This window comes from Pteronotus mesoamericanus, unplaced genomic scaffold (assembly GCF_021234165.1).
Source record: "Pteronotus mesoamericanus isolate MK-2021 breed Mesoamerican mustached bat unplaced genomic scaffold, CSHL_Meso_final contig_73, whole genome shotgun sequence".
NCBI lineage: Eukaryota > Metazoa > Chordata > Mammalia > Chiroptera > Mormoopidae > Pteronotus > Pteronotus mesoamericanus.
The window spans coordinates 18,152,934-18,225,022 of NW_026555245.1; positions in this window are offsets into that span (position 1 = coordinate 18,152,934).

Below are 72,089 nucleotides of genomic sequence, written 5' to 3' on the forward strand. Positions count from 1 at the left end.
GATACAGAGGGCCCAGAGGCATTTGAAAGGATGCTCTGCATCACTAGCCATTAGAGAAATGCAGATCAAAACCACCATGAGGTACCACCTCACACCGGTCAGAATGGCCATCATAAACAGATCAACAAACAACAGGTGCTGGCGAGGCTGTGGAGAAAAGGGAACTCTAGTCCACTGTTGGTGGGAATGCAGACTGGTGCAGCCACTATGGAAAGCAGTGTGGAATTTCCTCAGAAAGCTGAAAATGGAACTGCCTTTTGATCCAGCGATTCCCCTGCTGGGACTATACCCTGAGAACACCAAAACGCCAATACAAAAGAACCTATGCACCCCAATGTTCATAGCAGCACAATTTACAATAGCCAAGTGTTGGAAGCAACCTAAATGCCCATCAGTAGATGATTGGATCCAAAAATTATGGTACATATACACAATGGAATACTACGTAGCAGAAAGAAAAAAAGAAGTACTAAACTTCGCAACAGCATGGATGGAACTGGAGAGCATCATGCTAAGCGAAATAAGCCAGGGGGCGAAAGACAAATACCATATGATCTCACCTATAAGCGGAACCTAACCAACAATGCAAAGAAGCAAGGCAAATATGGCCAGCAACACTGAAAGGAAAAGAAATCAACAGAGACAAGAGGGAAGGGGGGGCAGGGAAAGGGAAGGGAAGGGGAAAGTCAAGGAACATATAGCAAGAACTCATGGACAAAACCAAAGGGGAAGAGCTGAGGGAGGGAAGGTGGGAGGGGACAAGGGAAAGGGGGTGGGAAGGCAGAGACAAATGTATTTAAAAAGTAAATAAATTAATAAAAAAAAAAAAAAAAACTCCTACTATGACTGTATTACTGTTGATCTTTCCTCTATGCCAAGGTTTGCTTTATGTATTTAGGTGCTCTCATGTGGGTGCATAAATGTTTACAACAGTTATTGCCTCTTGTTGGATTTCTCTACTTTTTTCATCACTATGTGGCCTCCCTTTTTGTCTCTTATTATAACCTTTGTTTTAATATTTTTGTCTGATATAAGTATTGTTGCCCCAGGGTGTTTTTAATCTCCATTTTCATGAAACATCTTTTCCCATCCCTTTACTTTCAGTTTGTATGTGTCTTTTGTTTGGACATGGGGCTCTTGTAGACAAAATATATATGGGTCTTCTTCTCTTATCAATTCAGTGACCCTGTGTCTCTTGATTTGCATGTTAAATTCTTCACATATAAGTGATTATTAATAGGTACATATTTATTGCCATTTTATTCTTAATAACTGTTTTCTCTCTCTTTTTCTTTTTTTAAAAGTCTCTTCAACATTTCGACTAATGCTGGTTGAGAGCTAATGAATTCTTTCAGCATTTTCTTGTGTGGAAGTCTCTTCATTTATCCTTCCATTCGAAATGATCGACTTGCTTGGTAGAGTAGTCTTAGTTATAGGTCCTTGCTGTTCATCACTTCAAATATTTCATTCCAATTTCTTCTTGCCTGAAGTGTTCTGTTAAGAAGTCAGTTGAGAGTCTTATGGCAGCTCCCTTGCAGGTAACTTAATTGTCTCTCTTGCTGCTTTTAACATTCTCTCTTTGTTTTTAACCTTTGCCACCATTTTAATTACGATGTTTCTTGTGTAGGCCTTTTTGGTTTCATGATGATTGGGACTTTCTTTGTTTCCTGGACAGGTGTGTCTTTTTCTTTCACCAGGTTAGGAAATTTTTCCACCATTATTTCTTCAAATAGGTTCTCAATCCTTTGCTCTCCCTCTTCTTTTTTTGGTACCCCTATGATATAGATGTTGTTATGCTTGATGATGCTCCAAGGGTCCCTTACACTTCCTAATATTTAGAAATTGTTTCCTGCTTGTGTAGTTTTTGGCTGTTTTCTGTATTTCTGTTATCTTGTCCTCTAAATTGCTGATTTGATCTTCAGCTTCACCTATCTGCTGTTGATTCCTTCTAGCATATTTTTAAAATGTTTAGTTATTGATTTTAGAGACAGAGGAAGGGAAAGAGAGAGAGAAAGATAGGGACAGAAACACTGATTTGTTGTTACCCTTCTTCATGCATTCATTGGTTGATTCTTGTATGTGCCCTGACAGGGGATCAAACCCTCAACTTTGGCATATTGGGACAATGTCCCAGCCAACTGAGTTAACCAGCCAGGGCTCTAGTGCATTCTTTACTTCATATACTGTATTCTTCATTTCTGACTCATTCTTTTTGATGGTATCTATGTCCTATTTTATGCTTGATATCTGTTTAAGGTTTCACTGAATTTATCCATTACTCCCCCAAGTCCCTTGAGCATCCTTATAACCACTGGTTTGAACTGTGTATGTTGTAGATTGCTTGTCTTCATTTCATTTAGTTCTTTTATAGGGAATTTCTCTTGTTCTTTAATCTGAGGCATGTTTCTTTGTTTTTCCATTTTGGTTGCCTCTGTATTTGGTTCTATGTATTAGGTAGATCTCTTATGTCTCCCAGTCTTGGTATGATTGCCTGGTGTTATAATAGGTGTGCGGGGGCCTAAGTGGTGCAGTCTCTCTTCACCTGAGCTAGGTGCTCCAGGAGTGTGCCTTGTGTGGGTTATGTGAGCCTTTTTGCTGTAGTTGAGCCTTGATTGCTGTTGGCTTATCCACGGGTGGAACTGACCCTCAGGCTGGCTGACTATGAGGATCCACCCTACCATGGTACAGAAGTTGCTGCGTGGGGGCTTACCTCACAAAGAAAAATTCGGCCCAGCAGGGTCTGGTGCCTGCTAGGATGCCCCTTTCGGGGTTGCTGCTTGTGGAGCTAATAGAGTCCTGGTCTGAAACCCATGACTGGGTGTGTTTGTTCTGTGTCCTTTTGGAAGGGACTATGGTGCAGGTCAATGTCAGACACTGCCTGCGAACAGCCCTGGGCTACCTGTTTGGAGCTAAAAAGTGATTCCCAGTTTATGGCTGCCTCTGCAGGGCCTGGCTCTGCATGGGAGGGGCCATGCTGCACACCAAGGCCATCTTTTACCATTACCAAGTCCAGGGACAGGTCAGCAGAATGCTCAAGGCACCTCAAGATGTGCCTCTGCCTGCTATCTGCCCGTTAGGCTCAGTCACCAAAAGAGCCTTGTCAGTTCGCGAGCTGCGTGAGTAAGTTCTCAGTAAGTCACAGTGTAGGGCCAAGTGGTGTTCAGATTCAAACTCACACCTTTGTAGGGTCTGAGGCCACTCAGCAAATGTCTTAGAGTACCCAAGGCCAGCGGCCACATTCCTGGGGCTTTTGGACCTTTTTGGTGGGGAGAGGTCTCAGTGAGTCATATGGGTGAGGCCAGTAGAGCTCATCAGACTAAAACACATTAAGAAACACATCAACGTGGAGGGAGGGCTCTGCACAGAAGCAGTGTTTCTGGTTGTATATGTGAGGGAAAAATGATTCTCATCCCAGAGCCACAAAACTCAGTGTCTTTCTCTCCATGTCTGCCATACCCCAAATCTGCCCACACCTCCTCCAAGGCCTTCCAAGAAGTCTGCATCATGGCCCAGGCTGACCACAGCCAACTGACTCCTCCACAGGGCATGAACTTGGCAGGTGAGGCCACAGGGAGCCGGGAGGATGGGGCTAGTGCATTCCCCCAGGGGGACGCGTTATGCAGGGGAATGTTCCAGGTATGAAAGATGGCCTCTGTGGGCAGTGTGGGAAGATGGTCTCTCGGGGGGTCCTTGGAAGCTGTCCTTCTAGTCCTCTCCATGTATGACTCTAATCTGTCTTGAGCCACCATCTCTCTGCTGTGGCCTGGGATGAGTTCCCACAAATGAGATTTTTGTGGCTTGCCCTTTAGGATGGCACCTGGTTTATATCAGAATACTCCCTCCCTGGCTGATGGAATCCCAATTGATTTTCACAGCCAGATTTTATGTGGGCATGTCTCCCTTGTTCTGGTGCTCTGGATAGTTAAGTTCTGCATGGGGCTGAGACCCCTGCTCCTTATGGGAAACTTTTGCAGCTAAGATATTCCTGTGGATTTTCTACCGCAACACGTGGGTGAAGGGCCAGTCCTTATTGTGACTGTGTCCTTCTTACCATACTGGATGTGGCTTCTTCTGTATTCCTTCATTATAAGACTCCTGTCCATTAGTCTTCATTTGGTTACTCAGGTTGATTGCTCTATAATTTAGTTGCCATTTGCATTTGGTCCTGGGAGCAGGTGAGTGTACCTTCGTCCTATTGTGTTGCCATTTCAATCCTCCCCAACCCACCACTGTCTGTGTAGCTTCTCTTTTGAGGTGTCTGTCCATAGGTTACGGCCCTTTTTTAATTGTATTTTTTGTTTTCTTATTTTGAGGATTAAGAGTTATTTCTCTCTCTATATGTATAAAATATATGTACACACACACATATATAAATATAGATAGATAGATAGATACTTGTTCTTTATCAGGTCTGTGTGTCAAAAACACTTTCTCTGTGTCTGTGGCTTACGTTAAAATCAATTAGAAGACTGCCATCCACAGAAGTGCCCTCCTCTCTCCTGCTTTTTCTTCCATCAGAAGCTTCCTTCTCTACCTCCGGAGAGAGCCTGGTGAGCTCCACCTTGAGGACCTATGTTCTCTGGTTGGGTTGGGGGGCCCCATCTCTGAGCAGATGAGAGATAGGTCATTGACCATGGCCTCACATGGTTGCCTGAAACCAATGGACTCCATCTGACCTGACTTTGAAGGAGAAGAGGGCTCTCTCCCTCATCTCTGCTGAGCAGAACCCCACTCACAGGAGGTGGAGGTGCTGGGTATGAGGGCCGGGGTCTGGCTCAGGGCCAGGGCAGCGGTCACTGCTGGAGGGCCTCTGTGGATTGGATGCTGTGGCGTGCTCCAAAGCCTCCAGCCTGATGTTTTAACCTTCTGGCACTCTCCACGAGGCCCAGTGTAAAGTTCCTTCCATTCGCACAAGCTCCAGTGGGTCCTGCTGTTGCAGCTGAGCACTTCACCTGCATAAAGCATGTCCATGGTGGTCCCTGTGACTGACGGAGCCTCCCTAGATCTGCTTTGCTGAGAGACAGGAAGGGGCTCTGCTCTGGGAGGGAGGGGGAGCAGGCCAGGATGTGCAGGATGGCACATCTGTCCTGGATGGCAGGGCTTGGCTGCCCAGCTGAGTTGAGCTATAGAGAAGGATATGGGGCCAGTGTGGGCTAGGGTTTGTGGGGGGACATGAGACAAAGCAGAGCCAGGGCAGATGGGACCCTCAGCTGGGCACGTCACCCCCAGGTACGTATATCTCCTCCTTTGCCCTCCCCTTCCCAGGCCTCAGTACCCCTGGTTCCCCTAACAAGGCTGAAGTTGGATAGGGTGGTGTCAGATGTGGGGAAATTTTTCCAATATCTTTACATTTTGTTTATATTAGACTGAGAAGTTCCACTTCTAGAAACCAATCTTAAGTAAATAAAGATTTCTGGACCCAGATGTTCCCTTCAGCAAAATGATGGGAGTGAAAAATCAGAAATGGCTCATGTTCACAGAAGGGGCTCCAGAAGTTCTTTGTGGGGACACAGAAAATGCCAAGGAGGAAGAGGACTGACTGGCAGGATCCACCCCTAGGGAAATGATTTTTTGCAAGGGCACGCAGAGGGTAAAACTCCTTGCCCCACACTCAGAAGTGCACATGTATACTAACATATGTGAACATGCACAAGCACTCACACATGCACACATGAGTGTGGGAAAGCAAGCACACACACATGCACCTGCCAACACAACATGCACACACATGGAAAGGACTGGAGCTGCGTGTACCCTGTCAGAGCTCTCCCCACTGGAAGGACTTAGTTCTTTACTTGATTCTGAATTGCTCTAGAATTTGTTTTGTGCTGTAATAAACTTTTATCTTTCTTTTCCTAAACCCTTTAAAATACTTGGTTGGCCAGAAAGTTGATTTAGTTTTTTCCATGAAAGAAAGGATATATTTTTCATTTTCACCAGTAACTTAAATGACTTGAATATTTTGAGTATGTTGGCCACCTCCCTTGTGGTATATCATTGATTGTTCTCAATTAATGTCTTGATTTTATCATCATCAACTTCAGCCTTGAAGTCTACTTGATTGTGGAGCATCAGCTAGTGAGAGATCTCCAGAACAAGACCTCTCAAACCACTTTTGACACATTTGATCAATCAGTAACTTCTCCATGCACTGCACAAATCTTCTTTTGTGTTTCAGTTACATTTTTACCTTTCTTGAAATAAGAAAGCATAATATGCTGAAAATGTTGCTTATTTTCTTCCTTCTTCAATATTAAAATGGCTGCACAAAAATTCACCAGTTTTGATAATCTTTTTAGTGCACACTGCTATGACAGCTGTCACAACACAATCTAACATAATTGTTTAGAATGAAGTTAAAAACAACCAAGCACTACTAGAGCCATTTTATGGAAAAAAGCAACTGAACATTTCGACCAACTTAACAGCATAAATAATGACCCCTCCATCCTTCTCAAAATTGTATGGAACTTTAGTTGGTTTAGGAGGTGGAAAGAGAGAATGACTATACGTATATGTGTATGTTCTGGGCATTTGATAGGGAAATTCTGAATGGAAAACTTACAGTGTACTGAATGTTATTACTCCTAGAGATGATGCAATTCTTTGGATCTTTTTTTGGTGTAAACTTTGCCAACTATACAGTCGTTGGGACATAGTTTAATAAGCATGTTGGGAAATCCCTGACATAGCACAGCACGACCCCGTTATGCACCTGCTGGAGGGCTCAGGAGCATGAGCATGCGCAAGCCCTCTTTGGATGCCCACACAGATATAAGGGTATGGCAAACATTTCATGGGCTGCTTGTGATGGGTCCAGGGGTTGGAGCAAAAGAGAAATTGAGTCTCATGATGAGGCTCAGACTGCCAGAAAAAAAAAATCCCGTTAACGTGTGTGAAGAGGTTATTGAATTCCAACAGTTTTCCATGCTTTTATGGGTGCTGTGAAGAGCTATAGAAGCAGCAGGCTAATGTTGTGGGTGGTGGGGAGGAGGAATGCATTCTGTGCCCATGTATCACCTTTAAACTTCTCTCTTGAAGGACCTGGATAGAAAACAGTAAACCTCTGGTAGGCCTGAAATTAGCATGACAAAAAGAAATTGGATATGATATTATTGTTGAAGATGCTGTACACAAGGATCCACTCCAGAAAGTGTATATAACCTGCTAACCCACCTCCTCTCATCACAGCCTTTTAGAACAGTACAATGCAACCTCATAAATTCAGTAAGACAGTATGTTATGCCATTGTACCTCTCCAGAACACAGAAAACAATATACTGGGTTTACTCTTGTCCCTGCATATAGATTTGAAAACCTATTTAATAATGGACTAATCTGGAGGGATACTTTGCCATCTCCTTGGGTAATTAGGCTGCTGCCATTTATTCTTTTTATACAATCTCCATTTTCCATTAATAAGTACACCTGGAAGTGAAGGTAGTTGGACACATGGGGACAATCTGGGAAAGTTAATTATTTGGAAGTCCTTAATGCCATTATATACCCTTGTATATATAATGAAACCTGTATTAGGAGAGAAAATTGGCTTATTTTCAGAAAGGGTATGAAGGAGGTCCTGACTACGAGGGCTGCATCCAGTGGCTCCTTGATTGCCCAGAGCCCTTCAGTTCTGGGTAAACCTCCACACCCCTCTCAGCACACAGAAATGCTGTAAAAAACAGACTCACCCTTCTTTGGAGGTAGTGTGGTGACCGTTCATGGCCACTCTAACATGTCTTCTGAAGGGGCATACTTTCTCTCTTCTAAACAGGTTATGATGGACTCTTAACTACATATAGAACTTTTCTTTTTACTGAGAGGAGCTCTCATAAATACACATGTTCTTACCTAGTGCATTATTTAACCAGTGATGAGTTTCAGTTCCTTGTAGTAACAAGGCAACTTCCCAGCTGGGCTTTCTCGTAAAAGAACTTTGCCTACAAATTCTATCTTATATGTAATAGTTAAAAACTTGCAGTTTTCAAATGTACTTTGCAGTTAATCATTTGACTCACAGATACATAAGGATTGTTATTTCCAATTTACACACGTAGAGGATGAGGCTCAGAGTTGGAGATGCCTAGATGTGGTGCAAAGTTAAAGAGGAAATGAGGAGGAATGAAATCTTCTGGAGTCCTCTTAACCACTAGAGGGTCATCTCATACATTGGTGAAATGCTTTGTTCCAAATGCTTTGTTCCATTTGCAAACATTGAAGGGCTGGGAGCATAAAAACAAAACCCTAATAAAAGGCTGGAGCTTTTCAGAATGTTTCCTGTATCCCGTATGCACCTGGATGACATGCCTCAGAGGCAACAGAAGGAGCCTGTGCTTTGTGCTCCCAATTTTGTGTGGCTAGAAAGCATGGGGAAACACTAGTGAGGGACTGGGATCAAAGGGACCACCTTAAAATAATAAGAAGTGGAGATGGGGGAGAGCCATGAGTACTAAGAACTTGTTGGAAAGACAAATTCTCCTAAGGATGTGATTAAGCAGATTCCTAGTCAGACAGTGTCCTGTCAGTTGTGAGATGGCCTGGATGGTGCCTTCAGTGTCCTTGGCAGTGTGACTGAGGTTTGTTACTTTTTCTATGACTAGGTCACCATCTCAAGGGCAAGGTTCAGTGCTTTATGAGAAAGGAAGATATAGTTTCCTAAACGAGCCCCCCTGGATGAGTCACACAGGAGAAGTGGGCAATGGGCATTCAGGCCATTTTACTCTACATTTATTAAATAATATTCGTTAGGTAAGGTGGTGAGCCCTCCGAGGGGAAGGACGAATTAAGCTCTGAAATCCAAATGAATTACTTGATGCTCAGCAGCTATGGTGTTGCAATAACCATAGATCCAGGTTTTCTGAGATAGTCCTAACTTCAAGTCTCTGTCCTGTTGTCTTTATCTGGTATCAAATATTTCAGAAATGCCATCATGTAGGTGGATCTTAAAATCAGTAATATTGATAGCAAACCCACCAAATATTCACCAGGTGTGTTGCTGGGGACTAATGACACAGATCAGAGTTTCTGGTGCCCCTGATCTTAAGAGTCCAGAGAGGTAGGCAGTCCTAGAGACAAAGAATTACAAGAGTCTTGTGAGTCTAGGATTGTGGAGTGCATCCAGTCTCTGAGAGAACGAAGGTGGGCGGCCTAATGCAGGCTGGAGGGTGGGAAGCCTTCCTATGTCAAGGAGCATCTAAGCAGAGACCTCTGGGAGCAGTGAGTGATGGCCAGGTGGAGGGAGGTAAGACAGAAGTTTAGATAGAGTGAGTGTAGCATGGGAACAGTCTGAAATCACAGAGCAGAGTGTGCTTGGGTCTATCAAGACGTGTTGTTTGATTTTAGAAACAATGCTTGTATGTCAATGGGAGTTTACAAGGATGGAGGTAGTGAAAAATAAATTTGGGCAGGTGGGCCACGAAGATAAGAATATTTATGCTAAGATCAATGCTTAGGTTTATGTTTTACCAATTTTTTGTGACCAACTGTGGAAGATGAATTAGGGCAAGTCAAGACTGGATGCCTAGATGCAACTCGAAGGCCAGTACAGGAATACAGATGAGAGGGGAAGAGAGCCTGGCCTAGTGTGTCAATTTTGGGGATGGAGAGGGAAGAAGACATGTAAGACCTCTACAGCAATGGTCCCCAACCTTTTTTTGGCACCAGGGACAAGTTTCACAATTTTTCCATGGACCGGGGTCAGGGGGATTATTTAGAGATGATTCAAACACATTACATTCAAGCTCACTTCCTGCTGTGCAGCCCCCTTCTGAGCAGGCCCGGACCTGTACCGGTCTGTGGCCTGGCGGTTGGGGACCCCTGCTCTCCAGGAGATGGTGAGCCCTACCTTGTCAGTTCTCTATTCTTTTGCTTTACTTTCTTTCTCCACTTATGAATCATGCTGAAAAAAGGAACATAAGAACAAAAGCAGGTTGGGGAGGGGAGGATATGAGTTTAGTTTGAGACATGCCAAATATGATCCCCAGATGGAGATGTCCCATCCATAGGGATTTGGGGCTCAGGAGAGATCAGTCTGCACTATGAATATTTCTTTGGGGGTCATTGGCCTCAGGATGGCAGTTGATATAGTGAGAGTGGATGGGTGAATTTTCCAAGGAATGATGGCGGAAGAAGAAGAGAACAGAGTCAAGGACAGACCCCAAGGAGAGCACCACAGTCGAAGATTGGCCAGATGAAGGGGAGGATGCAGAGCAGACCCAGACAGGGAGGCCAGTGACTCGGAAGGTAACTAATAGACCAAGGAAAAAAAGGCATTTCAAAAAGGAAGGTGTTTTAGGAATGTTAAAGTGCCTCAGAGAGGTCAGAGGGCAAAGGGTTTAGGAGCAGCCATTGGATTAATTAATCAGGAGCTTGTAGGAGATCAAGTGCCAATCATCTCATGTCCAGAAAAATTGTACAAAACTGTATCAGATGATGTGTGTTAGTTTTATGATAGCTTCCCTGCACCCCCACACTCAGTACACACATTCCCCAGAGTTGGATTACTTATCTGTCTCTCCAACATGCTAAATGCATCCTTACCTCTGGGTCTTTGCAGCTACCCTCTCTCCTGCTAGAGATGTTCTTTCCCTCCTCTCTTTGATGACCTTACTACCTCTTCTCCTTTCTCAAGGCTTGGCTTGACTGCTATTTTGAAAGTCCTCCCTACTTTTTTAAACTCTGCCTCCCCTCCCCTCTATACCTCTGTCTGTTCTCCCAGCATCTACTGCCAGCATATTTGTTTTCTGTTAGCCTTTGTGTGTTCATCCTCCTAAACGAAGGCTCTGTAAGGTCATAGTTTATTTGAGGACAGGTGCAAACAAATTATATTTTAAAATACCATGAAATTAGGGAGTACAGCTCTCATGAGCACTTCTTAAAAATCAACTCCACAGCATCTTCCCTCCAAAAGATGAACCAAAATAAAGAACTCAAGAACAGAAAATACCTGGTAAATATAAATATAAAGTTAATATAAATCTAAATAGAGAGCCACAACTTAGTAACGAGTGAATACAGCTGGAGAACAGAATGGAATTTTCCTTTGGTAGACATGAGGATTTGAAGTAAAAGGTGTGGCACTGCCTCTGACTCAGTGCATTCTTCCTCACTTCTTGGTGCCGGTCACCACTGTGTTGGTTGAATGGAAAGTTCCCAAAGAGTGGTGTTTATGGTTTTCATAATCTCTAGGGATGTTAAGCCATTTCAACACAGCAGATTTTGGAAGTAAAATATATATATAAATGAATAATTTGCCTAAGTGGATGTGTTGAACTTTGTCAGTAGAAGATGTCCCGCAAGCTCAAACCAAAGCCTTAGTCTTCCTGAATTACAACTTTAGAAATAATTATAAGGAATGGCAAGGGTCAGGGGAATAAGGTAGATTTTGACAAAATGTCTCCTTTCCAGGACAAATCTATGGTAGACATTGAGTTGTTTTTTTTATAAGTAGGATTCTGTGGAGAATAAGGGATAAAAAGAAGTTGACTACTTGTCCAATACACCTAACCAGTTTTCCATCCACACTTTTTTGAGGTTGATTGTGTCCTCATACTTTCACAGCTTCTTGCTATTATTAGCTAATGAGTCCAAAAGGTATCATTTCCTTCCTCTTTCCAGATGGCCTGCATATGCTGTTCATTCTTCCACTCCATGTTGTCTTTGCTCTATCAATCAAAGATTGACTATTTCCTCATAAGGCAGACTCCTTGGGTGGTCGGTTGGCCTCCAGGTTTCTATGTAATAATGGAAGATGAGGAATTAGGCAACATGTGGAATTATATAAGGAACATTAATGGGAAGATTTCTGGGATGGAAAGGAATGGTCCCTTTTTCCCCTTTGGGTTCATTGAAGGTTCCACTGAAAGCAATTTAATAAGTACAAGAGTCAGGCAATAAATCCACATTTTTAAAATAAATAGTTCCATTGCAATGCAGGCACAGACACCACAGACTTTTTTAGACAAAGAACTCTGTTTTCAAGTATTCATCTCTAACAACAAGAACAAAAGCACTGTGTATTTTAATAGCCTTCTGCCAAGGCAATAATCAATTGTCTGTAGTCAGTATGATATAGTAGTAGAGCTCTTAAATTTAAGAGCAGCTAACATCTTTTGCACTCATGAGAAATCAACAGAGACTTTCTGAAAACAAAAATGGGAGTGGGAGAGTCTGAATTCCTGAGTGCTTCACTAGACTCTTCTTTAGAGATATGTAAATTACCTGCCTGTGTCTCCTGGTGGGTTAACATATTCTGTAAAGGCAGTACACTGATTTTTCATGAAATAAACCCAGGGAGTGAGGCAACTAATGAGAGCAGAGCTCCCTTGAGAAAGAAAGGGAAAGCAGAAGAAGTGTTGGCTCCATAAGTAGATGAGACTGGTAAGCATTATAGAAAGTCCCTTCATATAATCATCCAAGAGATTGGCCAACTTAGCCTGGGGGCAAGAAATAATGTCTTCTGAGTTAGGAAACATAATTTGTTGGATGCAGTACATATATTAAAATCTGTAAGTGATATCAATTTCCCACTTTCAGGCTTTGAGGCTTCTGTGAAGGTATTGTTTAGATGAGATTTAACATTTAAATCCTTAGAGTTTGGGCAAAGCAGATTGCCCTCTATAACAAGGGTGGGCCTCATCCAGATGGTTGAAGGCCTTATAAAAAGAATGATTTCCCCTGAAGAAAAGTCATTCTGCCAGCTGACTGGCTTTAGACTTGAACTACAGCATCAACAATTCCCTGGGTCTTTGACCAGCCAGCCTACACTACAGATTTTGGACTTGCCAGTTCCTTGAAATCAATCTCTCTCTCTCTCTCCAAAAACATGCACACAAACCCTGTTTATTCTGTCCTGTTTTTCTGGAGAGCCCTGGCTACTATAAGTCCTTACAAGAGTCTCTCTCAAAAGGAGAGAGGAACAAGTCCCCGGTTCCAGAAGGTACTCAGGGTGTGTGCCTTTGGTGAACTGGGTAAAGCAGGAGGTTCTAATTGGCCCTTGTGTATTTGAGATTAAAGCCAGAAGTGACCCTGATCCAGGTTGAGTCAAGTTAGGCAGAGACTATTAATTGGATCTTAGGTCTCAGCACAAGCTGATCTTATGATCCAATACCAACTGATACCCAGGAAGTGGCTGTGCATATAAATGGAGCTGGGAGCATAAAGTGTGATGCCATCTGGCTATACCACCTACTACTCCTTATTGTTGCTGTCATCTATTTACTGATTGTCATGCTACCCCATCTCCAACCCTAGATCTCTGGAAATGTTGGCTCCTGGCCCTAATTCTGTCATCATTTTTCATGATTTCATGACCCATCTAACACCCTGGCCTCTCATTCCCTTACTTCCTCATTTCCAACAACATATTATTTTCCAATGCACTGCAGCCAAGTTTCATCTTACCTTGTCATCGCCAGTAACTGCTGCAATTCCGAAGTCTCAGTTTTGAAATTCACTTACTCTGTATACTGCTTCCTAAACTTCCAGCTTACTCACTGTAGCACCCTTCTGCCCCAGTCATCAGGGAGATCCATAAACTCCTTGATCCACTGATTTCTCACCATTCGTCAGTATCTTCCTATTTTGTCTGAACCATTCCTTATTCAGCTTATCAGAGGGCCCCTCATTATGCAAACACCATAGCGAATGCCTTAAATTAGGTGGAGGCAAAAATGAATGGACATCATTGACCATTTGAACCTGTGAATTCTTTTTAGAAAAATTGTTTTAATCATCACTTGAGAATATGTTTATTGATTTTAGAGAGATAAACGTTGAGGGCGGGGGGAGAGAGAGAAAGAGAGAGAAACGTCAATGTGAAAGGGAAATTGATTGGCTGTGTCCTGTATGCACCCTGATCGTGAGATAAACCTATAGCCTAGGTATATGTCCTAACTGGGAATTGAATCCTCAACCTTTTGGTGCATGTATCATGCTCCAATCAGCTGGGCCACCTAACCAGACCAAACCTGTGAATCCTTAAACAACTAGGCCCTCATCATTTTCAAGAGAAGTATATTCTTAGGAAATGTGATGAGGTATCAAGGGCATTTGGTAGCCATAGGCAGCCCTAAATGAGTGGTTCACTTGGTTGGATCATCCTTTCATACACCAAAAAGGTTGCAGGTTTGATTCCCAGTCAGGACACATACCTAGGTTGTGGGTTCAATCCCTGGTCAGGGCATGTATGGTAGTCAACCAATCAATGTTTCTCTCTCACAATGATGTCTCTCTCTCTATACCGCTCTCACTCTCCCACTCTCCCTAAAATCAATAAACATATTCTTAGGTGAGGAGATAAAAAAAATCTGTGAGGGAATTTGAAGCAGATTTCTCAGCAAGTAAAATACAGTTATTTTTTTTCCAAGTTTATCAAGTTGGGGCTCCTTGTAAATGGTCAAAAATTAACTTTGACTTTTGAAATCCCACTGATTGAAGCAGCTTAATGTAACCACCAGCTTTGGAGACCTTTCCCTGCTCTGATTGTGTAAAATCAGAGAATATTTTTGTTTCATAACACTTAGGAAACTTCGGGAGCTTTCTGGTTTCTTGTATTATATTGAGTAAAGAGACTCATCATCACAGTTTTATTTTCAAGTTGCTGACTGTTCAATCTAAAAAGAGCCTACTCATACTAATTCCAGGGGGTTGGTGGTTTGAATGATCCCTAAATAATCTACACATGTAGACAAACCCATACTCACATATGGCTATTTAAAATTAAGTAAAATGAAGTAAAATTTAAAATTTAGTTTCTCAGTCAGACTAGCCATATCTTACATGTTCAAGAGCCACATATGTCTAGGGGCTACCACAGCGAACAATGTAAGAAACACTTCCACCATCTATTAGGTGGTGCTGTCTTAGATCAGGGATAGCAAATTACAAGCACTAGGCCAAATCTGGCTTTTGGCTTGTTTTTTTGTATTATACTATAAACTAAGAATGGTATTTACATTTTTAAAGGATTGTAAAGGAAACAAGGAAGTTATATGATTGAAACTGTAGGTAACCTACAAATCTTAAAATATTTATTACCTAGCCTTTTACTAAAAAATACAAAAGTTATCAAACCTTGTCTTAGAAAATAAATCACTTTAAATGTCTGTGTTTTTATAATGCATTGTGAAATATAACTGCTTGTAGTCAAAAATTATATTTTTCATGCTCTTGTATGAAATCCAGTGCAAGTTTTATGTTTTTTGAGTATTAATTCAATTAAATAAACATTACTGAAAGCCTTTTAATTGCCAGTTGCTGGAAACTTTTAGAGAAATAAGACATTTTGGAAATTCAAAGAATTTATGTTTTAGTGGAGTAGGTAGACATGAAAAGTCCGAGCTGTAGTATTGTTTAGACTGCTAGTACTACTAATAATGATATTAAACACAGTAGTGTTGGAGTATAGAGTACAGAGTGATGAGTTCTGACTGGGACAACATGCAGCTGAGGAGTAAAGAATCTAGCGTACAGAATGGACTTTGAAAGATGAGTAGGAATTAAATAGACAGAGAAGCAGGGAAAGGCATTCCAAGCTATGGGATTGGCAAGACCATGTGTGTGGAGTGGGAAAAAAACATAAGGTATGTTTAAAGAAATATCAAGCAGCCAAACATGATTTGATCACAAGATGAGTAGGCAATGTTCCAGGAAACAAGGAGGAGGGGTTAGCATTTGATGAGATGCTGGTTTTCTATCAAACTAGGTAGTGAATGGGCCGACTTGCACAAGATCTCAGAATAAAGCCCTACTGTGCTGACTGCCTCAAATAAGAAGTGGTATGTTCATTTTACACCTCTAGGTCTGGCTTCCATACTTATCAGGTGTGACCAAGAACTTTAAAGCTGACAGATGGGTGGAGTCAGGATATTAGAGCATTAGGAAATTGATAACAGCACCCCTAGTAATTTAGCTTGGCTCAGAACTTTTCAGCTTTCATGATACTTTGGATCAGTGAGTCTTGCTATTGGGACAAGTGGATTGTGATGGTGGTCACAATAACTACCATAAAAATGTATTTTTGCTTGACACTGCAGGCAAATAAACTGGAAGAATTTCTTTTGGAATAGTTATTATAGAATTCATTGTTGTTTCTAGAAAACAGCAGAGTGATAGAGCATAGTAAAAATAATATACAATACTATACAATAGCATGGGATTGCATCTAGTGAATTTGTGCTCCAGCTCCATTTTCTGGAATTTTATAATCATGAACATTTGATAAAGAGCTTAGTTGAATAATTTGAAATACAAGTACTTAATTTCTAGGAACAAATCAAGTGGCCTCTGAGCTTCTTAAATAGCATACATGGTTGATCCAAAACCTCTGAAAAGGGGTTTGGACTTTCCCCTTGCCACATGAGGCATTCAGTGTTTTATCATTAGCTGCACTTGTTCAGCTTTTTCATTTTTTTTTGTCTTGATATTCATTTAATCAAGAGACTCTTCTTTAGCCAATGACTATTTAAGGGCCAAATACAGAATAGATGGTGCCAAGTTTAGAACCTATTCAAAATTCATGGGTATGAAGTTTCAACCTGAACTCAAACCTTTTGATGTCTGAATTAATTTATATTTGGCAAAGAATAATATCTAGGTTTCAAAAAAAGGGAAAATGAAACAAAAGAAACTTCGGTGGAAGCATATTTTAAGGTTTCATGAATACCATATACCTCTTCTAAAAGAAAATACACTGATATTTTAAGAGAAAGACAAACAGAGACACATGGATTAAATTGCCTTCAAAGGAAAGAATGCTTTAAAAATTAAGAGGCAATAGGACTTTAGAAAAACCTACTGATGTTTTCAAAACCCAAAAGTTTGGGAGAAAATAGAATAAATCCAAATACACCCTTAAAATAAATGTCTTTTTATCAACCCAAAATTATCCCTCACTAATTTATCTCCTAATGCCTCTGATTTGTGGACTCGGAAATTGTGACGGTAGGCCTGCAAATCATGCCACGTGGAGATCAAGGATTTATCCATGAGCTGGTGATGTCACTCACTCTTGTCTCGGAGTGTGGGAGGTGCAGGCTGGTGCAATGCTTTGTCTGTGAGTCCTAGACATAATGATCTGGAATCATGGTAAACTTCTACAGTCCTTTGGACAACCGTTGCCCAGAGAGGAGCAAGAGAAACACAGGATCTTTCATAAAACCTGAATTTTGAGCTGCACGCTCACTAGGTCTTTATACATCTGTGTAATGGCACTGCATCATAAATGCATGTAATATATGCAAACTTAACTATTAGTGCTGACTGAAGTTTAAATTGAATATATATATATATATAGAGAGAGAGAGAGAGAGAGAGAGAGAAAGAGAGAGAGAGAGAGAGAGAGAGAGAGAGAAAATTACAATGATTGTGGGTGATTCTAGTTACCATTCTACCCAGTGAGCATAAGATGGGAGGTAAATCCCTTCAGCTTTGGGTGATCTCTAGTCCCATGTAACTTTCTTAATGAGAACATCTTGCTGCACTGAAAGTAACTCTAGTGATTAAATATACAGGTAGGTGTTATGTATAAAATGGTCCCCGAATGCAAACAACCACTTCAACTACCACTCAACCTAAGAAATGGTGATTTATTTTCCAAAGATAACTGTGATGGATTCACTGGAAAATTGCACATTTGCTTGCAATGTGACCCCTTTCTAAGATTTTTTTCAAGAGGAAATTTGATATTACACAAATTCTTTTCTTATGCCCTGACTTTAGAACTTAGCCACTAAATAAAATGGAATTCCACTGTTATCCACCTGCAGAAGCCAGGAACGGAGTGAAGACAGGAGATTCAGAGAGCTAGGATATTGGTACCATCAAGTAATGTTAGTGCTGAATGGAAAACATTAGAGAGAAAAGGAAGGCAGAGCTGGTTATAAAACAAACATGGGCAAGAAGCATGTTTTGCAGAACCCTGATTTTCTACACCTAAAGGAAAGACTAGGATGTAGAAATAGGATATAGAGAAGAGAATTGCAACCCTGGCCAGGTGGCCCAGGCGGTTGGAGCATTGTCCCCTATGCCAAAATGATGCGGATTCAATCCCTGCCTGGGGCACATACAAGAGGCAACTGGTTGGTGTTTCTCTCTCACATCAATGTCTGTCTGTCTGTCTTTCACTCATCAATGAACATGTATTCTGGTGAGGATTAAATAAAAAGAAAAAGAAAAGAGAATTTTAATGGCAGGAAATAAGTGAAGGAGAAAGATTACACAGGAATGACAAATGAAGAGAGATTGCAAACATGGGAGGAACAAGTGAACCGTACCAAACAGGTAGACTCCATGTAAAGGAATCTTTGTGCTGGGTATTCACATGATTTTTTAGTATTTGGTTACTAATTCTAATGGAAAATGGCATACCCTAAGTCTCCTCAAAATCAGTTATGAAGGTAGCAGTAATTAATGTAGAAAGCACACAGAATTTGGTGTCATATTATGAACCTCACTTCATCTGCAAAATGGCTATAATAATAAGGCTTAGCCCACTGCATTGTTAAAAGGCTTAAATGAGATATGAAAAAGTGCCCACCATAATAATGTTTGGCAAATGGAAAGTAGAAAAGCTGAATCTTTACTTGGGGGCGTGCAGAAATTCTCTAAAAGTAGATGAGTCTGTCAGATCTTCTACAACCTTGAAATAAAACTTCAGCATCTTGCATATGTAAGATAAGGGCTGTGTGTAAAGCTTTGGAGTCAAACAGACATGAGCTATGTTCACTTCCACATCTCTAGCTGCCTGATATCCTTGAGGTAATAGCTCAATCTAACTTTCAGAGTTTTTGTAAGAATTAGATGAGGTAATAAGTACATTGAAAGAACTTAATAAGTGGTTTTTACTAGGATTCTTATTCCTTTCTTGTACAGTCTTTTTTATTTTTTTTATATCTCAAACAGCTCTAACACAACTGAAAAAATTAGAATTACTTCTACTTGTGAAGTTCTGAATTGTATTTTTAAACTTCATAATGCTGCAAATATTTCTAATTAGCAACTTTTAAAATAGTTTTTTGAATTTATAGCAGTGTCTAAACACTTGATTTCAAATATATTCAATCTTTTTACCTCTGAGATTCAGTTTATGGTCTGTTCATAAAGTATCCAGCCATGTAGTATGAAACAGAGACATTTATTGAAGAAGATACAAGATACAAGAAACTTTGTTTATAGGACAATGATGCCTCAGTTCCCTTCAAAGTAAGCACATGGGAGTTCTTCCAGCATCTCTTCTACTGTTCAAAACACTGCAAAATCCTTTGTTGGAATTGCCATCATCTCCCCCATCATATTTTCCTGAATCTCATTGATGGTCTGAAACCTCTTCCCTTTCAAAGACGATTTTAATTTTGGGAACAGCCAGAAGTTGCAGGGCACCAAATCTGGGCTGCTCTGGGGCTGGGTCACCTGGATGATTTGATGTTTCGCAAAGAAACTCTGCACGAGACGTGATGCATGAGCAGGTGTGTTATTGTGATGAAGCTTTCTTGCCCATAGCTGTGGCTGTTTTCATCATACTGCATCTTTCAACCAACGAAAAATATTGAGATAGTACTCCTTATTAATTGTTTGGCCTGGAGGGGCATACTTGTGATGGACAACACCTTCCCAATCCAAAAACACAGTTAACATAGTCTTGATCTTGCTGTGACTTTGCCGCACCTTCTTCTGGCATGGAGAACCAGACAACTTCCAGTGGGACCACTGGGCCTTCGTTTCTGGATCATACCCATAGACACCTGATTCATGTACAGTTATGACTTTCTTGAGGAAATTTGGTTCTTTGGTAGCAGTTTGAATCAAGTTATTAGCAACTGCAGCATGATGTTCGTTCTTCTCTGGTGGTAGCAGAAGCCGTGGAATAATTTTTGCCATGACACATTTCATGGCTAGATCCTGTGGCAAAATCTTGGACACAGTAGTTTTTAGCATCCCCAGATTAGCTTCCAGTTCTCACATTGTCAGACGCTGATCTTTGTTGATTGCAGCCTGTACACATTCAACATTCTCAGGTGTTCTGCTTGTTGCATGTCTTCCAGAATGTGGGTTACTTTCAACAGATACCAGATCATCTTTGAAGCATTTGTGCCATACTTTTATTTGCACTGCACTCATTGCAACATCCCTGAAAACCTTCTGAATCATCCAAATAGTTTCCACAAAGGAACATTCAAACTTAATGCAAAATTTGTTACTCTAGTCAATCATTTTGAATGTGACAGCCACACAGTACACATGCTCACTGAACAGCGGCTACTGCTCCCACTGACTAGTTCAGTGAAGTCATCATTGTTCACGCATGCTCATTGCAGTACACTCCCCTTGGCTGCCAGGTTACACTGATGTCATGTAAACCATCTTCATTACATTAACAATCACTGGACTTTATATATATGTGTATGTGTGTGTGTGTGTATGTATATACATACATATATATACTCTTTATATAGATATACACATACACACATTCACACACAAACTCATTATATGTATATATGCACTCTAGGATTCCTGGAAAAAGAGTAAATATATGTATATACACTCACTAGAATCCTAGTATACATGGATAAAGAGAATTATATTTGTTAGTGTTTTTGTGGTATGATTTACTTATAATAAAATTCATCAAAGTGTGCAATTTATACTTTTACATTTTGACATATGTATAAAAGCATGTCACCACTGCCACCATAACGCTATAGAAGATTTTCATTATTCCCTGGTACTCTCTTTGCAGTCAATATCCTTCTGTCACCGCCTGGTCTTTGCCAATCAGTAATTAGTACCTTTCCTTTCACTACTCTTGCCTTTCCTAAAATTTTATACTAATAGAATCATACAGTCTGTAGTCTTCGGCATTTAGATTTTTTTCCTACTTAGCATTAAGTTTTTGGTAGTCATTCAGATAGTTGAAAGTATTATTAGTTTGTACCTTTCAACTGATAATTTATCCCTACACCACAATATTCATCCATTCACCAGTTAGTGGACATTTGAGTTTACTCCAGTTTTTGGATATTGGGAATACAGCTGCTATGCACATTCCTATATAAGTCTGTGTGAACATATATTTTCATTTCTCTTGAGGAAATTCCTAGGTGTGGAATTGCTAGGTCTTATGTTAAGTATATGCTTAAATTCATAAGAAATTGTCAAACTGATTTTCCAGGTCTCTTGTTCTGTCCTCTGTCCTCACCAGCAATGCAAAACAGTTTCAGTTGCTCCACCTCCTTCACAGCGCTTGTCAGCCTTTTTCATTTTAACAATTTCTAATGAATATGTGTGATTATTTTGTTGTGGTTTTTATTTAAATTTCCCTAATCACTAATAATGTTGAGCATATTTTCATATGCTTATTTGCCACCCACATATCTTCTTTGGTAGAGTATCTTTTCAAATCTTTTGTCCAACTTTTTTTTGGATTGTTTGTCTTATTATTATAGAGTTGTAAGAGTACTTAATAGATTCTGAGTACGCTAAGTGTATTCACAAGGTATTTTATCACCAGATATATATTTTGCGAATTATCTATCTTTCTCTCTGGTTTGCATTTTATTTTCTTAATGGTATTTATTGAAGAGCAAAGTTTTTAATTTTGATGAAGTATAATTCATTAATTTTTCTTTTATATTTCATGCTTTTTTGTGTCTTAATTTAAGAAGTCTTTGTGTAACCCCAAGTTTTACAGTTTTTTTCCCTATGATTTCTCTTTAGAAGTTTTATAGTTTAGCATTTTTATTTAGGTCTATAATCTATTTTGAACTATTATATGAGGTAACGGTCAATGTTAATTTATTTTAAGATGACAATAAAATCATTCCAATGGATTTTTGTGAAAAAAATTCTTTAAAATAGACATATTTTGCTACATTAATCAAGCATGAGTTGTGAATTTTTTTGTGAATTTATTTCTGGACTTTCTATTTCATTGATCTGTATGTTACTATTTGTCTTATTGTAGCTATAGAATAGTTATTGAAATCATATAGTCTGAGTTTTTTACATTTATTCTTCACTTTCAAAATTAGTTTTTTGATTCTGGATCCCTTGGGTTTCCATATGAATTTTAGCATTACCATGCCCATTTTTACAAAGAAGTCATTTGGGATGTATTGCCTTTATAGATCAATTTGGAGAAAACAATCTCAAAATATAAAATCTAATCATGAAAATGACATAGTTCTGCATTTGTTTTTATTTAATTTGGCTCAGTGGTACCTGCAGTTTTCTGTGAATACAGCTTATGCATATTTTTGTTAAATTTATTTCTATTTATTTCATGTTTGATGCTGATATAAATTTTTTTAAAATTCTGATTATTTGTGGCTTATATATAGAAATGTAATTGATTTTCATATATTGACCTGGAAGCCTATAATCCTGCTGAATTCACTTATTATTTCTGAGAGCCTTTTTAGAAATTCCTTAGGAATTTTTATACAGATGAGTGTGTCCTTTGTGAATAAAGACAGTTCTAATTCTTCCTTCCTAAACATGTATTCTGTATATCTCACTATCTTCATTATTACTCTGGCCATGATTTACAGTAAAATGTTGAATAGAAATAATTAGAACATAAATCTTAAGCCTACCTTGAATTACTGTGATTGGGTTCTATGGTTGCCCTGTAATTTCTTTATTTGGTTTTGATATCAAGGCAGTGCCGGTCTTGTCAGTGAGTTGGAAAGGATTCCCTCATGGTGTATTTTCTAGGAAAACTTGTATAAAATTTGCATTATTTCTTATTCAAATACTTTAAAGAATTTTCTAGTAAAGTCACTCTACTATTTTTTGAGGGGGAGTTTAGAAATTATTAGTTCAATTTCTTTAATAGATATACAAGGCTTTTCAGGTTACTTGTTGATTTTATGTTAAACTTTGGTAGTTTTTATCTTTCTAGGAATTTGTCAATGTCATCAAATTGTTGGTCTTCATTTTTATAAAATTCTTCATAGAATTTTTATTTCATTTATATTCACTTATGAAAATTTTAACATATGTAAGATCTTTTGAGATGTCCTTTCTTTTGTTCCAGATATTTGTAATTTTCAGCAGTTCTTTTCTCTTTCTTTTCAGCTTCCTAGAGCTTTATCCAGCTCACTGATGTTTAGAACCAGCTATTGACTTATTGTGTTACCTGCTTTATTTTGTGTTTCATTAATTTCTGCTCTTCTCTTTTAAAAAATGACCTTCTTTTTACTTTGGGCTTAACTTGTTGTACTTTATCCAATTTCTTAATATGGAAGTGCAAATAATTGATTTGAGATACTTCTTTTCTTCTAATACAGGCATTTGATATTATAAAATCTCTTATAAACACTGCTTTAGCTGCATCCCACAAATTTATTTGTTTTATATGTCTATTTTCATGGCATTCAAAGATTTTCTAATTCCCTTTTAATTTCTTTATTGAGCCAATTTTATATTTTAAAATATGTCATTTAATTTTCCAGTGTTTGAGGATATTACATATACCTTTTTATTATTGACTTCTAATTATGTTTTGATCAGCTAATATACTTTGTACAATATTATTAATTCCTTCTAAATTTGTTGATACCTGTTTTATGACCAAGGATATGGTCTATTTTTGTGTATGTTCTGTGTGCACTTGAAAATAATGCCTGTTATACTGTGTTCAATAAATGTCAAGTTGATTGTGTTGTTCAAGTCGCCTATATCCATACTGATTTTCTGTCTACTTTTTCTATGATAGAAGTTTTGAATTCTCCAATAAACTTTTAGAATTCTCTCTTTTTCCTTTTAGTTCTATCACTTATTAGCTTACTATTCAGGGGTTGGCAAAAGTAAGCTTACATTTGTGTGTGTGAAACAGAGTTTATTCTTGTATTATTTGTGTATTAATTATGTATTATTTATCTGTATTATTTATGTTATTTTTTTATTGTATGATTTATCTTTTAGATAATAATGGCTAATAATTTAACATACTTTTGTCCACCCCTGTATTTTAAATTTTTGTTACTGAATGCACTTTTTTTCTTCTTGATAAAGCGACATTTCTATCATTACAAATTGGTCTTTCTTACCCCTGGTAATAGTATTTGCTTTAAAATCCACTTAGTCTTATGTTAATATAGCCACTCTATCTTTCCTTTATTTTGTAGTTATATGGTATATCTCTTTCCATTCTTTTACTTTTAGCATTTTCTGTCTTTATTAAAATACGTTTAATATAAACAACTTAAAATCAGATCTTTCTTTTGTATTTATCTAGGAGTCTGTGCTCTTTGTTAAAATATTTAGAACACTTACATTTAATGTGATTATATCAACATGGTTGTGTTTAAATCTACCATCTTGCCACATGTTTTCAATTTGTTCCATCTGGGTTTTTTTTTTTTTGTAGCATTTCCCTCTTTATTTTGGATAAACTGCATATTCTTATAATTCTATTGTATCTCCTTTGTTGGCTTATTAGCTGCATATTTTGTCATTTTGTTTTATTAGTTGCTCTAGTGTTTATAATATTCATCTCATGCTTGACATTTTACGTCACTTTACATCAGAGTAAGAATCATATAAAACATACTTCCATTTACTTCCTCTTGGCAATATTGCACATAGTATTTTTGTAATATGTTATATATTTCATTATAGTTCTTGTTATTATTATTGCTTTGAATAATCATTTATCTTTTCAAAAAATGAGAAAAATGTCTTGTATATTCATCCATGTATTTACTCATTTCTGAACACTTCTTTCTTTTGTGTAGATCCAAATTTTCATCTGGTTTCATCTGCTTATGCCTAAAGGACTTCCTTCAGTATTTCTAACAGTGTTGGTTTTCTTATAGTGATTCATCTTAGCTTGTTTATGCCCAAAAAGCCTTTATTTTGTCTCTGATTTTGTATAGAATTCCTGACTGACAGTTATTTAAAGAGTTCATTGCATTCTCTTCTAACTTTCATTGCTTATAATGTGAGGCTACCTTTCAATGTAGCCTTTGTTTCTCTGGCTGCATTAAATATTTTTTATTTATTTATTTTTTTGACAATTTGATTGTTACAATGCTCTGCTGAGGCTTTCTTTGTTTCTTCTGCTTGGGGTTTGTTGACTGTTTTGTATCTGCATGTTTATGATTTTCTTCAAATTTGGAAAATTCTGTCATTATATTTTCAAATATTTTTTCTTCCCCATGCTAACTTCCTTCAGGGGCTTTGATTGCATGTATATTTGAATGTGTGATGTTGTCCCAAAAAATAATTGATGTTCTGTTCATCATTTCAATTTATTTAATTTCTATTTCTTCTTCACTTTTTTTTAATCCTCACCCAAGCACATTTTTTTTTATTGCTTCCTGAGAGAGAGGAAGGGGGAGAGAGCGATAGAGAGACAGAGAGAGAAACATCAATGTGAGAGAGAAACATTGATTGGTTGCCTTCTCGTATGTGCCTCAACCAGGGACTGAACCCACAAGCTGGGTAAAAGTGTCTTGACTGGGAATCAAACCCATGACCCTTCAGTTTATGGGACGACACTCCAACCAACTGAGCCACACCAGCAAGGGCTATTTAATCTCTACTTCACTTGGGTATAGTTTCTTTTACTATGTCTTCTGGTTTACCAAATTATTCTTCTATGATGTCTAAGCTGATGTTAATTTTTCTATTCATATATTGTATTTTTCACCTATAAAATTTTGTTTGGGGCCTTTTTATATCTCTTATATCTCTGTTTTAACACCCTTGCCTGTCAATTCTATCACTTATATCATTTCTGGGTCTATTTCTTTTGGTTGCTTCTTTCTCCTGGATGTGAGTCATGATTGGTAATTATTATTAGACTTAAAAATTCTGAATTTCACATTGTTGGGTGTTGGGTTTTTAAAAAAATATTGTTGGGACTTGTTTTGTAATCTAGTTATTTATATTTTGATCTTCTTGAAACTTGCTTTTTAACTTTGTCAAGGCAAGTCCAGAAAACCCTTTCATCCAGAATAAATTTGGCTTAACCATTAAAGAAATACCCTGCTGAGAATCACACCTGTGCTCTGTGTTAGGAGGTATTTCCAGTCAGGGTTTTAGGTATCAGAATTAGCTCACTAGCTATTCCTGAGCTCCAGAGTTTTTTATATTCTTCCAGTGGTACTTCTGCGGTACCCTTCCCACCCCCTACACACAATCTAATTGTGAACAAAAAACAGACACACTCAAATTGAAGGGAAATTTATAAAATAATTGGTTTGTATTTTTAAAAATGCTAAGCCATGAAATACAGATATAAACATAAGGAATTTTTCAGATTAAAAGAAACCAAAAAAATAGGACAACTTAATGCAATGAAAGATCCTAAATTGGACTTTATAATAGGGAAAACAATGTAAAAGATATTATTGAAACAACTGTAAAATTTGACAATGATTTTTGGATTAAATAATAGTAATGTAATAAAGTTAGATTACCTGATTTTTATAATTATACTGAGGTTGAATAAGTTATATTCTTATTTTTAGGAAATATTTGCTGAAATATTTAGGGATTGGGGTATGATATATGCAACTTTCGAATTGTTTAAGTACATGCACACACATAGCACAGGGATAAAGCAAATTAAGGAAAATGTAAGTTGTGAATTTGGGAAAAGATACACAGAAATTCTTTATATCATCCCTGTAACTTCTTTGAAAAGTTGAAGTTACGAGAACAAAGTCACCAGAAGTGATTTGGCTCAAACACAGAATTATTTCTTCCTATTGCTAAGTATATATTGCTTAGCCCCTTGGGAGAGTTGATGAGTTCAATCTAAACCTGGAGAAAAATGGAATGATTTATAATTCCCTCCTGATGGCTCCCCCTTTCCAGATTAAATCTGAGCCACAAACCAGCGGCTCTCTGATGCCAGGACTGATATCTTTGTCAGTCAAGGATACAGTTTACTACATGCCTACACATCGTTGCCCATTACCAATGGCATGAAACTGACACTGAAAGAGAAGAGGGCATTAGAAATCGTAACCCTGGCTTCCTAGAATCATTCATCATAAGCTCTAGTAGCAAAATGTTCCCAAACTCTTCATGTAGCCTCATGAAACCAGAGCTGACTTCTTGCTAAATTCCAATATTAGTCACAGTTCTGTGGTCACGGGGCTTCTTTGTGTTTTGTTTTATTGTTTTTTGAATAAAAAAATTATCATGACTGTAACCATTTATTTTGGGTGGAGGCTGTAGAGCTTGGGGTCAGGGGAGAAGAGGAGGGAGGGTTGTTTTTCATCCTCCATTACAGGTGACCACAGACGGCACTACAAGGGCAGGAAAGCTCTCAGAAAGTGGTGGTAGTCGTCAGACTCGGTCAAGCGGGAACAATGTGGGCAGTGTTACAAGTCAATGAAAACTTTTCAGTGAGGGTGTATGTGTTCAGGGATGGGGGACCATATGAAAGGTAAAACAACTCACCATGAGTTGCTCACAGCTTCACTCACCTAGTCCTGCTTACAGATAACCCCCCTCATCTTTGCTCCTTAACAGGGAAGAATGCATGATCTTCACGTCTTGTCTGGATGATTAATGGGGATGCTGTTGCAGGGTTAAATGCTGCTTCCTTTCATGCACCCTTGGCATCAAGTCGCACCTGCTCAGTTACCAAGGGGTGTTATCTTACAGTCAGTAGATGAAGTTGGGGTGAACCGGAGTGAGTGTCCTGGACTAATGATAATATTTAACAAGGCAGGAGAGGGACGCCAGAGGGTCATATGTTTGGTTCCTTTGATCCATTTGAATATGACCTGGGTCAGAATCACAGATTGTTACTACCTGAAGATCATCCCATGAAAACTGTCCTCCCTAACATATCAACTTTTTCCTCGGGAATACATTTACGGTTCCAGATAGGATAATAGAGTTATATTTTTTACAAGATTGACCCTAAACGAAATCACTTTCTCTTGTTATGCCCCACGCTCCAGTTATCCTTATGGGTACTCTTGTCTCATTCATCCCTCCCCTCAGAGTTAGTCTTGTTATAAGCCATAACTTCAGATTTAAGATTGAGCCCTGGAAAGCAAAGGTTTAATAGGGAATGGTAAAGTACTGGCCTAGATGATTTAACATGATTTAAATAGTCTATTGTTAATCTACAAACATTCTATAAGTATTATTACCCCTACTTAGAGATGAGGAATATGAGGTGGGTACCAAAAAGACAAGCAGTTTGGGGCAAGCAGGTAACATTGGATTCAAGCCCAGCTCTGCATGACTCCATTTCTTTGGCACTCAGTTTGGAGATGAAAGCTCCTATCCTACCTCTATCCTTCCCACAAAAAACTGCCCCTAAATCCCATCTTTCTTTCAACACATATATCTTGAATACTCTATATGTCAGACATTGGGACAGGTGTTGGGGATTCTAATGAAACTTAATATGATTGCTGCTTTTCAAAAACAACATAACGGGGAACATCAAGATTAACAACTAACACATAAAATATAATTACAGAGTTTGATAAGTTTTATGAAGGAAAAATGCATGGTGATATAAGAGAAAATATATATGTAGGAAGGTGGTCTTTTTTGCAATTAGGTTAGAGACAGGCTCTCTGAGCTGGTGACATTGAGATATGAGAATCTAATGTTGGGAAGGAGGAAGACACAGAAAGCCCTGAGCTAAGGGCATATGCCCTGAAACAAGGAAGAGACTGTCTTTCATGGCTAATTAGCCATTAGCCAAAAACGGTGATGGAAGTCCATTTTTTAGCCCTTCTCACCTCTTGGCAGGTCGGGGGTGGGACTGAAAAAATTCCAGTCTTCTAATCACATGGTGGGTTCCCTGGTAAGGAGCCCTTATCCCTAGGTGCTATCTGAAAGTCACCTCATTCACATTAACAAAAGACAAATTCCAAGGGCTTGGGGAACTCTACGCCAGAAACAGGAACAAATAACAAACAATTTCTTATTATAAATCAGAACATCATAGAGGGGATTCAGGAGTGAGGCTGAGCCTTGGTGGTCATGAAGATCCTTACAAGATTTGATTGCACTCCAAATATGTGAGACAGGTGCCAGTGATCAAGGTACCAGAAGCTCCAGCGTGTATTAAGGCTTAGCTGTTCATTGCCAGGGAATCTTCAACGTTGAGCTGGTTTTGACTTTCATCTACACCTTCTCTTGCTGATTTTAAAGATAAATAACTGTTGGTTAAGTGGAGAGATTCTGTGTAACCATTCTTGCTACTTCCCAAGCAGTATCTATTGGGTTGTCCAAAATTTCATTTAGTTTTTTTTCTGAATGATGGTTCTAGTAGTGCTTAGTTGTCTTTAACTCCCTTTGAAACAATTTCGTTAGATTGTATTGTGACAGCTGTCATGTTGTGCACTTAAAAAAAGCTTAACAAAATCGGTGAATTTTTGTGCAGTCACTTAATATTGAAGATATACATTTTTAGTGTATTATGCTTTATTATTTCAAAAAAGGTAAAAATGCAACTGAAACACAAAAAATGATTTGTGCAGTGTATGGAGAAGATGCTGTGACTGCCCGAATGTGTCAAAAGTGATTTGCAAAGTTTCTTGGTGCTGTTGACATTTTGGCCAACGCATTCTTTGCTGTGGGGCTGTGTTATGCATTGAAAGGTGATTAGCAGCACCCCTGGCCTCCACCCACTAGAAGCCAATCGTTGAAGATAGCCATCGTACTCAAAATATCCAGATCAATAAAGTTATTGGTGAAAATGAAAAATGTGTCTTCTATTTTACAGAAAAAACCACATGAACTTTTTGGCCAACCCAGTATCTTCACTGACGATTGTACGCTCAAATGTCTCCACAACTGCTGATGTGGTTTCAGTTCCCAGAGCCTGTCATGGTGACGCAGGGGTGAAGAGGGTGAGTGAGAGAACATTTCAGCTGGCTGCTGCCTCTAATCCCACCTCATACTTTGTGCTTTTGCAAATTAAATCAGTTAAGATAAAAATCTTTGTCATATGGACCGTTCAGTTTCAGACCCCCATGTAGTTTGCATATCTTTTGCACAGTTTTTCTTCTTTCTAGGATATCATTTCCTATACCTTGACTATTTGGCATCCTTCAAAGCTATGTCTCTTATCAACTTCCTTTATTTGAGGAAGAATTATTCTTGCTACGTCTGTTCTTTTCATGTACTTCTATTACTTCACCTAATTTTAATTATTTACATACATGGTTCATGCCTTTTAATAATGTCTGAGTTCATTGTGGCTGTTGACCTTGTCTCATTCATCTTTCCATCCTTAGCATTTAGCTCAGTGCCTAGTGCCAAGTAGACTTTAAATAAATACTAAATGAAATGAATGTCTCGTGAAAGTTCATGCTCTGCCATTAACTCAGAACTGTGATGTGTGGTCTTACGGGAGTCATTTACCTTCTTGGGGGCCTCAGTGACTTATATAATTTACAATACTGTAGTATAGTGGATTAGATACTTAGTAATATTAATAACTATTGAGTACTTACCTTGATTGAGTGCTTACTCTGTACAACCTCTATGTTAGGTGCTTTGTATACATTATCTTAATTGATCCTTTTGTCAACTCCATGAGGTAGTTATAGATATCATTCTCATTTGACAGATAGGAAACTGAGATCCAGGGACAAAAAGTGACTTATGCAATGTCACACGAACTCACAGAGATTAACCAGATTCAAACTGAATCTGTTATGTCAAGACCCACGCTCTCAAGTGTCCTGCTGAATTGTCCTCATCTCTGGGTTTGTGAATAAAGGTGAACTTGATGAGGTCTCCTCTCCACCCCTTTCTTTCTGATTTAGACAGTGCTTAGGCCACTGCAGTGGTGATTTTTTTTATTTGTTGGCTTGTTTGTTTTTGTTTCTTTGTTTACTGTGATGGGTGAGAAAGTGGAATCTTTTCCAGGCTGAGATGAGGCTAATAGTGATGAGTCTTCAACAGGTGTTCTGAAAATCATTCAAAAGTGAGCTTTTAGGGATGGGTAAATTCCACTGCCAGGGCTGCACCGTCTGCTGAGAGAATCATGGAAGACTGGCACCAAGCCAGAAAGAGAAGCTGGTCTGAGGCCTCAGAGAATCAGGGTGCTGGGACAGATGGTGATAGCAGAGCTGGGTTTGAAGATTTGAAGGTAGAGGGCTTATAGCAAAATGTAACCAGTTTTAAACCCAAAGACTTTGAGACAAAAATAGTTAACATTGGAACATATTATATTTAACTGGTGGAGATCTAACAACATGCCTCTGCATTTTAATACTGGGAAACAAACATGGCTCAAGTTATAAATCTCACAGAAATGACTGCAGCAGCCTGGGACACAAGACCGCCAGGTGGGAGGAATCTATCACTGGAATAAGGCAAAGCCAGTCGGCACCTGGCCTGCATCATGGCTATGGGTCTGTCTTGCTAGGTTCTGCTCACACCAGCCACCTTAGAGGGGACAAATGTCACAGAGCAGGGAGAAATACAGCATCACATAGGTGCATCTTACTAACATATCAATGGCATCGGGTTCTGTAGTTCATCGTCTAGGGCTGAGGGACTGGCCACTGAGCTGAGTGTGGTGGAGAGGTGGATAAGGGAGAGTGGAAAAATTCACGTGTGAATGTATTCAGAAGGCTTCTGTATCTCCAGCTCCTGTCCTAGCACAGAATGACCAGCAGAGCCACAAAAGTCAGACACCAAACCAAAGGTCTAGTTCAAGAAGTGGACTGAATCCTGAACACTCTTCCCGCCCAGTCTCCTCATTTTTCCCTCTGATCTTCCCCAGGCAGCCAAAGCCCATTCCAAACACTCTTCCTCATTTGATTCTTGAAGGCCAAGAGTCGGTTTACCTATCACTTCCTGCTTTACTGAGCTTTTTCACACATTATTTCCTGGCAACCCTGAGGCATAAGCTATTATTACTATTCCCACTTTACACATGATGAAATGAAACTCTAAGAAGCTCAATGATTTACTCAAGGTCACAGGCTAAAAAACCCCCATATTTGTTAGGAAAAAAGTCCAAATCATTTAACTACATGTATTTGGTTTTTCGTGTGTGTGTGTGTGTGTGTGTGTGTGTGTGTGTGTGTGTGTCCATATTGACTTTCACAGTTACTTCCCAAGAAAAGCCTGTATCAACCCCCTTTGCACAACCGACTCTGCCCTGCTTCTTTCAGAGAAGATTACTATGTCTTCAAACCTCAACAAATTTTACATTTAATTTGGTTGGGGAGAACTCTGGATTCATAAGTTGCAGTTAATTTCTCCCCCAAACCACACTTTCCTTAGGGTGACCATAAAATTTATTGTCAAAATTAAGATACATCTGAGATTAAAAGGAGCAATAAAAATAAAAATAAATTTTGAAATATTTAATTGAATAATTAGATCAAACAGTTCTGTTATTCATCTGTCACCACACATTTTAACTAGATGTATTGTAGAAAACATTTTGCAATATATACAAATATCAAATCATCATATATAATATATAAAATGAAACTAATATAATGTCATATGCTAATTACAACTCAAAACAATGATCAAATACAAAATTTCTCCTAAAAATAAAAACACATATCAGTTAATATGTACCAAAAACTTTTATAAAAATGTGTATTGGTTATAGAAATCCTAAAAATAATATATGCAAAATAATTATACTGGGTGTTTATTGACCTACTTTAATTAGTTCATTAGCCAAATATGTTTCTAATATCATCTTACTGATATTTTCCTTAAAGAATGTATGTTTTAGTATCACCATATTATTATTTTTAAAGTTTGACCTCTTCTTCAAGGTAGCATTTTATTAGTAGCATTAAAATTTTCAATACTTCCATTGAATCTACTTTATAGACCATAATGTTATTAATTAAAAAAAAAGTTCTCTACATGGAAGCTCAGAGCAAACCTTGCTAAGTAAAAATATTTCCAGTTGTAATTTTTTGTACTGAATGTATAAATTTTTCAGTGGTACTATCATATTGCCTTCATTCTGTTCATCTTTCTTTAATAAATAATTTTATTTAAAATGTGATCAACTAAATTGTTCATATTTATGATTATTTTAATTATTTTACCAAAAGTAGATATTGCAAAATGTAAGCTTTCCCTTTTTCATTCCATTCTGACATAGACTATAAAGTTATTCAATTAAAGAGCAGCTCCATTAAACATTTGCTACTCAAGGTATTCCAAAAAACAATTATAAAATTTCAAAATTAAATCTTGTGTACCATTAAAATTTTCATTGTTTCATTTGTTTAGCTTTTCCCTAGGTTACATATATTTCCTCCTGATCTTTAGAGACTTAAAGATTATAAACTAGTGAACTCACAAGAGCATGTGAATTTAAATACCATCCATACATTTTCATAATAGTCCTCTGGCCTCTACTGAGTGATATTTTTACCCAAAGTAAATTCCAACATGTGTAAACACTAGAACCGGCATAGAGATAATCACCCCCTTTATTCATAGATCACTGCAGAGCTCTTTTCCTTGTGAATGAGTGTGCGCTTGGGCATGTTTTTGGGGTGTATGTAGTGTATGCTTTGTGTGTATGAGTTTACAGGATGCAGAGTGAGACTTGTCCCCTGGAGCGGGGTTGGTCAACTCTATGGAGAAGTGCTTACCAAACACTGGTTTGTGGGACCAGCAAGAGCAGAATAACCTGACACATTTGTACGTTTTGGGGCCCTATCTCACAACTCCAGATTCCAAAATTTCATGGGTTTTGGGGTTTATATTCTTAACACTGATTCTGGTCATTCTTTTCTGTAGGCTGGAACAAAGATTTGGTTTTTGTGTGTTTGTTCTTTCATCTGGAATATTAACTAGGGAAAATCAGCCTTAGGAGGGATTTGTTGATAGAGGGAGAAGTGTTGGAAGTGAGGAGTAGGTTTGCAAAAATATCATCAGGTGACAAGTTTCTACAAAAGATGGAAAAGAATGAGTCAGAAGTAACTCAGAGGTCAAAGGCAGTAATCTGGGGCACTGGCCACGCTCATCTAAATGACTGCCACTTGGGAGCATCACAGCACATTGCACAGGAAGATGATTCACATTAATACGGGTTACAAGTAGATAATTTAAAATATGAGCAGTTAAATATATTCAGATGCCTCTCTTTTAAAAATAGAGGCATTAAGAGAAGTGATAAATTTATGAGCATGGAAAGTAGTCCATAACATACAATGAGGGAAAGGCCTGCTTAGATTTGGAAACTTTAGAGAAAAGGGAAGTGGTTACCAAGACAGTTTTATTAGTGACTACCTCTTTGGGGAGAGAAAGAGGCTCTGGACCGGGCAGGAAGCAGGAGTGATTGTTTCAGAGATGTCTACAGTGCTCTGTTAATTGACCCAGTGGTGGGTGCGTCAGTGCTTGCTTTATAACAATCCATCAAGGTGTATGTTAATATTGTGTGCCCTTTCCTGGTTGTGTCATCTTTCTCAAAAACTATTTACTTTAAAATAATTCCTCTAAAAACCAACAAAATTTTGAACTTTTCACACCAACAGCCTCATGTTTTGATTGCCTGGAAAATTTATTTAGGATGAATGCCCTCATTGAGCTTCTTATCAATTCCAAAAGTAGAAATTTAAAACATTTACATTTTCTCATGATTCATAGGACTTTATTTGATTTTAAGCCCTTGCCATTATGAATCTCTTGAAAATAATTTGCTGGTTTAATAAAACAAACTACTCTGTAGAACTGTATCATGATTCCTTGGCTTAAGACCAGTCCATAGGGTTTCAGTCTCTCTATTTTGTTTTTCATTAAAACTTATTTTTTCCCACCATATTATTTTATGTTTCTCTTTAATTCTAAAAGCTGATACTTTTTGTAGGTCCCCAGCACCCTGTGGTTCATAAGCTGCTTTGTCTATACTGTTTATTTGATTTGGTTTTTAGAGTATTTCTCTAAGGTGGTGGAGAGGTAACCACTAATCTCTTTAGGCTCCATGCTCTTCATTTGTGAAGTGAGTAGAATTCACTTAGCTATTGTCATATAGCTAGTGCTGGCTGGAATTGGGAATCAAACCCTGATCTTGTGAATGTAAGTGCAATGCTCTATCCATTCCTTAGCTGTCTTTTTTTTTTAAAAAAAAAGAAAAGACAAATGTCCTCCAATTAGTTTGCTCTCTACTTATAAGGCTCATGATTTTATATTTTGGATTAATGGTCCTTGGTGGAATGAAAATTTTCCCAGCTCTGGCTTGCAGGACCCAACTGTTATCATTTAGTTCTACTTTGTAGAGAAATGAATTGCTTAACTGAAAAAAATTTTTAAATTTTCCATTCAGTTATAATATACGTAAATATAAGAGGACATTGGTGGGTCAATTGATTTTTACAAGATGGACACAACCTTGCAACCAGTACCCAGATCAAGAAATAGTGTTTACCTGTATCCCAGAAATTTCCTCGTGTTTATTTCCAACCAGTATTCATACTCCATAGCTACCACTATCATATCATGCCTTTTAGCACCATAGATCAGTTTTGCTTGTTTTTGTGCTTTATATAAATGGAATCATACAGTCTGTATTCTTTTGTGCTTGGCTTCCTTAGCCCAGTGTTTTATATATATGCGAGATTCATTCATATTGCTATTTGCACTTGTAGAATACTTGTTCTCTTTGCTGTCTAGTATTTCATTGTATGACTACATCACAATTTGCTTATCAACAGTTGGTGGGTATTTAGTTAGTTTTTTCTTTTGGGAATAGTTCCACTAGAATACTGTGATCATTTAGTCCAGGTCTTTTAGTGAGCAAGGATACACATTCTTGTTAGGTGTATAGCTGCAGGTACAATACCTGGGTCTTAGCTTATACGTGTGTTAATATTTAACAGATAATGGTGAGAACTTTTTCCAAGTGGTTGATACTCCCATATACCCCATTAGAGCCAGATAGGGAGAGGAAAGAAAGAGTGACAATTGTCTAGGTTGAGACAATTAAATTTTCTCATAAGGGATTTGAACTTAGAAACTATAGAAAGTCAGCGGTGGGTTTCAGGCTTTCTAGAAGTGGAGAGAGAGAGACAATAGTTCAGGTTATAATGGCAGAACATCAGTTTCCAAAGTCAAGGTGCCAAGGCTGCTCAGATTTCAGAGTTTTCTCAAAGTCCCTCTCCCAGCAACTACGGTGATGCTCATTTTCTGTCTCGGCGTCCAGGAGGTCAGTACCTCTACAACCAACTCCAGCAGTTTAATTTACCTAGATTGACTGCATTGTTTGTGCTTTCAACTAATATTCTTTGGTGTTAAAACAGTTGAAAACCATTTGTTGGGTATTGTTTTGTGGAAGCTGACAGTTTATGGTCCCTGTGAATATTTTTGCACTGGAAAAATTAAAAAGTAATTACTTAATGCTACTTACATTGCTAAATGCTATAACTTAAATAAACGCAAAGAACACTACAAACAAAATAAGCAAGTGGCCCAGTCTATGGGGGGGGGTGCTCACTGTGAAATTAATGATGCTTAAGAGCCAGGGTCTTTCATTGGCACAGAACCCTTCCTAAGCTCTGGAGGGACCAGACTCACCGTGTTTCCGTAAATGGTGCAAAGTAAGGTATTTAAACTGCAATTAGTGAATCTCTGTTTTGTATTATTTTATTTTTAAAGAGTCTTCCTCCCTGCAATTATGTATCCTTTGGGTTCTGCAATACTTGGATCTGCCCCTTTCTGGGGAGTTTTGTAAGGACTTCAGAGAGGAGGTACCTTGAGCTGAATCTTGAATCATGAAGAGTATCTTCTCTGGTGGACAAGGGCAGGTGGGCCAGGCCAGGCCAGCAGAACAGTGTGTCCTAAGGCATGCTGTGTGAAACAAACGTGACTGAAGACAGACAGTTTGATACTAGAGCTGAGCGGCCAGTTCCAGAATGTAGGTAGAACTATTAATCTGAGAAGGTGGGTAAGCGTCAACCATCAAGACCCATATATGCCATGATTCAGATCTTGTATTTGTCCTGTGGGGGATGGGAGCTGAGGGAGAGAGAAGGCGTAGATGGAAACTTCCCCAAAGAAAAGTGATCCCAGTTCCAGAAATTCTCAACAACATCAGGAATTGTTGCAACTGCTCTATCTGTAACTTTGAGGAAGAGAAGACATGACAAAGGAGAGAGAAGGAAGCAAAAACCTCTATATTTGGAAAGATAATATATCAGGTGAGGATAAAACAGAACTTGAAATATTGTTAAAATATGCAGTTGAAATAATTGTAAGCAGTTTCTAAGATGTCAAGGAGAAAGACTAGAAGGGAGGTGGACATTGAAAAGGCAAATATTTGTACCTGTTACTACTTAAAGAGTCCTTTTCCATAGTATGTCTCCATTGAGGAAAAGAGGACACAGTCAGCAGAAATATCCAGTGGTTAGAATTTCCCCAGCACCCTCCAGACGTGCTTCTATAAATGTACACGCATTAAGTGCTGCTTAGTGTGGTCAAGGACATGAGGCGGCCTAATGTGGCAGGAAGGGGCCGTTCCAAATGCCCACATCCTAATGAGCTATGACTCCCCAGCCACTAATATCACAGTCTTTCACAAAGTGCAACGTAACCCATAGCCAGTCAGCTCTAGGATTTCAGCCTTGGCTCTGCACGCCCGTAACCCAAGTGTCTTGGTAGAAGTTGCCCTGTCACCCCTGCTCCATAATTCTTATCTGGGCATGAGAAACTTTTAAATTGCATTTGGGGCTAAGACCTCAGCAGCAGTAAGTTATATCCTAGAAATAAGCATGTTATATTGTATGTGTACTTCCATAAAGCTGTTGTGTCAAACAGGCATCAGATAGATGGTTGCTCCAAGTGTGGCCACCAATAGATTTCACATTTTAGGGAGGGGCTTTTTCTTCCTATATTTGCCAAAGCTATGGGCCAGTTGGGTGAACAGAAGCTCATGACTTAAACCCTCCACATCAAGATTTCTCACTATGGGTGCTCTGTGGTCAGCACATGGATACAATTTTTCAACTTCAGTGCTAGTGAATCTCCTCCCAAATGAGCAAAAGCCATTCTGCTTCCTGTATGTGGTATCATCTGACACCAGCATGTCTGGGCAAAGGGGACCCAACAAATAGGTAGGAATTAGGTCATTATTTTCTCTGCCTCCGCACCCACTTCCACAGTCTTACAGCATCAACCTTCTGTATTTATTCCATGTATTTTAACAACAATAAGAGACTGAATCAGAAATAAGGTGTGATTCAGCTGAAGTTTGCATTGCTTCAATTAATAAATTTTTTCTGGCTTCTTGTATGTCTATTAGAAAGACATTAATTAAATCCTAGATTTCCTATTTCACTTTTCAGGGAAGAGAGGGCCAACTTACTGTCTTGTGAGCTAAAGGATATTGACTAATTTTTTGTCTCCTATGTCTTTCTTGGATCCTTCAATTCAATGCCAGTAATGGCTCTTCAAGCCCAAGTTCTGACAAACTTCCAACAGGACAAGAAAACAAGAGATGAAGCCAAGACATTAAAAATGATTAAGATTTTCATGTGTGGGCTGCCCAAGGCAAGACTGTGAGGTTAGATCAGAGAATGATATAGTGAAAGTTACCACATTATCAACCCAGTTATTTATGAGGAAACTGAGGCACAGAGAAATCAGGCAATATGCTCGGAGTCGCAAAATTAATGAGAGACTCAGGACATGTACTTAAGACATCCTATTCCTTACTCCATTATCCATTGCTTCATTTCACAGGTGAACTTTTATCATTGAAGAACATTCTTTCAGTTTCAGCAAAGCTTGCCATCCTCTTCATAATACCTCTTTCCTTTAGGTGTGAAATGCTCCTATCTATTCTCTGTTCTGTTAACACCTGAATCAAGAAACTGTGTTTCTTGATTCAGGTGTTAACAAACATGGTAAAACACGTTAACGAACACAGTAAAACAAAACACAGTTTGTTTTAGGAGTAGCTTAACTCCCACCCCTCCCAGGCATATTTACACAGACAATCTTATTCTAGTGCAAGGTTTTGAACAGGGCATTCATTGTAGAACCTTGACTTATATATTAGACAGTCGCCTCCTTGGCCTATGTGTAAAACCCACCTAATTATGACAGCATTTGGAGCTTCATATGCATGTAGACAGTGACTATTTGTGCAGGTAAATGTTCCTAAGAGGTAGACAAATATATTTCTGGGAAGCACTGTATCTAGAGCTCCCCAGTAGAAAGGATGCTTCTTCTGTCCCCAAACGTTGCTGAATTACTTGCCAAGTGAGTTCTCAGATCATCAAATTCTGAAAATGTGTACTCTACAATTTTTCTTGGGATGCCCTGTGTCACAGACTCCATCTCACTAATTCAGAGAAAAGATCTTCCCTGGTAACACACAGCCACTCACACTCTTTATGGAGCACATTGAAGACAAGCAAACCTTCATCTGCTTGATTCTCCTACTAGGTAAGCAATGGCTCTGTATCAGGGTTCAGTACTGAATGGAAGATTTCAAGCCCCAACTTGAATTAGTTATGAGTTGCATCCCTACTGAGAAAAATGAAGCCACCAGCCCTGGGTACTGAAGCAGACAATGTGTACAAGTTATTTAATTCCTGGGGACTATGTTTTCAGGGTGTCTTAAACATACTGTCTAGAGATAAGCAAGATCTAAATGGAGGAGAAACCATAGGCCTGCCTGAGATTGCTTAGTAAAAACACATAGGTTATGGATTGAACTAAATGTGAAGACTGAGCCACTGAGGCTCATCAGAGATGTCTTTTCTGAAACTCTTTTTAGGCCCAGTTTATGTAGGCATATTTAAGGACATGTGGCTTATAATTAATCTATTGTATTCCAACAATAAAGGCTGAGAAGGCTCATGGAATGTTTTATACTAAAACAAGAATAAGTTTAACATTGAAAGTAATTAAAATAACGATTAAAGTAGTTTTTATATTTTATTGGAGCTGTGTCATACTTCTTGGAGTAGATTTTCTGGTTTCCTTGACTATGTCAGAGTAAGATGGGAGGTAGTAGAAATACAACTTAAGGTTCAAATGGTACAGGAGTAAGAGTGGAACTGGTGACTCGTATTTTCTAAAAAGGAGTCCTTGTGTTTCAGAATGAGAATTCAAGGCTACTCCAAGTTCAGTGATCCTTTTCACCAGTTACCTTGCAACCACAGGGCATAGCCTTTCAGTCAAACTGCAAGGTACTGTTTATGCCTGAGTTACCTGCACAGCAGATCCCCACGTGAAGGGCAGCTGGGGCAAACTATAGAACCAGGAATACTGGAGTCAAGTTATGTCCCTGCATGCACACCAATGAGTAAACAATTTTCCTACAACAAATAGAATCCGTGTCATGGGATGACTCCTTATCCCCAGGTACTAACATTATGATAGAATTCCAATGTATCACTACTATATACAGAGCCAACACCAATTATTAATGAATTTTAATTGCAACAAGGTAAAACTCATTGTGTGTGCCCCTTTTAAGGTACCCGGAACATTCATTATTATTCACCACTTCCCTTCTTCCCCTGAATGTTAAGTAGAGCATAGTGTTGAGCACATGAGTCCTGGAACCAGACTAACGACATTGCAATTCTGTCTCTTCCACTTACTAGCTATGGAATCCTAGACAGATGAGTTATCCTGCCTCTCTGTAAAAGGGGCATGAGGAATGGTATAGTATAGTACAGCCTATTATTTTCCTCATTCTGTCTTAGAGGTGAAAAAACAACTTAGGGGGATTATTATTAGAATTGAGTTAATTTATGTAAAGAAATCATGCAATACCTGGCACATAATAAGTGTTTAAAGTGCTATTTGTTCCTATAACCATTGTCTTTTTCAAAATCTGAATTTCCCTTCCCACTTCTTTTGAGGCAACAGTAGGAAAAGCTGGGCATTGTCGTCAGAGATTTGGTTTGCCACATACTGAAATACAGCATTAGTTAAGTTATTCCCAACACCTGATTCAGTTTCTTTTTTTATAAGATGTTCACACAAACAATAATATTCACCACACAGTAATGTTCAATTAATATTAGTTTTCTTCATCCCTCCTGTTTGATTCACAGACCTCCTAAGACAAAGAGACTATTCACATGGCCTTGTTATTGGGAAGGGAATCTGTTTTCCCACATTCTGTAAAAAGAATGTGTAATACTGAAGGCTTCTAGCTAAGAAAAAATATTTGATGAAGGTGAAAGCTCCAAATCTCTGCTTTGCTCCTGATAACAAGAGAGGTAGGGAGAGGCGTTGATGAGCAGTTAACTAAACATAACATAGCCAACCCTGGAATTTTTATTTTGGGGCCCTATAGGGTCAGAATTTAAAAATCTGACACTGCTTGGTTGTCTTCTTTGTAAAACATTGTTAAGATATTAGGAGGAAGCAGGAATATACAAGAGATCAGAGACACAATCTTTTATTTATTTTTCAGGCAACCAATGATAGTTTTTACTAATCTCCATAGTTTTGCCTTTTCCAGAATGTCATATAGGGGGAAAAAATTGTTTCTTTTTTAAAAAAATTGTATTATACTTTTACCATTACCATTTAGTCCCCTTACACTCCCCCACCACATTCACCAGACTGTTGTCCATGTTCATGAGTCCTATTTCCTTTTTGCAGTCTCTCCACCTGCAGTCCTCCACCCCTGCTTTAGCTGCATCCTCTATCTATGAATCTGTCTCTATTTTGCTTGTTTCTTTTACAAAAGAGTTCATAGCCCATTTGAAGTAATCCAGGGCCATGTAAGCTCCCAACCAGATGAAGACACCTATGGTGGCCAAGAGGTAGGAGGAGAAAAGGTGTGACCTTGCAGAGGGGATCCATAAAGTCTAATCAGAGACCAAATAAGCCTCTACATTTGATCATAGTATAAAAAGTGTCAAAAGTACTATGGCTTTTTAATTCCAGGGAAGGAATAGCAAATGCTTAATTACTGGGGTGGCCACAAAGTCCTTTTAGTTTTTTTCCATAAAATTAAAGACACGTTTTTTGTTTTAACCAACAACTTTATTGACTTGGATATTTTTAGTATGTCAGCTGTCTCCCACTGTTGGCTTCCAGTGGGTAGAGGCCAGGGATGCTGCTAAACATCTTCTAATACATATGACAGCCCCATAACAAAAGATTATTTGGCCAAATTGTCAACAGTACCAAGAAAATTCACAAACCACTTTTAACACATTCGATCAGTTATAGCACCTTCTCCATATACTACACAAATCTTTTTTTGTGTGTTTCACTTGCATTTTTACCTTTTTTGAAATAATAAAATATGCCGAAAACATGTATTTTCTTCCATTTTCAATATTAAAATGGCTGCACAAAAACTTACCAATTTTGATAAGTATTTTTAAATGCATGCTGATAGGACAACTGTAACAGCACAATCTAACAACATTGTTTCAAATGAAGTTAAAGACAACTAAGTGCTACTAGAGCCATCATTTGGAAAAAACTAAATGAACTTTTTGGCCAGCCTGATATAAGATGTATTATTCCCCAAAGCAAAGGATGGTTAGACAATTATAATATTTGTTCATTGATATGCTGATGTAAATTGTATTTGAAATCAAGTACCATTAAATTCAAAATATTTTTTGTTTTTATCTTTATTTTGATATAAAATTCAAATTGTATTGCAAATAAGATGAATGGTCATAAGTATAAATAATCAATTAATCTAGATGATTGTGGGAGGTGGGAAATGACTTAAAATCTAGGGACCTAATTCTTGTAAAAAATGTTGCAACATATAGCAAGGACTCATGGACAAAACCAAAGGGGAAGAGTTGAGGGAGAGAGGGAGGGCGGGAGGGGAGGGGGCAAGGGAAAGTGGTTGGGGGAAGGCAGAGACAAATGTATTTGAAAAAATAAATAAGTTAATTACCTCCCCCCCCCAAAAAAATGTTGCAACAGAGATATGGGCAAGCTTCTGGAACATTGATAAAGTATCTTACGAGTGAAACTGGAGGTTAAAGCTGCTTTTTCCTACATTAAGTTGATAGCTTGCTTCTCTGAATATCCTTTTGAAGTGTCAGCACTGGAGGGTATATCTATGAAGGAAAAAATTTAACAAATCCCTGGAGGACAAGAAGATAATAATTTTGCTTCTAATGATGTAAGATCTCTCTGGGTAAAGGTTTATTGTTCTTTGTACTCATTTGGTTTGGTCTTACTAAGCTGCATACCCAAAGTCCAGAAACTAAATCTTTCCTATATTCTATTCCCTTATTATAAAATGCCTAGAACCGTACAGCATCCTTCAAGCCTTTATAAATGTTTATTGGAAGCTGAACAATTGAATTCCACATAAAGCATTCTGCTTATCTTGTAAGAAATTATTCTGATCTGGTAACAGTCCTTAACCCAAGGTGTAACTTAGCTTCACTAGCGTGGCGTGGACTCCAGGAACTGGCAGCTCAAAGTATTAGGTATAATGAGACCAAGGTGACATCTGGGAATGGTGGCCATCTGGTTCAAAGAAAGTGAGACCTGTTATTGGGCAATGGAAAGTTGATTGGTTCCAGGCTTTCTGTTCTTACTATGCATCTCCAGGCTGTTGGAATCCTACAGCAACTTCCACACAGCAAGCTTGCACACAGCTGCATGGAGTCCTGGAATAAGCTTGACAGCTATGGGCCATTTAGCCGAAAGAGCACTGTGCTTAACTCAGTGTCCCAGGTGTCCCATGGTCCATTTGCCATTGGTTTCCAAATTCTGTAATGGAATAATCATCAGAGAAGTGCACCAGGGATCCTGCAGGAAAGTATACTTTCATCAAGGTCAGGCCATGAGAGGGGGATGGTTGAAAACTTTTAGAACTATGGACGTGGAAAAAAGCATTTATCCCTGCCAGAGATCTTCATGAATCTTCTTTAAAAAATCACCTTGTTCTTCACTTAATCTGGATCAGAGGTTCTAAACTCTATCAGACTAAACACCCACCCTCTCTCTCTTTTTTCACAGTGGACATTTATAATACCCCCAGTGGTATCCTGAATTGAAAGTGTGTTAAATAACATACCTGCACCTACATTTATAAAAGATAGTATAAGCCCTAAAACTAAATGTAAAATAAAATAAAAATATAAGAGAAGTAATTAATAATAAAATAATATGTTTGAATATATGTACATTTTGGGTGCAAGTGAGATACAATTGCAAGTAAGATACAATTTTTCCTTTATAAATAATTAGTACCAATAACAAATGCACATGATCCAGGTGTTTGTTCTGGCTAATATATGATCACAAGTGGTATTGTTATTAATGATGTCATTTTTCTGAAAATGTGAACACATAAGCAATAATCTTTCTTTAATTTTCAGAGTAGTTACACTCCTAGAAACTTTGACATAGATTAAAACAAAGCAAAATATATATTTTTGTCTATATTTAAAATGAAGGATCTAGCCTTGGCTAATTCTTAACAGATGGGTATCTGGCAAGACATTTAGGAATTGTAAGAGATGTAAAAAATTCTTTATTGGAAAGGACTGTTCCATACATTGTATAGGGATTTGCATCTTTGACCACATCCTCTAGTACCTGTAGTAGTCCACACTCTGCAACCACACAATCATTGTGACAACCAAACACCCTCTCCCAAATTTCCAAACAGCCTGGAATATAGGTGTGTTAGTTCAGGAGCCCATAAACTATAATGCTATGATGGGATTAGACATGTAAGAGACTTATTGAGAGGAAAAATTGGGAGGGACCAGAAAGAACTGGGAATGCCATCAGACCTTAATTATAGTCCTGACCCTAGAGAGGAGAGACAAAGGGAAAGAAAGAACAAAACTCTTAGACTGTTGTGTGCTTTTATAGAAGTTTTGGTAGGGTCAACAAGAAGCCAAAGTTACCCACCAAAGGAGTTCCCCACCTTCCAGGACTGGGCCTACCTTAGTTTCCCTGCTGAATTCTGTCATTGGCTGGGAGCTGCCCATGAGAAGCATGTCCTTGGCACATACAAGGAAGGATTTTACAACACAGACACTACCCACTGCAAGCAGAGACCCTGAGAGATACATTTTCATGCGACCATGCTGTGTTCCCCCTCTATACTTATTTATCTTTACCTGTATTTTAGTTCAAATTCCCTCTCTCATCTAAAATTTCCTCAAACACTTCTTCCAGACTCTTAGGGTAAGTGCTTTTGACCTATTCTACAGTGACAATAAGTGTAGATAGCTGATCATTGACATTCATAGATTTGACACATGGTTTCTGTGGAGGTTTATAATGGGTAATAATTTGAATTTGACTGAGATTTTGTCTTAAATTCTAAAAACTGTGAGACTGACTTCCATAGTGAGGCTTGTGGCCAGTGATCAAATCTAGTTAATCACTTAGTGATACCTTGATCTTCTTTGCAAACACAGGAACTATAGTAAAGTTGTTAAAGCTTTCCTTTGAGGGTAATTTTTTTTCCATAAAGAAACATGTTGCTGGTAGCAGTAATGGAAGTGAGAAGCTGCTGAAGAGTTATTGGAAAGCTATTTTCTTACCTAGTAATAGGCTATATTATATATGACTTTAGTATGACATCAGGAAAATTATTTATGTCTGAAAGTACCATTTAAATATATTTTTTACTATGTTTTATGAAGGAAATTGTGTGATATATAAATTTGGGAATGCAAGAAAGTCTTAAGACATAGCTTTTAGGAACATCAAGAGCCTTTTTCACTGCCCAAGGGATATTTTATGAACCTTGTCTTAGATCACCAGGTAGAAGTGACTCCCTGAGAATAGGGACTATTATGTCTCCATAGCTCCTGGTATGGGTTCTTTTTCAAAAATACCCAAGATATTGCTCAATAATATCCAAAATTTTAAGTACAAATGTAGACCATGCAGTTAATGAGAAATAAATCAGTAAAACACACATTGAGCTGCAGCAGCTGGGGTGGGTATTGGTTTCCGCTCCAGGTTCAGTCCCAATGGCAATATGGAAGTCACTCATTCCACCGAAAGTTAAGCTGGTTGCAGTCGTGTCCTCATCACTACAGTTATGAGCCACGCTTAGAGGCAGCTGGTCAGAAAGCTCTCAAAGAAAGTTTTAGGCCATGTGATTGGAATTGGAAGCCATTTCTTGGAAAAAAATTGGTTGTCACAAGGCATTTAAGTGTTGGAAGAAAGTGACCATCTTTAAATACAATAAATAGAGCTTCCTGTTTAAAAAGAACTTGGAGCCTTTGAAAGTGCAGATTGGGAATCTGGGGCCTTCACAGGCTAGTGTGAGGCAGGGCTGCATAAGGAGGACACAGAAGAGGAGAAACAGAACTAGGATGCAGGGGAAGTTCAGCAGGGCTGTTATCCTAGCTGCATCCCTCAGTGGGTTCAACTGGAGTAATAGGGCCGAGGGACCGGAAATGTGCAATCGGGATTTCGTGATGCAATGTAGGTAGTGGGGCACAGCCACGCTGGGGTCAGGGCGCATCATTCTCCTTCTCATTTAATATGGAAGAGTGAGTGATTCCTCAGTGAGAGCATCCCTCCATGTATCACTGTAGGAAAGGAATAAACCTGGAATGCCTCGTCTGCCTGTTGCAGACAGATGCTGCTACTCAGATTGGGCAAACCCATGCAAGGTACATCCCTATGGTGAATGCTGCTTTAATAGAGTTAATTTCTGTTTGGGTAGACTATTTGTTACATTGCTTTTAAAAGAAGCAGAAAAATATATTTTCCAAAATGATTCAGTAGGTCAGTACTAAGTGGTAAAGATTTCTCTGGACTCTAAGCCTCACAATAGAAGAGGCATTCAAAGTAAATTTTACAGTTCTCATAGCACTTAATAATCAGTCCAGTAGTCTACTCAGATAAATATTTGATGATTACAATAAAAAGTGAGGGAAAGAAATAATTAAATTATGCTTTTGGGTGTCACCATTCTAAAGTTTTCAGAAACCCTAGATTCCAAGTAATGTGTCTCCGGAGTCCATAAACATTTTTATTCTTGGCTATGAGTCCTCAGTTTTTATTTAATATAATAAGGACATCACTTCAAAACTCAAAGTGGAAAAGCCAAACAATGTTTTGAATTTATGAAGCACATAATTCAGATGAACTTAAGGAGAAAACCATGTTATTGAGGAAATTACTGTCCAGAAAAATAAATCTCTTTAGATGCTCTTGGTTCCATGAGTTTCTGTATTGTTTTCATTGTATTGTGTAGTTAGTGTGGTTACAGCTTGCCTCTTTTCTGAAGGGGATAGAGTATGATGAGGTGTTGGCTTCCCACGCAGTTCTGTGTTTTTTCTATACTTTTTCCATTGTAAATTGCGGTAAAAGATTTTTAAAGTCAGCAGCAGTGGGCAAATGAAAAATACTGTGTATTTTTAAGATTTCAGCATTCAATAGGTACTATTTAATGATCTAGCCTCCCAACCCATGCAAAGTTGCTAGCCATCACATATATGAGGCAGTATGTTCTTTTTAGCTTCTCCAAGCAGAAATATTTATTTAAATGCTATGCAAGATTCTGTTTCTGGTTATTCCTGTTTGTATTTGGTTAGCCATTTGCACATTCCCTTTACTGTGAAAAAATGTGAATATCCCCCGGACGGGAGCTATGGCATATCTATCCTTAGACCTCCGTACAACACATGGCAGGATGCCTAGCACAGTAAACTTGTGTTGAATTGAATTTCATTGAAGGAGGTCAGCAAAGTTTCTGCCCTTTCAAAATAACTGTGGCTCTGAGAATCTAAATCTTTAGTGTCTTTAGGAGGTTTTTCCAAGGTGAGTGATAATTCTGAAACCAAGAATTTCCTAGAATTTGGAATCTGGCTGGTTTATCACCTTAGAGTAGCCTATTCACTCACGGATGTGGGTGATGTTGTGGGAAATGTATGGGGTCTGGAAGAATAGGCAATTGCTACATTCTAATAGTAGAGGCACGATGGAGTTTAGGCCATAGTTGTAGCTGGCCTGTAGCTGTGTGGCTTACCGAAGAAAGAAAACAGTAAATTTGGTGTTGAGGAAAATGCAAGAACATTAGCTTTTGTCAGAGATGGACACATATTCTAGCATTAGCTGTGTGACTTTGAAAAACAAAGATATACCATTATATCAGTTAGGAATTTTGATGTTTCATTTAAAAGAAGTCCAGCTGAAATTGGCTAAAATTCAAAAGGAATTTATTGGCTCAAGTATCTTATAAATCTAGGGGCAATCTAAAGGCTCAAATAATATACACACATGGAGTTTCCTGGAATCTCAGTTCTGCTTTCCTGTGTGTGATGGCTTCATCCTGAACTGACTTTCCTTGTGATATAAAAATGGCTGCAGGAAATTCAGGCCTGGATAATTTTAACATGATCAAGTCCAGTGGAAGAGAGAAAACTTCTCTTTCTTAGAAGTGTGGACATACATTTCCTTGAGTCTCATAAATTACGACTAGAACACCCTTCCCATCCATGAGTCAATCTCTGTGCCCAAAGGGAGTGTCGTAGGCTGACTTATATCACCCCAAATTTATATTTTGAAGTCCTAGTCCCTAGTGCTTCAGACTGTGACTGCATTTGGAGAGAGGGACTTTAAAGGAGTAATTAAGAGAAAAAAAGGTCATATGGGTAGGCCCTAATCCAACATGACTGGTATCCTTAGAAGAAGAGCAGATTAGAACAGACACACATGTGCACACAGAAAAGACCATGTGAGGACGTAGCAAGATGGCCACCTGCAAGCTCAGGAGAGAGGCCCTGAAATTTCAGAAGAAACAAAGCTTGCTAACATCTTAATCTTGGACTTTCAGCCTCTAGAACTGAAGAAATACCTTCTGTTTTTTAACCATATGGTTTGTGGTATTTTGTTGTGGAAGCCCTGACAGACTAGTATAAGGACAGAGGATACACTGGTATGAGATAATCAGGGTCTAGTCTTAGAAATGGGGATGTAGTAAACCTCTTTCAACTTTATGGTTAAGAAAGAGTGATTTTCCAAAGAAGTTTCCAGTGTCTGTCTTCAGATGAAGGGGCGATGAATCCTGAGAAGTCAAATTCAGATGCTGACCCTTAAACAACATGGGTTTGAACTGGGCAGTTCCACCTACACAGATTTTTTTTCAATAAATAGCTATATTGTTTTCGCTCTGCCGTTGGGAGTCCATAGATGCAGAAGGCCAACTGTATGCATTGACCTCTGCCATTTTATATAGGAGACTTAAGCATTTGCAGATTTTGGTACCTGTGGGGGTCCTGGAATCAATTCCCCATGGAGTCAAAAGTTACGTGTGGATTTTTGATTGTGCAGGGGGACAGGACAGTCCCTTAACCTCCATGTTGTTCAAGGGTCAGCTGCGTTGTCTGTGCTGCTCCAGTTAGCCTCAAAGCTGTACCTGCTGCTTATCTGTCTCGTCTACCCTCCAGTCGAGGTTGCCCTTCTAAGTTGTCACCTCTTTCTTCATAGATTACCTGTTAATGTGACCAAATTTAGGACTCATGTACCGAAGACCTAAATTCATGGTCACTAAGCCCTTCACAGACTATGGCTGCCCTACTTGCTGATTTATAATCAAGTGGACCACATGATTTCCACGTATATTCCTCCTTTCCCTCATGGGTAAGAGTTCTACCTTTTTCTGATGATCCCAGTTAAGTTTCTAGCCAGGATGGTGACTTCTGGCTTGCTAGTCCTTAGACACAAGTCCAAAGTGTCTAGATGGCAACTGTAGTTAATAATTGAATAGGATTCTTACTATTTTTCCTGGATGTAAAAGTGTATCCTATTTGGAAGCAGAATTTTTAACCATGCTGAGCCCTGAGTTGTGAAAATGTAAAGTACAAAGTCCCCTGGTGGACCATAGAGAATGACTGCAAGTGGATCTACTACTGCCTTCACCCCTTGGTTCCCGTGCCCATGTGTTTACCTTTTGGAGACACTTTGATTCAATTCATATACCACAGCTGGACGATGGCATGCCATCATCAGATTATTGTGTGCAGGCTGGCACTTTAACTGTGCCTTAGCAGGCCATTCCAATGCTCTGTTCATCATCTGGGCACCCTGGTATATGTAGGACCAGTGGATCCCATGGGCATGGGCCCACTCCTATATCTCATTTGGTGTAAAATGAATGCCCTCTAGGTATAAGGTGGTATTTGTGGGATTGATACCAGTGGATCAAGCACTTTGTATTTAGAGGTATTGGCTACCTCTAAGATGCTACAGGCAGGAAAGGCAAACAAAGGTATAGAATAAGAGTCAGTTCCAGTGAGAAAGAACCACTGGGCCTCTCAAGATGTGGCCAATGTATGCAGCTTCCCACCAGGTGGCAGTTGGTGTTCTGGAGGAATAGTGCCATACTGGGGGCTCAGCCTTGGTCTCTGTTGCTGGCACACTGGATATTTGATTGCAGCAGTAGATAAATGAATTTTGGTAAGTGGGGTATATACTGTCGGCCCCATACATAGCTTTCGTTTCTGCTGTTTTGGCCAGCTAGTTCACGTCCTGTTATGGCAACACTGTAGTAGCCAATGACAGAAGCTGGCTCGTCTGGCTCATGCTCACTGACTAAATAGTTTTGTCTGATGGGCATTAACACACAAAAAACTTTATCCTTCGTGCCCACTGCCATATGCCCATTCACATGACTGAATCTCTACCTCCTTATTTCCAATATTCCAATCTTTTCCTTTCCATATCCCTGACCAGCTGCCAGCTATTCACTGCTACCTATGAGTCCATATATATTCTCAACTCAGATCTCTTTCCTGCAGAAAAAGTAAATGACCAGGTACAGTGCCCAAAGCTCTTCCCAACAGATGGGTTTCTCTCGCTGTCGTCATTTAAGGCTCTCCCCGAAGGTGGTGCAGCTGCACCCACACACAGAGCCAGCTCATCTGCAAACCAAACTCGGCTCTTTCCTCCTCATGCAGCTGGTCCTAAGGGAATTCTCACACAGACATAGGTGTGAGTTCTGAGCGGCACACGGGTGCAGCAGCGGTGGGCACCTTGGGAGCCTGAGCCACCTCCTTTCTATGCTGGATACCAAAGTTATCACTTTCTCATTATCATCAGTTGTTTCTGAGCTCACTCAACTTTTTGATTTGGTGAATTTGACAGGACCTAGCTCATGGTAGGCAGTTCTAATTTCAGGTCATTTCGTGTCCCATGCTTAGGTATTCTGTCCCTCCCAAGGCCTCATAGCACGGCAGGGGTTGTTTTTAGGAAGGCATATGTCTTTCTTGTGCAGATGGCATAGCTTTCCTCCAGAACTCCAGGTGCCTATACTGTAAATCTCTTGGTGGGACTTATCGCAAACTTGCAGGGGTGGCCAACCTGCAGCATGTGGGCCATGTACAGCCCAGGATGGCTGTGAATGTGGCCAACACAAAATTGTAAATTTACTTAAAACATTATGAGGTTTTTTTGTGATTACATGTCCCAATGTATCCCCACAGGATTCATGCATATGACTACACAGGCTTTTTAAAAAATTTATTTTTCATTATTTTCAGAATAGATTTTTTATTTTTATTGTATAAAATCATCTAAGTGGGAAAACAGTGAGTTGTTTTTTTCTTTATAGTTGCATTGACAAACAACTTCCTCTTTAGAAAGATGTGCTTGCTTGATAGCTCTGCATATCTACAGGTCTACAATGCTGACAAATATTCACTCTCTCCTTCCATATTATAACTTCTATATGTTCTGCATTTCCAGTCCATGTTGTATTGCTATAGGACCATGTAACTGAGTTTGACAATAGAATATGCTCAGAATCCATGTATACCATTTCTAGGCCTAGTGCATAAACCCTCCATATAATTCTTCATCTCATCTACTGGCAGAGTGCAGAGACTCCCACAAAAGAGTCTAAGGCTGCAGGGAATGGTGGAGCTACATGGAAGGCCATCCACTGACCCAGAACATGCACATTGCACTTTACTTGATTAAGAAACAAACCTGTATTCTGGCAAGCTTCTGAAGTTTTGGAGTTTGTTAAAGTAACCAGTGTGCCTTATGTTAACTAATGTAACAAGGAAGAACCATCATTGAGTCAATTGCCATTAAAAAGACAATATCACAAATGCAGGAGGGTAGAGAAAGACAAAAGCACAAAAAAACAACAAACTTTCATTTTCTTTTCCCTCTTCTTTGATTAAAAAGGAGGGTCTCAGAGATAGAGTCTTTATTTGCATATTCCTTTTTCCACTATAAATCACATTGAGCTCTAATTTTTACAAATGAGTATATCAAGGCTCAGAGGGGCATAATTGTCAGTGTCACACTAGTGAGTGATGGATCTGAGTCTTGAACCAGGTCATTTGATACCAGAGCCAGCACACATTTAGTCTATTTTATTTTGCTATGAATTGGCATAGATCCAATTAAAGGACCCTGTGCATTATCTGCCCCAGGATGGGAGGTCAGGGAGACTTCATTGGATATAAGCTCTTATACAGAGTTTTATTTTATTAAATATTGAACTGCTAATAAAATTTTGACCAGTATTATATGAAATGTTAAAGGGTCTTCTTTATGAAGCTGAAGAAAAAGGTGAAAAATAAAATGGCAATAAATACATACCTATTGATAATTAAATCTAAAAAAACAAACAAACAGAACAGAAACAGTCTCATAGATACAGGGAACATTTTGACAGTTGCCAGATGGGAGGGGGTCGGGGATGGGTGAAAAAGGTGAAGGGTTTTAGGAGCACAAATTGGTAGTTACGGGATAGCCATGGGGGTGTAAAGCACAGCATAGGGAATGGAGTAGCCAAGGAACATGTATGTGCATGACCCATGGACATGGACAGTGGTGTGGAGATTGCTGGCGGGAGTGGAGGTGGCTGGGTGGAGGGGGACAAAGGGGGAAAAATTGGTCCACCTGTAATAGCATAAAAAACAAAAATATATAACATTTTTTGAAAGCCACTGGACTTCCAACTTCATGCTTGTAGTACTCTAAAGAAGGGGGCACATAGTACAGAGATGTTGCTGAAAGGATAACCTGACTTATTACTTGGGTTATTGGGTTTTGTCCAAAGCAATCTCAAGTTTGATAACTTCCACTTCATTTGATGGCCTTCTGTCTTGGCTGTGCTCTTTTGAAATGTCACTCTTCAGCATGCCCTACATAACAGAAAACTCTATTATGCAAAACACCGCCACTGCAAATGACATCACCACATTGCTTTGCCTTTCTTGCCCTTTTATATTCCACCCCAGCCTTCCGCAAACATAACTCAAAATGAATATTGCCTCTTTCATCAAGACTGGAATTTTAGGCTTTGCTTGAAATCACTTCGGCATATTTTCTAGGCCGAGGATGAAGAATGACAAAATGAGACCCAAACGTGCTGAAATGTTGGGTGCCTGATTGCTCCCCGGCTTCTACTGGCTGACATTTCCAAATTGCCAGACACTCAAACTCCTGTTGCCTCCTGTTGAGCTTCCTTCCATCACACTTCAATGTATTGTCAGATATGAATTGCCAAGAAACAAACTTTTGCTTCTACATAGAGAGCAGTTTCCGTTCCTACTTCGCACTGAGGCCTAGAGCTGCCAGTCGCTGGTGTTCCTGAGGCTAAGAAGTTCTTTCGTGAGAAGCAACAGCACAGTAGACTGTCTGGTGGGAGGTTCCCGTGTTAGATAACCTGGATTGTGAAATACAGCACAATGACCTTTTTAGGTTTCTTTTGGTATTATATGAAATTCTTAACTTGGGTCTGGAAGCCTGAGAAGGGGCATACCATCATTTTAAGAATATAGAATAAAATAGGATGTTTAATATGAACACTACCTCTTATTGATGGTAAGAGTTATTTCTGGAGCACCTAGAAATAAACCTTATTTACAGGGATTCTGAGTCATGGCTCAGCAGAAAAGACTGACATAATTGATTTTAACAATGACCACCAGGGATCCCACTGGGGGAATAGTGGACTCATGTGTAGATATTTGCCAGCCCGGATTTAGTTAAATTCTATGGCACAACTACTGAAATCAAATCTCAGGAAACGTTTGTATTGAAGAGACAGATTTTTGTGCTAGATATAGCAATATCTGAATCCCCTACTTCTTCTATAATTCTGGGTAAATGACTTATGCTTCCAGGTTTTATTTTGTGTGTGTATGTGTGTGTGTGTGTGTGTAATAATGCAGCTAACAATATACTACTCACAGGCCGGTTGTGATAATTATGCAAATTATGCATATGAAATTATCTAGTATATTTTATAATTGATTGTATTTTAAAATAAATTGTGAGTGTCACACTAGTGAATGATGGCTCTGAGTCTTGATCTTGAGTGAGCTCAGCAACAACTGATAATAACGAGAAAGTGATACCTTTGGTATCCAGTACAGACAGGAAGGTGGCTCCGGCTCTCAAGTTGCCCACCGCTGCTGCCCCTGTGTGCTGCTCAGACCTCACACCTATGTCTGTGAGCACATATATTCCCTTAAGACCATATAGAAGTTCTTTCCCTTGACAAGAAACAGATAAACTTGAAATGTAGCATATGATGGTTGTTTACCTTTATTTTTTTTCCCTCATAACATCAGTACATCTCAATTCATTTCCAGGAAAATGCCTCTTAATGATTTCATTTCCATTTCTACCTTTTACTGCACCTAACATAACATTCTATAACAAAAGACTCTCCTGAAAAAGAGAGATTATTCGGTTTGAAGGAGTTGTGTGACTAACATTGCAGATTACATTGATAGAAAATTATATTGACTTTTGCATCAGTAGAGTTCTGAATAGACTTGCCTGGGAATGTGCTCTTAATTTATTCTAAGGTTGTTTTTCAGAGATTTTGCACTAAGAATTAAAAATTTTCAATTTAGCTGTCTTGTGTCAAGGAGGTTCTACATCAACTCAATTTTGGGGGAGTATATTCAGAAATATGAGGAGCTGGTATCTCTTTCACCTAAATTATAAGGATCTGAAGCTTCAGTAGATAGTAGACCAAAGAGGTGGCTCTGGCCCTTGATTCCTCTCTCCCATTGAAAATCAATAGCTACAAAATCAGCTTTAATTGTATAGATGAGCTAAGCCCTACAGAAGTACCAAAATGTCTGGCAAAAGGGAGAAATTTGCCTTGGCTCAAATAAGAACATTTCAGGAAGGCTATTTGGTGATATTGACATTCATGTCATTTGGAATCAGAGATGTGAATGTCACCAGGACTCTTTCTAGACATCTTTTGCTTTACTTTTCCCTGAGTGTTAGCTTCTGATCCATTCCCTCGAAAGGTGTTGGTGGATGGTGGAGAGTAGTGAGGGAGGCCACAGGTGGTTGTGAGCTCCATTCCATGTATTGCTAGCCAAAGGGAAAAGGGTTTTCTTCTTCCAGTTTGAGTTTAACAAATCCTAAAGAAGGCATCTTGTTATGATTTGAGTCCCATGACGATTCTTGAACTGCGGCCAAGACTGGCCCACATTGAGTTATGTGAGTGACTTTATGGTGGGGACAGTGCAGAGGTAAGTACCCTAGAAGCTATGACTGCCAGCCCCTGCTGGGACTGCTTGGGCTGATATAAGGGTAGAAATGGGTGGTGCTATTCTGGACAAACACAACATTAAATATCTACTTCAGTGAGGATATGCAAATTCCATTTACAAGAGGGAAGACAGTGAAGATTCTGTCTAGAGGGGTAGAGTCTTTTGTCATTGATGTCTTCTGGGATACGTTTAGTACATTTTTTAAAAAAAATCTTCACCAGAGGATATGTTTATGATTTTAGAGAGAGAGAGAGAGAGGGAGGGAGGGAGGGCGGAGGAGAAAGAGAGACAGACAGACAGATAGACAGACAGATGTTGATGTGAAACACATCGACCGGTTGCCTCCTGTACATGCCCCGACCAGAGATCGAACCTGTAACCTAGGCATATGCCCTGACCAGGAATTGAACATGCATCCTTTTGGTGTACAGGATGACACTCCAACCTTCTGAGCCACCAGGTCAGGCTATGCTTGGTAGACTTATAACAGAGTTTGATAAAAGCAAAAAAAAGTAAACAGTGAAAGGATAAACTAAAGAAAAATTATTTGATTGGAAGTTAAAATTCGTAATGGACCATTGTCTGACTCTTAAAAGAAATTGTGAGGATTTCTGATGATTATCCATATATTTTTTAATTGAGATTAAATTTACACTGCACAAAATTAGCCATTATAAACTAAATAATTGAGTGGAATTTAGTATTCCACTTCTGCCTAGTTTGAAAACACTTCCATCAACCTTACATAAAACCCCATACCCATTAAGCAGTTACTCCCCACTCCCTTCTTCCTCCAGCCCTCGTAACCACCAATTTACTTTCTGTTTTTATGTATTTACCTATTCTGGACCTTTCATACAAATGGAGTCATAGAAAATGGGACATTTTGTGTACCTGTTTTCAATTCTTTTAGGTAAATGAGGTCTGTCCAAAAGGTATCCAACCATGTAATTTGAAAAATAGAGACATTTATTGAAGAAGATACAAGAAACATTGTACATAGAACAATGACACCTCAGTCCCCTTCAAAGTAGGCACATTGGGACCTGACACATTTCTCCCAATTGCCATTAGCTGCCCTGTTGTATTTTCTTGAATTGCATTGATGGTCTGAAATCTCTTCCCTTTCAAATGTGATTTTAGTTTTGGGAAAAGTCAGAAGTCTCAGGGTGCCAAATATGGGTTGTGACACCTGGGTGATTTGATGTTTCTCCAAAACTCTGCATGAGACTTGATGCATGAGTGAGTGTTTTGTCGTGATGAAACTGCCAATCACCAGTTGCCCATAGCTGTGGCCTTCTGAAGCACCTGAATAGTTTCCATGGAAGATCTTCAAGCTTATACAAAATTTCATACAGATTTGTTGCTCTACTTGCTCAGTCATTTTGAATGGGATGGCCACACAGGACACATGCTCACTCAAAGGAATCTAATGCCCCAACTGAATAGTACAGTGAAGTCATCATAGTTCATGCATGTGCATTCCAGTCCACTCTATTTGGCTGCCAGGTTACATCAATGGCACAAATCAGTCTTATTATATTAACAATGGCTGGACTTTTTCTGGACAGACCTTGTATACATAGGAGTACAATGCTGTACCATGGGATAATTTTAGGTTTACCTTTGTGAGAAATTGATAAAACTGTTCCACAGTGGCTGTACTATTTTACATTCCCACCAACAAAGGACAAATATTTCAGTTTTTCTATATCCTTACCAGTGCTTTTCCATTTTTCTGAGGATAGCCATCCTAGTGGGTATAAAGTGATATCTCATTATGGATATCTCATTGTGGTTTTAATTTGCAGTATCCGAATGACTAATGATATTGAGCATTTTTCAAGTACCTTTTAGCCATCTGTATATTTTCATTGCAGAAATATATATATTCAAATTTTTTGCCCAATTTTGAATTGTGTTGTCTTTTTATTGTTGGGTTGTAAGAGTTATTTATATATTCTGGATACTGGTTTCCTATCAAAGACATGATTTGCAAATATATTCTCCCATTCTATAGGTTGTCTTTTTTAATTGTGATGAAGTCCAATTTTTCTGTTTCTTTCTTTGGTTGGTTGTGTTTTTGATGCCATACCTAAGAAAACTTTTTCACATCCAAGGTCATCAAGATTTACCCTTGTGCTTTCTTCTAAGCATTTTATAATTTTAGCTCTTATATTTATGTTATTGATCCATTTTGAGTTAATTTTTGTATACAGTGGAGGTAGGGTTCCAACTTCATTTTTTATTTGAATATCCAGTTGTCCTAGTACCATTTGTTGAAAAGACTATTTATTTTTCTCTATTAAGTGGTATTGGCACCTCGTTGAAAATTATTTGGGCCATGAATATATATGTTTACTTGTGAACTCTCAATTCTATTTCAGGTGTTCATATATTTTTGAAAATATAATTTCAAAAATATAACTTTCAAAATATAATTTTCAAAAATATAATAATAACAAACTGTAACCCTGTGTGTAACCAAGATGATTCTGAACGCACCAGGTTGAAATTTGGAGTAGCGAACATGTAAGGGCATCGTGCATCAGCCTTCAGTGGATATCCAATAGGGCGATTCTTCCAGGATTAGATTGCTCTATAGTAACATTCCATTTATTATAAATATTATATCTTCAAACAAATTGCAGAGACACAAACTTTCTGTGGAAGTTTGTATATGCCAAGTTCAAATGACTGTTTTTAGATTCTCCTGACCTAATCAATCTCAATATGGACAATGTTTTCCCATTTTGCTTTCCTGATACCTACTTTCTTATATACACCCTTCATAGCTTAGAAATGCCTCTGACGTCTTTTCAACAGGAATGTAATACATAAAATGGATGTTATGCTTTTTACTTTATCTTTAAGGGGATCTCATGTAAGTATAAGTCAACAGGTTTGAGGAGGATTTGAGGGGGGTTTGTATAGGAGGGAAGAAAATGGTAAAGTCGCTCTGCACTTGAGGCTTCAAAAAAAGTGCAGCCAAAGCAAAAAATTAGAAAGATAATCAAGCAGTGGTTGACAAACTCTTTACATTCTTTCAGAATGGGTTATATGCCTGATTAGGTTTGTGATTGAAGATGCCACTGGAGAAAAGGGGCTCCATTTGATGTCAGGCACGCATTGCTTTTGTTATGCTATATGGTAGGTATTTTTGATGATGGCTTGAGATTCTGCTTCCAGGATTTGCCATGAAAACTCTATTTTTCAAAAATGTAGTCCTTGGCATGGCATCAAAGCACCTGCATTCTCCTTAAATGGAGCTGCTTCTTGGGAGTTCCTATTTAGTAACTCAAAATGGACAAGGTGTGAAACCGTATTGCATTTATCTACATGACAACCACAATCCACTATATTACTAAAGGGAGCAATTGTGTTCTATGTTGAAAGGACAGGGTGGGGGAGATGGAGAAAAGTATCACCATCTCACATGTAATGCTTAATATATATCTCTTGAATCATTGTGGGTGGGAGGAAGGCTGAGACAGACAAAAATTCCAAATACATGAGACTGAATTGTTGACACTAAGAAGATTTTCGTGACAACTTTTAATAAAATAAGAACCTAAATATTAGTTCTGTTCAGTGAATTCTGTGACCATTGATTTGCCTGGTGAGGTGAGTCATGCCAGAAGGGGCTAATTGGTATAAGTAAACTGGAACAAGCCATTAGAACAGGTATCCTTTTCTAGAACATCTTGGTTATGTTAGAAATTAAGTCAGTCATGTAAATAGAGCTAGACAGCTATCTCTGTGGGGATACACTGTAGCCACACACTTCATGTTCTCCACTTGCCCAAAGGCTATTCCTCACATTTATGGCTTTAGTTTCCTCTAAAGTGAAAATATAAACAGGTTAATACTTTATTACAACTAATTTATGCATTAGAGTGAATAAGCATTCAAATTTCAGAGTTATGACATTTTGAGAGGTGGTTCCCACCATGAGAGGTGGTTCTTGTGTGGGGGACGCTCTGACCATTGAAGAGGGGCAGAGGAACAGTCTAGTGAATCCTGGGTAGGAGAGCAACTGCCCTCTAAATTTGTCTCAGTTTACCTGGATCATGGACTGACTTCCACTTGTTGCCAAGAGGCAGGATTCCATTTTGGCTCATCCACCATTGGGACAGTGTGGACGAAAAAACACTGAGCTTGAGGTGGGAAGACCTTTCAGTTACCAGCTGTGTGATTTTAGAAAAGTCATTTGATCCCTCCAAGCTTCTGTTTCCACAGCTGTAAAACATAGCTAATACTTCTCCCTAGCATTGATGTGAGGATTAAATGAGCCAACATATATAAAGCACTATATAAATGTATTTCTATTATTATCTGAGGTATTGAAAACATCAGAGGTGAGGTGTAAAATCTTGAAATCCACTTATTAGCTCTGTCAGTAGAGAGAAGAAGGGATTAAATCTGGCAGGTTCTAAGCTTCCAGTTTGATTTAAGTTCTTTCCTCCCACTCCCCTATTTGCAAAGAGTTTTCTTCCATTGTTGAGAGTCACTGGAGCTTGGGCCAATTACTTGTGTTGACAAGTCATTGAAGAAAGTCATAAGCACCTGGCTCTGAACTCTAGGCTCTGAACTCTAGGCATCCACCAGCAGCTCCAGGGCCTAGCAGGTTGTGTGCAGTGTTGGAAAACCTGTCTTCACCTACCCTGGTCACAGACTGGCCTGGTTAGAGGTAGAGCCTTGATAGCTATTAACTCTGTCTTTAAAAGCAAAGAAGGTTTAGGGACCTGAGCCTTGAAATGGCTTGTCATATGCATTTTACAGGTACAGGTTTTCTCACATTGTCTACTCTCTCTAAGCACCTTATTTGTAAGGGCCAGTTGAGATTTATGTAATCCAAATACGTATATTCATAGCTATTATTGGTTTTTGTCCACTTCATGATAATCATAGAAACTTGGGAAAATGCATATATTTATCTTTCTATATTATGCAAGGAGGTCCTTTTAAGTTAAACCATTTCAATATCAGTACAAAAGGATTAATTGAGAAATGAGCTCATACTATAGAAATTAGCTGGAAAGCCATCTATTTAAGACAGAAATCTCTATCTACATATACATATATGTGCATACACAACACATATTTGTGTATATGTGTGTATATGCATATATATACACACACAGATATATTTCTATAATGGTATACTGGTAAGCATTTAATAACTAGCTCTCCCCGTACCCCCGCAAAATCCCAGATTTATAGTGTTTGGCAATTTCCATGGTGTAATTATTTCCACTATGGCCAATTTCAAGCTACCATGGTGATATTGCTGGATGTGGAGTTAGAAAAAGATGGAGACAGTCAGCTTCCTTGAGCCAGTAGGGGCTAGCTTTGGCACACCACTGGATGTATGCCTGCACATATTTCTACTAGGTGGGTACATATAACATGCACGCCGAAATTTATAAGCCACACACACAGTGTAAGTTTGCTGTTAAACATTATAGTTCTGGTGTTAATACCCAGCACGTGCTTACTAGGGAATTGCAGAACTCTTCATGGACAGTGTGGAAGCGTTACTTTTGTCCTATCCTGTTAGGAGTCTTGGCGTTTTCTTCCTCCAATTCTTTACTAATCTTCCTTTGTAGGAAGACTTATAAAGGATCTCACATAGATCACTCATGGAAGAAGTCATCTGGACAAAGTAACATTGTTAAAGGTTGTTCAAGAGAGTTTCTAGTTTGTAAGTGACTCAACAATAGCTATAGAGGAACTGCTGCTGTTAAGTGTAGCGCTCTGCAGTGATAGCAATTAGGAAGATACTGTTTATTAGAAAGTTCACACGCCTGTGTGCGCACACACATATACCATCTCTACCTAGTTTTGGTGGAGCCCGTGCTTGTTCTCTGAGCCCACCTATCACCTGAGGGAGAGAATGTCCTGTGACTTAAGGTCGCTGAGAAGTGTTCTTCCTCCCTCCACCCTTCAAAAGAATCTTCCATCGGCCTGAAAGCCTGGAATTCTTCATTTTACATTTTTCTCCATCATTTTATTCCCATTAATGTTTTCCTTTTAAAGAGTTTAGTTTACCTGGGAAGAGGGGTGTGCAGCATAGGGGAAAAGAGCACAGAAATGAAAGATAGTAATTCAAAGATCAACTTGCTTTCTGCACCATTTGGCCTCTGACAGCTTGCCAGTTGACAGCCTTATTTTCCTGGACCTCTGCAACCTGTCTCCCCACTTGCTGATCGATCTACCCCACCTCAAACTTGGTCTATACTTTAAAAAAAATTATATTGTATTGATGATGCCATTACAGTTGTCATAGTTTTTCATCCTTTGCCCCCCTGCACCCAGCACCCCACATTCCCTCAGGTAACCCTCACATCACTGTTCACATCCATGGATAATGTATAGGTTCTTTGACTACTCCATTTCTCATACTGTATTTTACATACCCATGATATTCTGTAACTACCTCTTTGTTATTTGTACTTCTTAATCCACTAACTTTTCACCCATTCCTCCATATCCCCCTCCCATCTGGCAGCCATCAAAATGCTCTCTGTATCCATGATTCTCTCTTTGTTCTTTGCTTAGTTCGTTTTTTAGATTAAGTTGTTTTTAGGTATGGATTTTTTGCAATTTTATTGTTCATAGTTTTGATCTTCTTTTTCCTAAATAAGTTCCTTTAACATTTCATATAATAATGATTTGGTGATGATGAACTCCTTTAGTTTTTTCTAGCCTGGGAAAATCTTTATCTGCCCTTTGATTTTAAATGATAGCTGTGCTGGGTGGAGCAATTTTGGCTATAGGTCCTCACTTTTCATGACTTTGAATATTTCTTGCCCATCCCTTCTAGCCTGCAAAGTTTCTTTTGAGAAATCAGGTGACAGTCTTATGGGAACTCCCCTGTAGGTAACTAACTTCTTTTCTCTTGCTGTTTCTAAGATTCTTCCTTGATCTTTAAGCTTTGGCATTTTAATTATGATGTGTCTTGGAGTGGGCCTCTTTGTACCCATCTTGTTTGGGATTTTCTGTGCTTCCTGAACTTGGATGTTTATTTCTTTCACCAAATTAGGGAAGTATTTTTAATTATTTTTTCAAATAGATTTCAAATTTCTTTCTCTTTCTCTTCACCTGTTGGCACCCCTACAGTGTAAATGTTGGAACCCTTGAAGTAGTCCCAGAGGCTGTTTATACTATTCTCATTTTTTTTAAAATTCTGTTTTCTTCCTGTTTTTTGATTGGTTGTTTTTTGCTTCCTTATGTTCCAAATCACTGATTTGACTCCCAGCTTCATTCACTCTACTATTATTTTCCTGTAAATTGTTCCTTATTTTAATTAGTGTACCACTCATTTCTGACTAGATCTTCTTTATGCTGTTGAGGTCCTCACTAAGTTCCTTGAGCACCCTTATAACCAGTGTTTTGAGCTCTGCATCTGATAGATTGTTTATCTCCATTTTGTTTAGCTTTTTTTTCTGGAGTTTTGATCTGTTCCTTCATTTGGGCCATGTTTTTTCCTTGTTTTGTTTTGTTTTTGTTTCTTTGTCTCCTCATTTTGGCAGGCTCCTTCTGTTTGTTTTGTTGTATTACGTAGAGCTGCTTTGACTTGGTGTCTTGGTAGCATGACCTAATGTAGTAGGTGTCCTGTAGGGTCCAGTGGCACAGCCTCCCCTATCTCCCAAGCTGGGTACTCAAGGTGTGCCCTTTGTGTGGGCTGAGTACACCATCCTCTATAGTTGAGCCTTGATTACTGTTGGCAGGTCAATGGGTGGTATTTATCCAGGCCAGTCAGTTGCAAGCCACCATCCTCCACCCTCCATGGAGGATCAGCTGTTCAGGGACAGGATAGTGGTGTTCCAACATAGTCTGTAGTTGTCCACTGGGTACTCAGGCTTTGGGTCTTCCTGGGTGGTACAGGGCAATGTTGGCCCCCACATGTGATTTGCCCGGGGCCACCCTGCCTGAGGTATAAAGAAATCTGAGGTGGCTGCTACTTGTGCTGGGCTTGGAGATTTCATAGGTGATGCCAAGCTGTGATAGGCTGGTTGCTGCTAATGACGGGCCTGGGGCCCCTTATCAAGGGGTATAGGGGGCTGGAGGCTCACTGAGGCTGGCTGTTGCTTGTTTGAAGGGATTTAGGAAGTTGCGAGGCATGAGCCAAGACAAACCATTCATATGGAAAAGCAGCTTGGGTGGGCCCATAAGTTGGGTGGGACAAAGTCACTGGGTATCTCCAGGACAGGGCAAACAGTATTAGCCAGGTTGATGGAGTCTCAGGTGTGGCATCACCCTGCCAGCTCTGTGGCTCTATGTGGGGAGAGTTCAGAAAATGGACAATGGCCCCCCTTTCTGTCTGGAGGAAAGCTGTCCCCTAGCTCTCGCCTTGATGCCAGACACTTCATTTTCTCCCTGTATGCAACTGGTGCCTTTCAAGCTGCTACCCTGGTGCTAGATCTCAGAGGGAGTGGGTCTGATTAAGTTTGTGTCTAGGTTCTTTAAGAGGAACTGCTTGGGACTCCAGCAGTTTTTTCCACCAACTCAATCCCTGCTGGTTTTTGCAGGCAGAAGTTATGGGGGCTTATCTGTCTGGCTCTGGAACTCTGGGCTGGAGGGCCTGGTGTGGGCTTGGGACTCCTTGTTCTTGAGATATTTCTCCCAAACCTTTATGCACAACACATGGTTTGGGACCAGCCTGTTCTGTGTCTCTACCCCTTCTACCAGTCTGGGTGGATGTGGTTTCTTTAGTTCTGTAGTTGTCAGACTTCCATTCAACTTGATTTATGATGGTTCTGAGTGATGGTTGTTCTGTATTAGTTGTAATTTTGATGTGGTTGTGCATGGAGGTTACTTATACTGCCCTATTAACCAGAAGTCCCCTGGTCTATACTTTAGTTGGAGCTAACTTGTAGACTCAGTTCCTAAACCCTGAATCATTTTTGAGGGCTTTAATAACAATCCATCATTAATTTATTAAATCTAACCTTGTACATGGGCCCTGCCCTTGAAGAGCTCTAAGTATCTTGGGAGAGACACTAAGATAATAGAATAATTAATCTGCAACTATGTACATTGTCCTTCTAGAAAGTTATTTCCAAAGAGTTTGATGGAACCCAGAGGATATATTATCCAGCAGTTATTAGTGGATGACTTGTAATAGGAAGGCTTGGTTTCAAATACTGGTTCTAATGTTTACTAATAGTTAAATGTTGGGTAAATCAGTTGTCCTACATAACCTTCTGTAATAATCACAGTTACGTAGGTGTTAACACTGAAATGTAACTTCCATGAAGACAGGAACTTAATTTTTTTCACTGCTATACCCCTACCAAGTACAGCAGTACCTGGCACATAGTGGGTGGTCAATATATATTTGTAAAATAAGCCAGGAAAAGTGCCTAGTGCCCCTGCAGTGTGTGTAAGGACTCGACAAATAGTAACTGTTACTATTTTAATTTTACCCTCAGAAGAGATAAGCAGTGATTCTGCCTGTAGGGTTAGAGAAAGAGTCATAGAATTACCTTCATGAATGAAACGTAAGAGCTATCTGGAGGAAGTAGGGAAGCAGACATCCAAGGAGAGGAAATAGCATGGGCTATGACAGTCACAAATAGTCTACAACTCAAGAAAGAGTGAAATACTAAGCTGGGTAGGAATGTAGTGGCCTAAAGATGACCATAGTCACCCATCCATTCCACTGACAGTGTGCCCCTTCTGGGCTAACCAATGGGGTTTTCCATTTTTGTCCCCTAATCAAAATGGTCATCAGTTACATAGTGCTTACAACATACTAAACACATTAACATATATTAACTCATTTAATCCTTACAACAATCTTTTGAGATAATACTGTTGTTACCCATTTTACATTTAGATGAGGAAAGTAAGGCAAAATGGGATTGACTAACTCATCTAAGGTCCACAGTGAGTAAGTAGAGGAGTCAGTGTTCAAACCCAGACTTTTTGGCTTCAGAATCCTGCTTTTAATGCTTATGTTAGGTAGCTTCTAAGTTATACCAAGACTTTATGGTCAACAGTAGTGCTGCTCACCACAGTCTCCAGGCTCACAGGGAGAGGGACAGCTGTGCAAGTCCCTTTTGGCAATAGAATGTGAACAGAAGTAATGTTCTTTACTTCCATGCTTCTCACTTCTCCCTGGCCATAGGGAGATGGTGTAGCTCTAGGGTTGCGAAGCCTCTATCAGTCTAGACTGCTGAGTTTCTGCATGGAGGATGGTTATGTGGAAAGATGACTAGGTCCACATGAGTATATGAGAAAGAATGAAATTTTGTTTTTGTAACATAAGCTAACCTTGCCTACTGATAGAGCTGTCCACGCCCACGTCCTTACTGTGGTTATGTGGGAGCCAAGATTGAATTCCTGAGCTAATTCTTTCTTCCTTGCCTCTGCCCAATCACATGGGCTCCTCTTGTTGCCTCTTTTGGGTAGTGTGCCTAATATCCTACTCTATTCTTAGTATGTCACACCACTTAATTTGTGCTTGCCAATCACACTTTCCCAGGAACCAAAGTTTTGGTCCAGAACTTCCATCATCTGTTCATTTGACCAATCAGGTATCTGCCTGGCTGTGTTAACAGACATTACCCACCCAATGCTGTGATATACCCAGATAAAGCACTCTTTCCAATTTCATAGCAGTCCCTGAAAACTATATTGTAGAGTATTTCTTGATATTGTGACTTTTCTTTGGTAAGGCTGTCTGACTAGGCATAATCATTAATTCTCAGCCAAACCTGCCTCTTAGCCCTTTACTTTCCTACTGGATCAGTGCTAGTATCTGATTCTGGCTTTTCCTGCTACTGTCTCTGATTTATAGGCACAGATTTCTGGTTATATCCTCAGTTAAAGTCACTTTATGTGTGCCTAGAATGTCCACGCTAGCAACTCAGAGAGCTCGTGAGTGTTACAGACTAAGCTCAACTTCCACTCGCCCACTTCAGCACCTTGGATCTTTTCATTGTTCTTCCTCTTCTGCAACTACTAAAGATGACAAAATAAATTTAAATTGAATATTTAATACCTGGGCAAGGAGCCAGAAAAGAAAGTTTGTATGAACATGTGTACAGTCTCACTTTAGTTACTGTCTGTGGTAGGCAGATTTCCAAGAGGGCCTCCAAGATTCAAGCCCCTTGAGGTATCTGCCATGGATGATCCCTTCTTCTTGGATGGACCTGTGAATATGATGGGATAGCACTCTCATAATTATGTTACATGTTATAGCAGAGAGTATTTTGCAGATGTAATTAAGTTACTAATCCAATTGACTTTCAGTTAGTCAAAAGGAGGATTTTTATTGGCGAGCCTAATATGATTAGAGAAGTCCATAAAGAAGACAAAGGCTCCTGCTGGCCTAAAAGTAAAGAAAAGGCATGTTGTAAACTGCCCATGGAAGGGTCAATGTGGTTAAGCCCTGGGAGTAATTGACAGCTGACAGCCAGACAGACAGTGGGACATCAGTTCTACAACCACAATACCAACAACTTGAGTGAGCTTGGAAGGGGTTGTCAGCTACCGAAAAGACTATAGCCTTGGAAAATCCCTTTATTTTAGCTGTATATTATCCATATCAGTGAACCTAAGTCAGCCATGTCTGGAAATCTGACCTATAGAAACTATGAGATAATAAATGTTTGTTGTTCCAAGCTACTACATGTGTGATGATTTGTTATGTAGCAGTAGAAAACTAATAGAATCATCAATTGCTCAAATGGGGAAAAAGAGAGAATTGATTGAAAACCAAACAGAAAAATATATAAATAAAACAGAAGAATGAGGTTTTAAAACAACAGGTTATTATGAATGCCTTTATATTGCTGGAAAGATAAAGAAAACAGATTTTACGAGGTGAGAGAACAATAGATCCACTTACCTTTACCCAAAATAATTCATTGTAAAGTTACATTAACTTTTTTCATTTACATTTGTTATACTACTGTTAAAAGCTTTATTGAGATACAAGTGACATACCATAAATTAAGCATATTTAAAGTGTGTATGTTTTGACGTATGTATGCATTCATGATATCATCACAGTAGTGAAGACTGTGAATATAGCGATCACCTTCAAAAGTTCAGTCTGATTCTTTTTTAGTCTCTTGTGAACTTGTGCTATATGATAGGGAACAACATGGCCAAAAGACAACTTAAATCAAGAATATTAAATTATTTTTGTCCCTTTCTTATAATTGTCTCCTCATAGTACTCATGTTAAAACCAGTCTCTGTTTTAGATCGGCAGTCTCTCAACTCTGACTCGGTGTGGAACTCCGTGGATCTAGAGGGTAATAAAAAGGGACAGGAAAAAAAAAACACCCCAGAACTGTGCCCCTGTTTTCACACAAATGATTGTGAATGCAACAATTATGTGTTTTTGCATCTAGACACAATTCAGAGTTTCCCAATCATGTTCAGACAGTAACACAACCTATTTAATGTATTAATCAGGAAAACAAGGCATTCTTTCCACCATTTTTCAAGTCTGGCCATTAATCCATCCCTACTTCTTCCCTCCCAGCATTATTCACAAGTATCTATTAGCCTTTCTTCCTCTTTTTCTCCTCCAGGTTATTTTTGGATATACTCACTAAAAAGGAAATTAATAATGGAGAAAACCAACAGGGACTATTTTTCCGTGGATATCTATTAGATCATTCTTTTAGGAAACATTGATTTTTTTTTCCAGAACTAGCCAGACATTTCACCTCAGGGACACAAAAGAAATCTAAAATACATTTTTTTTTCATTGAGGTATATAACATAAGCATTTTTCCCTTCATTTTTTAGAATTCATGGAAATCAAAAGTTCAAAAAGAAAATAGTGAAAAATTAAGAGTAACTTGTGTGGTACATATTTCACTTATATGAAGGTTGAAGTCTTTAGAATTACTATCATGTAATTTTATTGTATTAATCTAATGTTTGTTTCTCAATAAACAGGTATGAAGTTTTGCAGCTGAGTATCAGATAAACCTTTAAAGAATCAGCTCATTCTAATACAATTTTTTTTATCACTTTAGATAATATTGTCAAGCCTGCTACTGTTTTCTGCTTTATAACATTTCACAATTCTTCAAAGCACTTTACTTACATTCTTTATTCTGATACTTCTAGTATGTCTGTGAAGCAAACAGGGAAAGTAGTTTTATTCCCATTTAAAGATAGAGGGAAACTGAAGAACAGAGCGTCACTGAATTGCCAAGGGATGGTCAATGATGTTATTCAAATTAAAACCCAGATCTTCTAGGTCTTTCTTTTACCCAGGACAATTTGTGCTCATTTCCCAACAGGTACAACTTTAATAAACTGTACCAAATAATGGGTAGGAGATAATACGTATTTTATTCTCCTATGGTACATTCTGTACATTCTGAATAAAGGGATTCCTTATGAATCATTTCTCCATCTCAGAAAAATTAAACTAGCATAATACTGAAAATAAGAGTTTTACTGAAACATTGTTCAATAAAGACAGTCCTGAAATAGTTAAGGATCAAAATCGAATATGCTTAGTTCCCTCTTGTATAGGGAAAGATGAAGGCACTGCTGTTGTGCAAGTTCCTGCAGGCAAGGCAAAGCTGGAAAAGGTCCTCCCCATCTGTGTTTATTAGGGCAAATACTGTTTAATCTTCCACCTTTAGCTGCAGTTGCCAGATTTTTTTTTTGTTAAAAATTAAGAAAAAAAGGCAACATGAAAATAAGAGGTAAGGCCCTCTTTGAATCCTCATTATCTACAGAATAATTCTGAAAAAAACCTCTGCTCTGAGCTCCACCTGTCTACTCCTAAGTGACAGAGAAAGAGAAGAATGGCTCTTTAATTTCCAGGTAAATAGGGAACACCATTTCCCAGATCCACTGCTCAGGGTAACACAAATGGAACTATTAAAAGATTCACCCATGCAGGGGCGGGGATGGGACAAAACCAAACAAAAGGCCAACAGGAATACTTGTTTTCTTGGTTGATATGGTGCCAAGAGTGAAAAATAAAATATTTTGAAGGCCAAGAAAGAAAAAGCAGCCACAAACAAGTGGGTAAGGTGACCCTATCTTGTTAATTTCTTAGGCTCACATAGGCTCTGCTTACTCCATCGCTTGGTAGGATGATCTTGACCAATTTGAAAAAGCAGGCAGAAGTGAAGAAACTACGTATCAGTGGGTGTGTGGGTAAGGCAGAGGCAGTGGGCTTTGGAGCTCTCACTTTAGCCCCCCAGGGTGCTATCAGGGGCAAGCTTCCATATGCCTTGAAACTGCAAAGGGGTTGAAGTGAGCAATTTTATTTTGGGTAACTTGTGGGTTTAGTCTTATTAACGTGTAGACATACCTTTTTCTCTCACCTTCTTCCTTCTAACATCTTTTCTTCTTCTGTTTTTTTTAAATCTCTAGACCTTACACATTTCACATGGCTCCAGTTTTCCAGTCCATGCTCATTTCATGTCCTTTAATTTTCTGACCCTAACCACCTTAATGAGCCAAATGTCTGAAGCAGACCTGGACTGCTAAGAAATCTCTCCTCCCTCTTCCTTGCACATGCCGATGCTAAGCGGTGACCCATCACAGCCCAGGATGACAGCTCCTCTCTAAAATTCTTCTGATTGCTCTGTCTTCCTCTTTTCTTTTTCACCCAGTCCTATATATTACCATCAGATTGATCTTTCTCTGATGCCTACTCAAATCCTTCTTTTGCTCAAAATTTTCCATCAACTCTTTATTACATACATTTGAAAATCCAAACCTCTTAGTCTGGCCTTCACTTATGTTGTGAGAGGCAAACCACCGGTGGGCCAGGAAATCCTTGCCCTTCTTGAGAATGCCAACTGCAAGGATTAACCATCCTCTGGCACTGCGTCAATTCTGTGGCCAGTCACATGGCCACAAAGTCAGTCAAGGTGACTGCAGCCTGACTCCCCTGAGGTTGCTTGTTCCCTGGAGGAAGGGGACCAGTTTGCTTACTGCGTGTTAGGGAAGGTGATGAGCCTTGAGCTGTGTGTTCCTCTGTGGCATGCCAATCCATTGCTTGTATCCATTGCATCGACCCCTTTGGGACAGGGGACTTTGGGAGAGGGGAACCAGCACAACCGTGCAGATGTTCCTGTAGTTTGCTGTGCTGTAAGTAATGATGAATCTTGTCCTGATCCATGGAGTCTTGTTTTCTACTTTTGGTAACCATGGATTTTTGGCAAGCCAAAATGTTTGCTTGCTTTGTCTATGAAAGTGGGGTTCTTCCTTGCCAAAGCATTTTCATAATCTACAATTCCTTTTAGTTCTGAATATGTATTTACTTAATGAACCAATTAACAAACAAATCCTTGGCACCAGCCAAATCATTCTGCACTCTTTTCACTTAGAAACCCAGTGCTATTCACTTCTGCTCACACAGTTTTCTTTACTTGAAATTCTCTTTCCTTGTGTAGCTAGCACCTTGCCCAAAGTCTTCCCTTCCATTCAGAGATCTCTTTAATGCCACCTCATCCAAGCCCAATGTAATTAATCTCTTCTTTCCTTGACCTCCCACAGGTATATGTATATCTCATATGACATTGAATACTTTAAGTATAGAATTATACATATTTAGATATTTTCCATTTTCTTCCAAAACAATAGGCATTTGTTGCATTCTTAATGTATGTTAGGATCTGGCTATTTTCAGGAAATGGTGGACATGCAAATATGAGTAAGATGTGGTCCCTATTTGTATTACATCTCAGTGTGGAACAAAAAAGCCGTAGGCAGCCCTGGCTGGTGTGGCTCAGTGGATTGAATGCCTGATGATGAAACAAAGGGTCACTGGTATAACGAGATACCATTTCGTGTCTTGAGAATGGCCAAAGTGAAAGACTGGCAATGCCAAGTGTTGGTGAGATTATGAAGTGACTGGAACTATCCACACATTGTGTCTATTACAGGTGAATGAATAAACAAAATGGGGTAATGGGGTACATCGTACAATGGAATCCTACTCAAGATTTAAGGAACAACTACAGATACATACAACAACACAGATAAATCTAAAGATCATTTATTGAATGAATGAAGACAGACTAAAAATAGAGTACCCATGTTTAGTCCCGTGTATATAAAATCCTAGAAAATGCAAATTTACTCACAATAACATGACACAGACCAGTGGTTGCCTGGGGATGGGGGCAGAGATAGTGATGGAGTGAAAAAGGGCTCCGGGAAACTGTTCTGGGTGACGGAAATGTTTTAGTATCTTGATTATGGTGGTGGTTTCACCGGTGTATATACATGTGAAATTAATCAAAGTGTACATTTTAAATATATGCAACTTAGTATTAGTAAATTATACCTTAATAAATTATATCACAAAATAGCAATAAAAGTAGTATTAATAAAAAAATAAGTGCTACTGTGTCCCATAGAAACTATGCTAGAGATGAAATTAAATGCCAAAATGCAACCAGCAAAGCACCATTAGAAGCTGCCCCTGATAGTTGCCACTACCTTTGCCCACCCAGAGCACCATCCATGCGCAATGGAGGGGACGTCTCCGCCCCACAAACAGCCTTTAGAACTCATTGGGATTGACTGTATGTCACAAACAATGGGGCTAACACAAGAAACACTGAGGGCTATTTAGGGGACTTTTATATTCAATACAGATGTTGGGTTGGAACAAGATCCACCCGAGAAATCTCTGTGGCACATTTTTCCCTGGACCGAATTCCTTCACGATGCTGGTGTT